Source organism: Triticum urartu, chromosome 2A, assembly GCF_056163025.1.
Source record: "Triticum urartu cultivar PI428250 chromosome 2A, HENAU_Tu73, whole genome shotgun sequence".
Taxonomy (NCBI): Eukaryota; Viridiplantae; Streptophyta; class Magnoliopsida; order Poales; family Poaceae; genus Triticum; species Triticum urartu.
Genome location: NC_141874.1, coordinates 114,044,206 through 114,116,135, shown reverse-complemented (window position 1 = coordinate 114,116,135; position 71,930 = coordinate 114,044,206). Strand labels below are relative to the sequence as shown.

Here is a 71,930-nt window from a genome sequence, read left to right as displayed (position 1 = left end):
GCAGACTACAGAGGATGCCCGCTCGTGCCCTGCTTCTCGTCCTGTCCAGGAGCGAGCGCGTTGACCGCGGCCCCTGCACCCCCTCGTTCGATCTAGCTGCGACCGGCCCATGGCCACCTCTTTCCTGCAGCCCACAGAGCAGGCCCAGCTTGCTTTCCCTCCAGATCCGACCTGGGCTTGGCCCAAAGTGAGCAACCCTCACCCAGATCCAGATTCGGCCCAATATGCTTTTTCCTGTTGCTGCGATTTTGTCTATTTTTCCAGAGGAGACCAGTTTTGAAGAAAAATCCCTAGACATCATGCATTTTATAACTCTCCAACTGTGCATCGGATTAAAACAAACTTAATATGAAACTTGCTTAGATTATCATCTAGTTTAATAATATGCAACTTTCATCTATGTTTAAAATGTCTAAAATGTTGTTTGTTTAAATTTGCTTAAATAACTTGCTAAAATGATTTATTTCATAACTAAATAACCGTAACTCGGATTTTAATAAACTTTATATGTTAATGGGGTAGAATTTTGCCTAGTTTAACATGGTGAAATCATCTTGCATGTTTAACAACTCTAAAATATGGCTTAGGGCAGAACAGTACCAAATCTATAATATGCTCATGGGGTTTTACCGGAATTGTTGTTCGTTACTTCCGGCCTCATTTAAACTTGACTAGATAGGTAGTTTTACTTTGCTTCACCCTCTTGCCATGTTTAACAACATTTAATATTGTTGAGTACATAAACGAGAGAGAACTAAATAATGGAATGTGGTGTTTTGTCAATATGCATCCCGATGCATATTGAGCTCCACTTAATTTGTAGGATTGCTTGTGCACTTTGCCATGCCATGCCCTCTTTAAACCGGACATGCATCATACTTATTTGTGCATGATGCCATGTCTATGTGGTGGTTGTTTACTATGTTGTTTGCTTCTTTCCGGTGTGCTTCTTCGGGTTGTTTCCGATAACGTCGCGTTTGTGAGGACCCGTTCGTCTACGTCCGTTTGTCTTCTTCATGGACTCGTTCTTCTTCCTTGTGGGATTTCAGGCAAGATGATCATACCCTCGAAATCACTTCTATCTTTGCTTGCTAGTTGCTCGCTCTTTTGCTATGCCTATGCTGTGATACCTACCACTTGCTTATCATGCCTCCCATATTGTTAAACCAAGCCTCTAACCCACCTTGTCCTAGCAAACCGTTGTTTGGCTATGTTACCGCTTTGCTCAGCCCCTCTTATAGCGTTGTTAGTTGCAGGTGAAGATGAAGTTTGTTCCTTGTTGGAACATGGAGATGTTGTTCCTTGTTGAAACATGTTTACTTGTTGGGATATCACAATATCTCTTATTTAATTAATGCATCTATATACTTGGTAAAGGATGGAAGGCTCGGCCTTTTGCCTAGTGTTTTGTTCCACTCTTGCCGCCCTAGTTTCCGTCATATCGGTGTTATGTTCCTGGATTTTGCGTTCCTTACGCGGTTGGGTAATAATGGGAACCCCTTGACAGTTCGCCTTGAATAAAACTCCTCCAGCAATGCCCAACATTGGTTTTACCATTCGCCACCTAGCCTCTTTTTCCCTTGGGTTTCACGGACTCAAGGATCATCTTTATTTTAACCCCCCGGGCCAGTGCTCCTCTGAGTGTTGGTCCGAACTGAGCTGCCTGCGGGGCCACCTCAGGGAAACTTGAGGGTTGGTTTTACTTGTAGCTAGTCTCATCTGAGTGTGCCCTGAGAACGAGATAGGTGCAGCTCCTATCGGGATTTGTCGGCACATTCGGGCGGTGTTGCTGGATTTGTTTTAACTTGTCGAAGTTGTCTTGTAGAACCGGGATACCGAGTCTGATTGGAATGTCTCGGGAGAAGGTATATCCTTCGTTGACCATGAGAGCTTTTCATGGGCTAAGTTGGGACTCCCCTGCAGGGATTTAAACTTTCGAAAGCCGTGCCCGCGGTTATGGGCAGATGGGAATTTGTTAATGTCCGATTTAGAAAACCTGAAGTTGACCTTAATTAAAATACATCAACTGCGTGTGTAACCCTGATGGTCTCTTTCCGGCGGAGTCCGGGAAGTGAACACGGTGTTGGAGTTATGCTTGACGTAGGTTGTTCTAGGATCACTTCTTGATCATACTTTTATCGAACGTGCTTTGCCTTCTCTTCTCGCTCTCATTTGCGTATGTTAGCCACCATATATGCTAGTCGCTTGCTGCAGCTCCACCTCATACCTTTTACCCTTCCTATAAGCTTAAATAGTTTTGATCGCGAGGGTGCGAGATTGCTGAGTCCCCGTGACTCATAGATACTTCCAAAACCAGTTTGCAGGTGCCGATGTTACCGAGCAGGTGACGCAACCAAGCTCAAGGAGGAGCTCGATGAAGATCTTGTCCTTTGTGTTGTTTCGTTCTAGTTGATCAGTAGTGGAGCCCAGTTGGGGTCGGTCGGGGATCTGTGTAGTATTTGGGGTAGTCTTCTTTTATTTTGGTTCCATAGTCGGACCTTGATTGTAGCAGATCCAAGACGGATGTTGTCGCCCACCTACGATGCGCCTGATTGGTCCGCGTCACCATGCCGAGGGGAACGCACCACTTGGCGTGTGGAGAGCGGCGCCTCGGTGCTTGTGGGTCCAGCTGACCCTGAGTGCGTGACAGCGCCTGTGCCCGCGGGCCCGCGAGGGGACACGCGTCGTGGCGACGCTGGATCGCCCGCTCCCGAGGCTGATGCGGTGCGAATCCCGCCGTCTGGCGCGGCAGGCGAGGGAGGATCTTCCCTGGGATCGCCGCCTGCTGGATCCGGCGCAGCACCTGAATCTGCATCGTGTTCCACGCCTGTCTGCTGCATAAAATCATAGCCAAAAACAGGATTTCCACCAAAATTTACAACAGGATTTTTATGAAGATTAACCGAAAAATCAGCTGTCTGTTCGCCCCCATGATCAAGAGGTTCGGATGGAGCAGTTTCTGCAAGAAGAAGAACTTAGGAACGAAGAGGAACGCCGGCATTTGGATGTAGTGAGGCAAATGGAAAAATAGTTTCGTCAAAGATAACATCTCGAGAGATATAGACACGTCCTTCTTTGACATCGAGACAGTTGAACCCTTTATGGAGATTGCTATAGCCAAGGAAAACACATTGTTTTGAACGAAACTCGAGCTTCTTAGCATGAAAGGGTCGGAGATTTGGCCAACATGCACAACCAAAGGTGCGTAGGGCATGGTAGTTGGGTTTTTCATGAAACAATTTTTCCAGAGGAGTGTCAAGATTAATCACCTTGCTAGGAGTACGATTGATAAGATAGGTGGCAGCTAGAAAAGCCTCGTCCCAAAATTTTAAGGGCATGGAAGCATGAGCTAAAAGTGAGAGACCCACGTCCACAATGTGCCTATGTTTTCTCTCGGCTGACCCATTCTGTTGATGGGCATGTGGGCATGATATGTGATGTGTGATCCCTACTTGACGAAAGAAGGAGTTGAGGCGCTCATACTCACCGCCCCAATCCGTTTGCATGGTGATAATCTTGCGATCAAAAAGTCGTTCAACTAGTGCTTGAAACTCATGAAACACTTTGAAAACTTCTGATCTATGTTTGAGGATATATATCCATGTGAATTTGCTGAAATCATCGATGAAACTCACATAATAATTTTTCTTATTAATTGAATCTCGGGCAGGCCCCCATACATCAGAGAAAACTAGCTCTAAAGGAGCTTTTGAAATACTACTAGAATTTGGGTAGGGAAGTTGATGGCTCTTGCCTTGTTGGCAAGCATCACACACTCCCTCTTTATTCAACTCTTTGCTAGAAAAGGAAATTTGATTGTGTCTAAGAACATGTTGAACTATTGCCGAAGATGGATGTCCTAAACGATCGTGCCACCTCGATGGAGATATCTTGGTGGCGCCAAGTGCATGTCTGCCCGAGCTTATTGGAGCTGATGATAGGGGATAGAGCCCGTTTCTACACCTGCCGTGGAGGAGGGTTTTCCTCGTTGCCTTGTCCTTGACAAAGAAAAAATGAGGATGAGTTTCAAGAAACACATGATTGTCATTGGCTAGACGATGAGCAGAGATCAAGTTTTTAGTGGCTTTGGGCACATGCAGAATATTTTTAAGATGAAGATTACGAGTAGGGGTACGAACATATGCATGACCTATATGGGAAATCTTCATACCTGCACCGTTTGGCACGTTTACTTGATCGTGTCCAGTGTACTTGTCATGGACGGTGAGCTTGTCGAGCTCGCTGGTAATGTGGTCTGTTGCACCTGAGTCCACATACCAGTTCGTGTCCACCCCGTAGGAGGAGTTGGTGTTGACGGCTGCTGCAGTTTTCTCCTTGTTGAAGGAGACATCAAAACGACGATAGCACTCCATGGCCGTGTGATTCGGCTTGGTGCAGATTTGGCAGAAGACCTCAGGCAAGTCGTTGCGGCCTCCTCCATTGCCGCGGCCTCCTCCATAACAGGAGCTGAGATGGAGTTGAAGATGAAACTCAGCACCTGAGAATCTCGAGCCTTGTCGGTGTCACATGCAGGGTTGGGCACGTCCGTGGGCTTGCCATCCTTGTCGTGGAGCTTCTGCTCCGGCTGCTCCCGATCTGGATCGAGGTAGGAGACGAGCTGCGCCCCACGGATGGCTGCCATGGCTTGCGCGCGCCATACCAGGAAGTTGGAGCGATGGAGTCGGTCGACTATGGGGATGAGGGCAGGCGCGGCGACAGCGGAGCTTGAGGATGCCATGGCTACGAGAGATGTGCTTTAGAGGAGATAGACTCTGAATACCATGAAAGATGGCTTGAAGCGTATGCCTAGCAGGGACGCGTTGCGTGTTATATATAGCCATAGGCTAGGGTTTACAAGATTCGGTAGTTGGTTAGGCTTGATCCTCAAGTTAGCCATCTACAAGATAAGGATCGAAGCTTAAACCTAACTACAGATTACAAATTGACCACGCACGCAACACCAAGAGTATATACGGTTTTATACGTACACAACCATATATACATACAATATATTATAACACACCTCGGTCATCATGCTCGCGAGAGCTACTTCTTTGGCCTTGGTCTTGGCGTTGGCGGCCTCGATCTCTAGCATCTTGGTCTGCTTCTCCGCCTCGAGCTCGAACATTTTGGTTTGCTTCTCCGCGTCCATCTCAAGCCTCCTCCTTTGGATCTCCATGAAAGCGTCCATTTGCTCCGCCTTGAAACGTCGGCGCTCCTCCTCCCTTGAGTCCTTCTTGTTCAGCATTCCCTCCACGCTTGCGATCAAGGCGTTGGATGTCGCATCCCGCTTGTCCTCCTTCTTGGAGTTGGTCTTCCCCCACGGCCGTGTCGGCTCGTCTTCCCCCGCGGTCGATGGCGTCCTCCATAGCGGGTGTGGGGCGGGAGCGCGCGGACGGGAGGGGTTTTGGGGAAAATGGAGGAAAATGGTGGTGGCTGCCACCGACCGGCGGGCCCGGGGAGAGGAGTAGGCGCGCGCGCGTCTGTCTCGTGTCCGCGCCAACGCAAATCCGGCTCAAAATTGGGCCGGAAATGGGTCGCCATGCGGACACCAAGCGGACGCGTGTCCGTTTGGGTCGGCGCGTTGAGCCACATTTTCTATCCACGCCGACCCAAACGGACACCAGCGGATGAAATGGGTCGCCCCATTGGAGTTGCTCTTAAGTAGTACTCCTTTCGTCCGGAAATACTTATCTTCAAAATGGTTGTAAATGGATGTATCTATAACTAAAATAAGTCTAGATACAATCATTTCAAGGACAAGTATTTCCGGACCGAGGGAGTAGAAGACTTGCAGATAAAATTAGCAAGATTTAGACGTGAGTAGTGCCTGTTGTAATTCATATGAGTAGTGCTTCATGCTGAGAATTTATAAGAAAATGTCTGTAGGATATTCAGAAGATTGAATTCTTCAAAAAAAAATCTTCAGCGTAAGCACACAATTCTGCATAACTGAGCATAAACACCTCTGCCTCTAGTTATCCTGAGTAGTCAACCTGTCCATTTTTCCTCTCAAATGAGCCGCCTTAATGATATCTGGCTAACAAGTAATCAAGTGGATCTCGCGGATCCAAACGAGCTGCAAAATGAATGAAATTTCTTCTCAGTTATACTTACAGAGTAAACAAATGCAATCATAATTCAGTCCATATTCTGTCCAAATACACTAGTTTAATTGGGCAAACTAAAACCCTCATTGTATTCCCAGATTAGTTGGGATAAACCCCGAAAGTACATCACGTTACAACAGATGGCACCAAGAAAATAAAAATATACAACCATGGCACCAAGCATGTGTACACGAAGATAAATGACATGTACAGAACTTGAAGCTGCAGTCAAAACTACTAAAACTACTGAAAATACAGTTAAAACTATTAAAACTGCAGTCAAATGCAACTGCACTATTGAAACTGCAGTCAAAATTGTACTCAAAACTACTCTGAATTCAGTCCAAATTCAGACTAGTTATACTGCAGTACTAAAATTACAGTAAAAATTATGTACAAATGCTGTCAAAATTTAGAGTATTTATACTGTACTACTAAAACAACAGTCAAAATTCAGAGTTAACACTCTTCAGCAGTCAAATTCGGTAAAAAAACGTCACGTTCTGTTTCTATAAGACAATCATCAATGCAAGCACACAGTGCAAATTCATCTACTTTATTTCTGAGATTAACAGGCCGGTCATCTGCAAATTAGCCCATTTTAATATCAAAACAACCAGGGGCGGACACACGTTGATGGTCGTGGGGGAGTTGCCCCCACTCGATTTTTCCTCATAGGCTTCGATAGATCCAGTCGAGCTACGTGTGCCCCCAGTTGGCCCGTTACTTTGCCCCCACTTGGCCCGTTACTTTGCCCCCACTCAGCCCAATTTCTTGTTTATTTTCAGAAGCCCAAATATTCTAAATCTGTAGAAGCCCACCACTAAGAAATAGCCTATGCACCTCCGATACAAAAAACGTACTACTGGAAATTTCGACGGATCAGTGCGGTCCTAATAATCCGGATGTGATAGCACGATACGGCAGCAGCGGAGTCGTCCCGAAACAGCCGCCATGTGTGATCACCGCAGGCATCCAGCAGTTGCCGGCTTGCTGTCGCCTGTCTCTCGCGCTTGCCCTCTTCTATCTCTCGCGCTTGCACGCCGCCTTCGCAAGAAAGCCTCATCACGGATTCTGCAATTTCAGCGTTCTAATTGACATCAGTTAAGCCGTATTAATCATTAAGGTTCTTTCTTTTCAAACTTTTTTGTCCGTTTGCAATTCCTGTGTAGGAACCATATTAGGTTCATCAATTTTGTGTATATACTATAATTTACCGATTTAGATCACTAGATCAGTTCAAACAGTTTTCTCGTAAGATTTAAATTTCTGTACCAAACTTTAGTCTAGACTGACACACTCATAATTTCATTCGGATTATCTATTCTTCCTAGTTTCCAGCACAATTCAATTTCATGCATGATGTTTGAAGCCTTGACAGTTCATTTAAAGCATTGCTTTTTGGCACATCAAGTTGTTGAGAAGCTAACGGAGAGTAAAAAAACTCACCAAGATGCCAGAACTAGTTGATTTGAACAAGACTCCTTTGTATATCCATCTAAAACGAAGAAGATTGCATATTCCAATCCCAATCAACATGAGGAGATCAGCCTAGTCCTAAAAAGTTTAAGCCAAGGACAATTTGGAAGATCAATCAACATTTTAGAGTCAATTGGTATGAACCATAGTCGTATTTGCTTTGTAAAAAAAAGGATTGCTAGGAAAATTTCAAATGAAGTGATGGTTAAACGTTTTCATGAGGTGAAAAGTCGGCATGGAACAAAGCGAAAGGTAATGTGCTAAAAGCTCTTTTCGTTTGTTTAAAGGCATCCTTCAATATTTTCATTCTCCCTCCGTTTGATAATGATTTTTTTCTTGCATGTTGTAGATTAGATTGTTAGACAAAGTGTCAATGTTCTCTTTTGCAACTTCGGGACACGATATTGACATACTGATGTAAGCCATTTTGTTTCAAATTGATAGTTTTTCCTTTCACTTTGCAATGAATTTGGTTTTCTCATGGAGAATGAAGTGAGTGTGCCTAGGTTCTAGTTTATATGGACGATTGCCTTGTTAATTCATGAATACGGCCATACATTATTACCCCCTCAATTTTTTTCCTGGGTCCGCCCCTGAAAATAACAGAGCTATCACGAACACATAATGCGATCAAGCCTCGCCCTTAACACGAACATTACTAATCCCATGTGCGGTAAGCATACAAGCCATCGCTTGATTCGGACTAAGACGGACTCACGACGATTGAGGGCAGCGTAGCCCTGGCCGCGGAATACGACAGACCGCGCGCTTCCTCTATCCCATGCCAAGGCGACGTCAAGTGAGAGAGATGGTGGCCGCCGCCGGCGATGACGGCGGCTACGACGGTGACGCAATTGCAGCAGGTGTGGACGGCGGCGCTGCAGCCTTTCCAGTTACCTGTCTGCACTAGGAAGGCGAAACAGGACGAAGACGAACGCCCACTTATTTCAGCGACCAGCTGCCACATAAGCATACCACGTCAGTGACAAATCAGTGCCTAAACACAAAATCAGATGCAAAACCACTCTTGATGTGACACTAAACCACTCAGGGGAAGATTAAACCGGTATTGACATTTTTAGGGTCTAAATCAGACCAAAATCGACTTTGGGGGGTTATGGAGACATTGGACAGGATTTGAGGGTGAAAACTATACTTCTTTCTTCCCTAAACGGCGCCCGTTGCGCCTGCTACAGGAATAGGCGCAAACGGCCGCACACCCCTCCCTCCTTCATGTGTCCTCTTCGGCTCGGCCCATCATCCCTTTTTTCTGTTGTAAAGCACAAAAAGGCAAGTGTGTCGGGTGGATATCGAACGGGTGCACACCCCGGGAGCAACTAGTTAACGAGCGCTCCTTCGGGAGCCTCGCAACGATCAGCGCCACTTGGGGCGCTCTCAGCCATGCGCCACGTGTCGCGCTCTGGACGCTCCCTTCGGATTTTGTTTTTTTATTTTTCCACACGCGTTTTCCGCTTTTTAAACGGTTTTTCCCCGGGTTTTTTCCTGGGTTTTTTTTATGTTTCGGTTTTTCCCCGGTCTTTCTTAGCTTTTCGATCAAAAAAATTTGGGGAAAAAAATTTTTGCGCGAAAAAACGCGTTTTCTTTTTTTTTCTTTCGCAAAAGTCATGGTTTTTCTTCCGCCAGAGGCACGGTTGTGATTTATCGCGAGTCAAGACCGTGCCTTTCGAAAACAAAAAAAACGCGTTTTCTGTTTCTTTCTTTTGCGAGAGTCACGGTTTTTCTTCCGCGAGAGGCACGGTTGTGCTTTTGCGAGAGTCACGGCCGTGCCTCTCGGAAAGGGAAAAACAAAACGCGTTTTCTATTTTTTTTCTTTCGTGAGAGTCATGGTTTTGCTTTCGCGAGAGGCATGGTTGTGCTTACGCGAAAGTCAAGGCCGTGCCTCTCGGAAAGGGAAAAAATACGCGTTCTCTGTTTTTTTTTCTTTCACGAGAGTCACGGTTTTGCTTCTGCGAGAGGCACGGTTGTGCTTTCGTGAGAGTCATGGTCGTGCCTCTCGAAAACGGAAAAAAACGCGTTTTCTGTTTTTTTTCCTTTCACGAGAGTCACGGTTTTGCTTCCAAGAGAGTCACGGTTGTGATTTCACGAGAGGCACGGGCGTGCCTCTTTCGAAAAGGGAAAAAAACCATGCTCCCGGTTCGGTTTTTTCGCCCGGTTTTTTCGTTTTCGTCAAAACCTATCAACATGGGATCTAGTTTTGAAGATCTCGACGCGAGGAATCCAATGGCGAAAACGGTTCGAGATTTGGACGCACAGTTTAAGAGATAAAACGTTTTGAATAAACGGATCTATGGAAAAAGGAAAAACTCCCAGGTTGCGACAAGTGGCGCGCTGCATGCGCGCCACTTGGCGTGACCTGAGAAAATAAAGTGTTTTTTGCAACGAGTACTCCTTAATTAGTGATTTCGGCACACCCCTCCCTCCTTCATGCGTTCTCTTGGGCTTGGCCCATCGTCCCTTTTTTATCTGTTGTAAAGCACAAAAAGGCAAGAGTGTCGAGTGGATATCGAACCCGCAACCTCCTCTTCGCTAGCACCATCCTTACCTCATGTGTTCACGGACATCTTCACCCTCTTCTTTCTTATGTCTTTTTCTTTTTTCTTGTTTATTCGAAATGGTTTTGTTCGGTCTGTTTTCTCTTTTGTTCATTTTGAATGATTTTTTTTTAAAATTGATGAACTTTTTTTCAAATTCGATTTACTTTTTGTAATTGGATGAACTTTTTTTAAAAATTCATTGAACTTTTTTTGAATTGGATGAACTTTTTTTGAATTCGATGTACTTTTTACAAAATTGATGATTTTTTCAAAATCGATAAATTGTTTCAATTTTGTTAAGTTTTTTGAAATTGATGAACTTTTTTGATAATTGATGAACTTTTTGTTCAAAATCAATGAACTTTTTCAAATTTTCTGGACATTTTTAAAAATCAATGAACTTTTTCATATTTTGTGAACTTTTTTAAAAATTGATTAAACTTTTTCTAATTCGTGATTCTTTCTAAAATCTGGTTTTGAAAATCACATTTTTGTCAAAAGAAATCATGTTTTTCTAAAATGTTTTTAAATAATTAAAAAATCTATGCGGCTACAATGTTTTGTTTTTATGCAATCGCGCTACAATGTTCCACAAAAGCGTAGTACTTCGACTGGTTAACCAACCTATTTTTGGACATAAAAAGGTGGCGAGTTCGATTCCAAAGCAGCGTCATGTTTTTCATAGTTTTATTTTTCGCCCTACTTACATTTGAAGGATCGTGGATGTCGCTTAGAGGGGGGATGAATAAGCGTTTTAAAATAATTACGATTTAAGCTTGAACAAATGCGGAATAAACCTAGTGATTAATTTGCCAAGCACAAAACCTAAAACAACTAGGCTCACCTATGTGCACCAACAACTTATGCTAAGCAAGATAAGCAACTATGTGATAGCAAGATATATGACAAGAAACAATATGGCTATCACAAAGTAAAGTGCATAAGTAAAGAGTTCGGGTAAGAGATAACCGAGGCACGCGGAGACGATGATGTATCCCGAAGTTCACACCCTTGCGGATGCTAATCTCCGTTTGGAGCGGTGTGGAGGCACAATGCTCCCCAAGAAGCCACTAGGGCCACCGTAATCTCCTCACGCCCTCGCACAATGCAAGATGCCGTGATTTCACTAAGGGACCCTTGAGGGCGGTCACCGAACCCGTACAAATGGCAACCCTTGGGGGCGGTCACCGAACCCGTACACTTTGGCAACCCTTGGGGGCGGTCACCGGTACCCGTCAAATTGCTCGGGGCGATCTCCACAACCTAATTGGAGACTCCGACGCTTGCCCGGAGCTTTACACCACAATGATTGAGCTCCGAACAACACCAACCGTTTAGGGCGCCAAGGCACCCAAGAGGAACAAGCTCTAGGGTGCCCAAACACCCAAGAGTAATAAACTTCTCAAACTTCACTTCCACGTATCAACGTGGAGAACTCAAACTGATGCACCAAATGCAATGGCAAGGGCACACGGAGTGCCCAAGTCCTTCTCTCTCAAATCTCATCGGAGCAACTAATGCTAGGGAGGAAAATGAGAGGAAGAACAAGAAGGAGAACACCAAGAACTCCAAGATCTAGATCCAAGGGGTTCCCCTCACATAGAGGAGAAAGTGATTGGTGGAAATGTGGATCTAGATCTCCTCTCTCTTTTCCCTCAAAAACTAGCAAGAATCCATGGAGGGATTGAGAGTTAGCAAGCTCAAAGAAGGTCAACAATGGGGGAAGAACACGAGCTCAAAAGGTTAGGTTCAATGGGGAAGAAGACCCCCTTTTATAGGAGGGGGAAAATCCAACCGTTATGTGCTCAGCCCGCACACGAGCAGTACTACCGCTCCTGGTCCCGGTACAAACGGGACTCACAGTATACATGCAGAACCCTACCAGGCAATACAACCGGGCGATCAGGCGGTAGCACCGGTTGAGAAGAACAACCGGACCAACCGCCCAGCCACCGCTCAACCACCGCATATGAACAGAAGGGAGTCACCCCTGAGTGCGGTAGTCGAGCGGTACCGGGCCGGTGCAACCGCATGGCCTTGAGCGCTCGGGCGGCTAAGTCCTGAGCGGTCGAACCACTCCGGACACCGGTGGTACCGATACGACCGGACCAACCGGGCCACCACCGCCCGAGTACCGCATCAAAACAGAGGCCTGGCCGGTACTTGGGCGGTGCCTGGCCGGAACAACCGCCCAAGACTTTGCTGAGCAAGTTGGCGGTACCACCGCCCGGAAGCAGCGGTACAACGGCTGAGAGCTCCGAGCGGTACTACCGCTGGGGCACGCGGTACTACCGCTGGGACCAGACAAAAACCACTCTCAAGAAAACTAGAACTGCCATAACTTCTGCATATGAGCTCCGAATTGAGCAAACTCAAGCTTGTTGGAAACAAGATGACGAGTAGCATCAAAACAGCGATTGGATATAGTAAGAAGAGGCAGGGAGGTATGCCAACAAATAGAGAGTGAAACCTCCAACCGAGAAGAACCGGCAAAATCTCCAACATCGAAAACATCATAGAAGATGCAAGTGAACTCCGTTTTTGATGAACTCGAGCTTGTCATCAAGATGACCATAAGCTCTAAGACTCACAAAGAGAACCAAACAAGAACCAAGAAAGATGATGCAAGGATGCAATGATTTGAGCTCTCTACGAACGATACGATCAAGCTACTCATCGAGAGCCCCCCTTGATAGTTCGGCAATCGATCCTATAACCCGGTCTCCCAACTACCATCATGAGACCGGTAAAATAGAAAAACTATCAAGGGCAAACCTTTGCCTTGCACATGGTCCACTTGAGCTAGATGATGACAATCTTGACTCCCTCAAGTTGGACCACCTTTCTTGATTGTGTTGACTCGATGAAGACTAGTTGATTGCTCCCCCATACTCCACTATGGGTGAGCCACTCTTTCGCACATCTTCACAAGTCTATTATCACCACAAAGGACGGCAAGCTTCAAGCATTTGATCTCTTCGTGATGCTCCACTTGAACTTGCACACCGCAACCTAACCCCACAAAGAACTCTCACGAAGACCATGGGTTAGTACTCAAAGCGTAATTGACAATTCTTACCATACCATGGGATCACTTGATCCCTCTCGATACATCTTCTGCGCTTTGTGAGTTGATCAACTTGATTCACTCTTGACTTAGTCTTGATCAACCTTGAACCTTTCCAATTCTCTTCATTTGAATGATGTCTTGAAGGTAGACATGAATGATCACACAATCTTCTTCTTCAAGACATGCTTGCAATAAGCTGAACTCTCAGATGACCAATCTTTGGATAATTCCTTGAATAACACCTTGGTCGACACAAACTCTCCTTGAAACCAACACATGTACTCCAAGAAAAGCCTATGGACAAAACCTTCAAATATAACTCAAGGCAACCATTAGTCCATAGAGATTGTCATCAATTACCCAAACCAAACATAGGGGCACCGCATGTTCTTTCAACATTGCACTCCGCCTGGGCGCCAGAAACTCTCGAAATCACTAATTAAGGAGTACTCGTTGCAAAGATCACTTCAATTCCCAGCGCGCTACTTGTCGTAACCGGGGAGTTTTCCCTTTTTTCGTACATCCGTTTATTCAAAATGTTTTATCTATCAACCATGCGTCCAAATCTCGAACCGCTTTCACCGTTGGATTCTTCGCGTCGAGATCTTCAAAACTAGATCCCATGTTGATAGGTTTTGACGAACTTTTTTTCACAAAAAAAACAGAAGAAAAAACGGACGAAAAAACCAAATCAGGAGCATGTGTTTTTTCCCTTTCCAAAAGAGGTACGCCCGTGCCTCTCACGTAATCACAATCGTGCCTCTCGCGGAAGCAAAATCGTGACTCTCGCGGAAGAAAAGAAAAAGAGAAAATGCGTTTTATTTCGTTTCCGAGGAGGCATGGCCGTGACTCTCGTGAAAGCACAACCGTGACTCTTGCGGAAGCAAAACCGTGACTCTCGCAAAAGGAAAAAATATATCAGAAAACACATTTTTTTCTTTTTCGAGAGGCACGACCGTGACTCTCACGAAAGCACAACCATGCTTCTCGCGAAAACATAACTGTGACTCTCACAAAAGAAAAAAAACAGAAACGTGTTTTTATTCGTTTCTGAGAGGCATGGCCGTGACTCTTGCTAAAGCACACCCGTGCCTCTCGCAGAAGCAAAATCGTGACTCTCGCGAAAGGAAAAAAATGAAAACGCGTTTTTTTGTTTTCGAGAGGCACGGCTGTGACTCTCGCGAAAGCAAAACCGTGCCTCTCGTGGAAGCAAAACCATGACTCTCATGAAAGGAAAAAACATGTTTTTCCGTGCAATTTTTTTTCAAATTTTTTTAATTGAAAAGCTAAGGAAGACCAGTGGAAAACCAAAACGTCAAAAAAACCAAAAAGAACCGTTTAAAAGCAGAAAACGCGTGCGAAAAAACCCCGAAGGAAGCGTCCAGAGCGCGACACGTGGCGAATGGCTGAGAGCGCGCCAAGTGACGCTGATCGTTGCGAGCGCTCGTTAACTAGTTGCTCCCAGAAACTCCAACCGATGCCTTAGAGCTCCCAAAAAACGTGCGCAAAGATTAAAAAAATACACGTGCGCAAAGGTGAATGTTGACATGCGCAAATCAATACGATCAAGCAGGATGCAGGGTATTATCTCTTCAAGAGCGTTTGAACCTAAGTAAATTCTTGTGTTATCTGTTACCATCGTGCTAAGGCAACCGGCACAGGACCCCTACCCGAGGTCTGCTGAATTTGAATCCATCAGCTGTTGTCTTAACCCATCCAGTGGAAGGAAGGAAGAGAACTTGTAAGGCATGCCTAAAAAGGGCAGGGAAAAAATGAAGGAAGGATTTTCTCCAGTTTGGATTGAATAGAAACGGGAAAGAACTATCTCACGCGCGACCCTACCAATATCCGCTCCACCCAGCTTCAGGAGGCCGCCATCATGAGAACTACCAGTAGACAAACCGCACCACACCCACCTAGCACGAGGCAGGTGAGAGCACTAGGCGATGGCCGATGAACTGTCGTGTCCGTGGAAGCGAGCGAGCTCTCCTCCCTGCCGACCCCGCCGCCATGTGGAGCTCATGGTGGCACGCGTCATGGAACGGATTGTGGCGCGGAACGACGTGCAATGGCAAGTGGGTCACCGGAATGGCGGCATTTGAGGGCCTGGACTGCGTCATCAATGCCTGGAAAATAAATCAACTAAGTTGCTTTCATGCTTAAATTTTTTAAAGCTTTTACTTTAATTGGTCAGGCATTATATATGCAATAAAGATGTTTTTCCTTTGTTCATTTTGATCGTTCTAAATAAATCTATCAAGGTCTGCTTTGTAGTTTAATTTTGATTCCCCGAGTTGGATTTGGGGCTGTTAAAACCCTTATTTTAATCTGTGTCGTTCCTCGGCCCGCTTTCATTCAGTTTGGGTCAGACCTTGGTGCTGCGACCCCGGCATTACTCAATAGAGTTTTCTTCCTTAAACATTTTTGCCAGCTTTTCTATGCTTTGATCGCCGACTTGTGTCTTTGGTCAAGTCGGGTTGCTTTCTCCTATGTTTGCCCCTTATGTTTCCGCTAGTTCGACTAAGGGTTGCATAGGAGCACCATGTGTTTGCGCCGCTAGTTTCCCTGGTCGAGCGCCATAGGCGGGTGAAACTGAACACTAGTCGTCACAATACACGAGATCTAATGCGGAAAGGCACAACGGAAGCACTAAAAGTAATTTTAAGACCAACTTGGTTGGCAACTAAAAGACTTGATTAAAATCAAGCATAAATTTTTATGTGAGTTGTTCGGTAGGATTCAGCAGGCATGACTCCTACGCCACTTTAGACGGCTTAAGGATACACTCCCCCCCCCCTCCCCCGTGCTACCGTCCGTCACTCAAGGCCATGAGTTTACAATCTCCACACCACACCCTCCTTCTTCTAGAAACCGAGTCACTGTGACTTGTGAACTAACTTGTGGTCGATCAGGTGCAAGCCCGGACCTAGTAGAATTCCGTTTTACTTGCTTGTTTGTTCTTTGGGATATTTTTTCTAAAGTAGTGCGCCTCTTCTAGAGTTTGACACAGGGCCCTAGATTTTGCTAGCTTCGCCCTGGAGAATGACTGGCTCTAGATACCAATTGTTACACCCTCACTCAATCTACCACACTGAATTCATCATAGATACAAGAGGGAGGAGTTTACTGGCGTCATGCCGAGGTTCAAATCGAGGGGAAGTGCTTGAGGAAGGGGAAATAAGGAAGGTAGGAGAGATAACTGCCAAAGGCTAATACTACATCACATGCCCTTACACACTACTTTCTAGCTATAAGATAATGGTCGACCATCCGCGTCCTTGTGGGCTTGTAGATGGGCCTCATGTAGCAGCCTCCTTCTTAACGGCCCTGAGCGTCCGTGCTTCTCCATTCCTTTCTCTTCTTCACTCTCTTCGGACGACGATACTTGCCTGCTCCCTGCACGTGCTCCCATCTGTGCTCCCGCATACGTGGCTTGATTTGATTGGAACAAAATAGGGCTCGGCCCCACCCCCTTAAAATCAGGGGGGAGATGATTAGATTAGAAAGGGAAAAGTAAAAAGGACAGCCGTAGGATGAAGTGGGAGCACGGATGGGAGCATGCGGAGGGAGCAGGCAAGCCGGATCCACTCTCTTCTGCTGATCCGGGGAATCCAAGTTTTATTCAATAATGTTGGACAGAAAGGTGGGATGCAATCTAATTTTAGCAGAATTGGTGGAAGCACATATATTATAGGGGATAAAATAAAAAACAGTTTGTTGCAATCAAGTATCGTGAGAGTATTTCTTTTTAAGAAACACAGAGTAGAGATATATGTTCACATACACGTGCATTTCCTATCAGTGTCTATCTGAAGATTGACGAAGAAGTCACACATATGTCACTGCCGATGACAACATCCATTAAGCAGATCAACAACATTAAAAGATGAGTTAACCAGCTAAACATATCTGACAAATACGAACTTAAGCAACACCCACTCCGACATAGTTAACCTAAGATTCATCATTGATTAATAATGAACAAAGCCCTATCTTGAAGTCGTCCTCGTCTTCTTCAAGGTAATACATATACTCTTCGATCTTTGCGACCATTTGCTTGCCCCACGAGCACGGGTGGAGTTTGGCAACCCTGGCAAAACGCTTCTTCCACTCTTTGTCCTGGTCATAGGTGTGCAGCTTGCCCGCCCGCCGGTACTCCTCCACCACGTCCTCCTCCTCCATGTCGCTGTAGCGCATGGCTTCCGGGTGCGCCGCCTTGCCAAACGCCACAAGTGCCTGCAGCCGGACCACCTTCTGCTCATCTGTCTCGGGCATCGCCTTGCACGATGGATTTCACCCAATAACCGATGCTCAAAAAAAATTTAAAAAAAAAAGAGAGAGAAAGAAAGCTTGGGCTCGTATCGTGCCCTCTGTTTTTCTTATTTTCTTGTCAAATGTCTGAGGTACAATTGTACAAAACTGAGGATTCGCTGCACATATATATGCAGAGACCCGGACCAGCCCCCGGCCGACCCGGACTCGTAGATGAACTCTAATCTGACCCGACTCGCTTGGTACAAACACAACTATACGGCCGTAATTTTACATCAGTGCGGAAATAAATCTACGTAAGGCTTGAGCCGGACCGGCTGGCTGGGTAGGAACGACCAGGGTGAAGAATTATTTATTCTTCACCCTGGGTTGTTAATAGACTTTATATATATATATATATATATATATATATATATGAAAATAGTTGTGTATTTCGGGGAGTACGTATTCCCGCTCTTAATATACCACATAGATGAATCTTTTATACCTCTTTATTATTTTTAATATACTTCACTAGGAATTATTAGATATTCAAAAATGAGTTTCATGAAAAAATTTATGTGAGTCTACATATTTTTAAATGTTTACGTATATACTGACGTGTTTGTACATGAAAAAGGTATATTATAAAAAGTACGCCGTAGATGATATTTTTTCAACAAAACTCGTATTGGGGTATCTTAGAATATTTAATGAAGTATATTGAGAATGATAAAGAGGTATAATTAATGCATATATATTACGCGAAGGATACGGGGCCGTGGTTTTCCTCATCTTTTTTACGCGAAGCCCCCACACCTCTCCATTTTCACGGCCCAAGGCCCCAAACCCCTTGAACCCAAAATTTTGCCCCCGAACGTCTCTCTCTTCCGCCGGGAGAATCATTGCCTCCCTCCTAGCTGCAGAGCATTCCCTCTCCGCACCTGCATTCTCCTCCCTCCTCACGTCGAATTTTCTCGTGCGCCATAAGGAATCAGGACTATATAATCAGCCATGCCGCACTGCTCTTCACCAAAATTCCCCTTCCACATCACACCCTCAGATTTCACCCTCTCAGCGCTCTCGCCTCAGCTTCCCCTACCCCCCCTCCAATGGCGGTAAGTTCCAAGTGCATGGGATTTCACCCGTTGTGGTCGCTGTTTCTCATGAACTGACTGGAGTTTCCCACGGAATCCTCGCGTGCTGCGTGTTCGATTTCTGCCATTTCGGTCTGAACCCGTCGGTTTCCTTCTGAAATCACCGAGTTCCTAGTTTATGCTCACCTGCGGCCGCTATTTGCGCTGCGAACCCATCTGATTTGATCGAATTCGACTTCTGAAATCGCTTCGGTTGCTTTCGTTGACGCTCGCATGGTGCGGTGTGGCCTCTCGACATCATGCTTCATGGTTGCCATCGGGGCTCTGATTCCTTCTGTTCCAGCGATTTTGAGGTCTCAAGTTACCTAGTCTATGGGCGCATGTTCTATGTTCGATTTAACGAGTAATAGTCGCCCTGAACCATCTGTTTGCCTCGATTCTGAGTTCTAAAATTGTGCAGTTTCTGTTATCTCATCTCACGTGTTATGGTGGCCGCCCTTATTCCACCTGTTTCCTTTGATTTCGAATCCCAAATCACAAATCACGTAGGCATGCAGTATTTGAGTTAACGAATTTGTCTGCAATTTTTGCTATGCACCTCCATCTATTTGGAGTTCTTAAACCACATTACACTTGAGCACTGCTTGGCATTTACCAGACGATACATGCACGACATGCTTATCACGCCATCCATGGGCAATGCTGAAACAGCAGCTAACGGCTGGATTAGCCATCATCCGAGTGTCCTTCAGCGCTGTATCGTCTGTGGAGTTCTTGCGTTACACTATTCATCTGATAATATTATAGGAACTGCCATTTCGAGCATGTCTGTTTAGACTTGTATATTGATGAACAGACGGAGTATTTGATTGCCGAATGTCAGTGGTTTATGTGTTTCCCTTATCTGAAGGCAATGGCGTCGCTGTTCCTATTATGAGCTTCGGCTGTTTTAGACCACATCGAATTTGGAAAATACGTTGGCCTCAGCTTAGCAATCACGTATTGGTTATGTAGTCTCTTATACAGATTTATTTGTTTTGTGCGATGGAGCCCTGAATTTATTTATACAATCTAGCCTTATTTTCTAGTTTAGTTCTGTTCTAAAGTGGGGATGCTTTAACTGCAGCCCAAAGGCTGGACCGTCATGGAGAACAGTTCCGGTAGCCTTCCCTTCGTACCTGCTACACGGAAGTGGTCGAGGCGTACCAAGCTTACTCGCCCAAAGCTTCCTCATACCTTGTTTCTGGTACTTACTTTCTGCAAGTATCTTATGCTGATTATTTACAATGCTGATTCTGGTAGGTAACTCATTCTGTATATGTGTAGGAGGATGAGAAAAAAAGCTCATATCGTTGAAGTAGATGGACCAAATCCTTTTACAGCAGCTGTCCCCCCTCCCTCTCCAGAAGCTGTTGCAGAGGAGGTTATCTGAATTAATATAAAGTTGCTCATTGCTTGATTTTCACATATGTTCTGTAGCTAATTTTGCCACATATTGTTTGGTTCTGTGATGGATAATTCATTGTTTGTTCTAGTTATACTGTTCTATGAGGGGGAGAATGTTGTGACAGTTTTCAGTAACCACCTGTTCTGTATTGCATTCCATTTGTGCTAGTTAAGGGGGTAGTGACCCTAAGATGGATGGGCCACAAGCTTTCAGTTAACTTGTGGGTAGTGTGTGGCCTAATTTTTGTGGTTCGCAAATCCTTAATGTCTTGATAGTTTCCAGATACTAACTTGCTGCATTGTATGTTTGCATTGTCAATTGATGAAATCATGGTTTTAAATTAGGAGATCAATGAGGGGATACCTGTATCCACCGTTCTCGATGCTGTTAAAGATAAAATGAAAGCTACAGCCCAGCGCGTATACCTAGGCCGGCGAGAGTCCACGCATTCACACATTTGCATTTTAAAAAACAGCCTAAACTACTAGGCGGGACGCTGCCCTAGGCGGCGGCGTCGTCGTCCTCGGGGTCCGTGAGGTCGATGAGCGTCGGCGCCGGCCCGGCCCAGGCGAACGTCGTATTTCAGAGCGCCGCCATGTCGGGCTGTGCCGACGCAGGCAGTGCCGGGGCAGGGGGAGGGGGTGTGCGGCCGCCTGTGCAGCCGAGGCCTAGCGCGCCTTCTCCTCGGCCTCGCGCTACTCCTACTCGAGGTCGTGCTCGAGCATCTCCTCGTACTCGCCACGACGGCGCTCCTCTGCTAGCCGGCGCTGGCGCCACATCTCGAGGTACGCCTGCTCCTGCGCCGGCGTCGCCCCCAGCCAAACCGGTGGCGCGACACTCACTCGCGCACCACTCCATTCCAGGAGGAGCGCGCGATGGGCTCGGGCTCGGGCTCGGGCTGCAGCTCCGGCTCCGGCTTGATGGGGGATGGCGGGGCCACCGGCGGCACCACACTGTCGCCCGCCGTGGGGAGGGCAAGGGCCTGCGTCATTGCCGCCTCGTAGCGGGCCTCCTCTTCCGCCTCCGCCACCTCCGCTCTGCGCCGCTCGTCCTCCTCGCTCTCCCGGTAGACGGCCGCAAGGGCCGCCTGGTCCTCGCGGACGACGAGCGGCGTTGGCCTCCGGTCGACCTCGCGCATGCCCCGTAGCCTCGCCTCCTCGTGCTCGAAGGCGAACCACCTCGCCCAGTTGGGCGAGTCGATTGCGTAGGCCTTGTCGAGGCGCTGCTCCGGCGTCAGCAACGCCCGCCGACGCCGCACCTCCTCCGCGTGAGCACGAGCCGTCCGCGGCGCCGCCGGCACTGGGATCCTATCTGGATCCAGATGCCAGTCGTGCGGCAGCGTCGCGTCCGGATACGGCAGAGGCTGACGGTTCTGCCAGTGCCACTCCGCCTGGTGCACTGGCACGTTGACGCGCTGCCTCTGCCGGCGAGGCGCCGGCGGAGGTGGGAGGAACTCGGAGGGGAAAGGGGTGGCGGGGGACTTGCCCTTGGCCTTGCTGCCGCTGGCGCCGGAGAAGAGGTCCATCTCGCTGTGGTTGTGGTGGCTAGGGTTTGCCGGCGACGAGGGAGCAAAGGTGGGCAGATGTGGACGGCGAGTATGGATGAGGACGGCCCCGCCGCATGGTCGGCTTAAAAAAGGACGAGCGCCGTCGCTGACGCGTGGGCCCGTCGTCATAAATTAAGCTGACCGCGTGGGCAGCGGGTAGTTGGACGGCTGCCATGTGGGGACGCAGCGGATAACGAGAAGGCGCGCAAAGCGTCCGTTCGGCGTCCGCGCCAACGCATTTGGGGCGCAAATTTGAGCCGCAAATGCGTCGGCGTGGACGCGACGCGGACGTGATTTAGGTTTAGGTCGGCGCGTTAGGCCGCCACTTTTATCCACACCAACCCAAACAAACGCAGGCGGACGAAATGGATCGGCGCTTTGGAGTTGCTCTAACAAACCTTGTGCCTGGTAGGAATGAGAGCGGGATGATGTTGATAAAATCACATTTCCTAATTCCTAACTATTTCGAGTCTCGGGCGAACACTGAGAAGAAAGATAAAGAAAAGAAAGTTTTCTAGTTGTCTGTTGAAGCGTATCATATATTCATAAAAAAGAGTCGAGATGACCGATACAACGGCTTTTGGCACAGTGTTACACCAAGAGGTTAACAAGCACGTCCACCACGACAACGCTGGCACACTACTCATCTTGTCCAAACTTAAGCTACGAATGGTGAAGAGGTAGAGAACAAAGCACATAGACCGCGTCACACCCATAACCGACACCTCGGAGCACGACAAAACTCCAAACCAAAATATATCAACGCACCTTCACTCATGACGCCTAGGAGATCGGCATCGACAAGTGGGCAGCATGAGCTAGCCTGGCTCGAGGAAAACATCGCAAATGAGGCGTCGATGTCGGACTACATTGCGCCGCGGATGCCCATGCCCACATCAACAACCAGCACATGACAATGTGGCGCCCCAAGCCTCACCGCCGAGGCAAATTTGTGAGTCAGTATTGGAGATGCCCTTATAGAATTATCTCTCTTGCTTTTTCTCAAACATGATTTTACTTCAATCATTCATATATTCTAAACTATACTATCTTTTCCATTTTGTTCTTATATATTTGAACTCCTAGCGCCAAGACCTTGAGGACAAAGCTTGGATACATTTCAAACACGTTTAAATTTCAACATTTAAAGTCCACTCATTTCACTCAATCCTGTGAAATATAGCTGAAATTGAAATTTGATATTTGTGAAGCTGCTTATTTCAATGATTTTTTCGAGAAGTTGCTTATTTCATTCCATTCATTTAGATGTCAGTTATATTTCACAAACATCAGTTTCTTAAAATGAGTGAAATTATTTTCTGAATGAGTGAAATCAGTATTTCAGAATGAGTGAAACCATTCTTTTAAAACGAGTGAAATTTGTTTTTTGAAATGAGTAAAATCATTTTTTTTCTAAATGAGTCTAATCAGTTTTCATATATATGAAGCAGATTTCCATGTGAAATATTTGAAACTTGTTGTTTAGAAAATGTTATCTATTTAAAATCAGTTTTTCGAAATTTGTGTTTTTTAATTGAGTGAAATCATACTTTTGAAATATGATATTTGTGAATCTGCTCTCTTTAGTGTCTGAAACTGATATTGGTGAAATATATCACTAATATCATATTTCAATGTCAAGTATAATTCACAAATATTAATTTAACACACTGAAAATTCATCTATATTTCCAATCGTAAGAACATTCCACATATGACAAATATAACTCCACTTTCTATGCAGACATCTGTATTGTAATACCTAGCAGCCCAATTGCCCGGGACAGTCGATTAATTTATTTACATCGATATACCATATGGTAATGCTATTAATATCATAAGTTTGGAGTTAGTAACCAAACCATCTCACCGGAATGAACATTTGAACCATTTGAGGTATCTGGTATCTCCAGGTGTCACGGCCAGAAATGTATTTTATGATTTTATCAACCAGACCATCTGTTCTTGACTGACTCAAAAGGATGCTAAGGGATGAATTTCTGTGGTTGTGCATGCTGATGGAATGAAGTTACTAGTAGGCTCAAGTTACAAGCACACGCTCTTCAATTCTGCCTCTGGGCTGATCCCCTGCACTTTCCATACTTAGCTTAAGATCTTGAATGCTGTCGAGCTACTATGAAAGGCTACATCTGTTAAATTTTACCCCCTTTTTTAACATTATGCTAGTATATTCAGAGCAATGTCCTCAAGAAGCTCAGTCCATAGATCCATCGTCGCTCTCCAAATTACTTTGCAAGGGTTTGAATGCTGCCAGAAGAACAGCAACCTTGTTCGCCAAGAACCCTGCGGCGCCAACAAATAGCTCAGTCGGAGTCAGCTCGAAGCTGTCACCACCAGCACCGTACTTCAGTGCAACAGCCCCAGCAACCATTACAATCGACAATATCAACCATGGCCTTTTTACGCCGCTGAAGTTCATACTGGGCTCTGAACTGCTCGCTTCTGAAGGAGAACTAATTGCCGGTAACCCGTCCACAGATCTTTGGAGCAGCAATAGATACAGGAACCCTCCAATCCCGCCGACGAGGAACGAGTAGGCGGCTCCATCATTCGAAGCCAGAGTGAAGGCAGAGAAACCTGTTATAACAATAGATATGTCGTAAAGCAGCAAGGATTGCTTGAGATCAGCATACTCTCTCAGTCCATCTTCCTTCAATTCCTTAATGCTTGAGTCTGTCCTTGCTGAGGATAACTGCCCCTCTTGAAGATCAGAAATGCTAATTCCTGAGAAGTCAGTCACAGCAATTGGCCTTGCTTCCACTACTGAAGCTCCATCCTCACCAAGCAGCGCACTGAGCTTGTCGAACGTGTACTGTAAACCGCTGAACTTGAGCCCAAGTGTTCCCTCAAGATCTTCAGGTGTATTCCGTGCTCCATGGATCACTTTCAAACTTAAACCATCTAATCTCCATGAACCTGATCTTCAACGGTAATATTGTGAAAATGAAGGGTACACTAGTATTAGTAAGCACCGGCCACATATATGCGCAGAACAGACAACTAGGTGGATAGTGTACCTGATTCAAGGCCGATCCAGATTTCTTTGATTGTCTGCAATTTGGGACCTTTAAAGGTGATGATATCAACTGAACCACTTTGAAAGGGGAGGAATTGTGATGCCTTGGTGCCATGTGAAGGTTGGTCACCATAGATTGCTGGTACTCTTTGTAACAAGGAGTCACCATCGACATCAATTAAGCAGATTAAGATCGCTGAGTTCTTATCTAGCAAAGAGGAACTAAGTTCTCTACTTGTGCACAGCTCTAGTATGTAAAAGGCATCAGATTCTTCCAATCTGAGTTTCAATAGTATCTCATCAGGGACACTATTGGGAAATGTTTTTGGTTCCACCGTGGGCAGAAGACGAGATGGCTTTACAGATGCCACGGAATCTGGACAATGCAATGAAAGGTAGAAATTCAATAATTTTATGGTCTGAATGTTAACAAGAATAAGTATAGGTTCAGCCACAAATTCAGAATTTACATCATAACAGAGGGCATGGCATAACAAGTGAATCGTATTGCTACACAACATTTGCTGAAGGCTAGGCCATTAAGAGCATCCGAAGATCTGGGCAAATACAAGAACATTTACTCGAATCACGATTTACATGATTCACTGTGAAATTTCCAAAGAATATATTGCTTCCAAAGGAACTACTGTAAATTTCCAGCATCTAAAAGCAGGCGAAATCTAGTTTAGCTACTGAATGGGATGGTTTGCTTAGTTCCTATGAGAAATACCTTGTAATGAAGAACTTTTTGCAAAAGTGATCATCCGCCGATGTCTGTTTTGCTTTCTGATTTTCCTTGCGGTTGAGTTCAGAGCGTAAGGCATTTTGGGGCTGTTGAGTGATAACCATCGAGACAGAAATTCAGAATGAACCGAAGGAGCAGGTTGGCCAGCACAAAGGATCACCATTTCGCTGTAACAGGATGAGCAACAGATAGCATGGTGTTACACAAATAAGACATCGAAGCCTGTGTGCAAACATGATTAATTAGTTCAAAACACGCATACACACACATGGAACAAACCAATAGCAGCCATAACAGAGTACAAAACTAGTGTATACTGAAAGTTGTTCATAAGCCATGAACCAAAATTTATGGAAAATGGAGCTATAAAGAAACCCATGAACAGGGCATATTCCACACCCAACAACGGAAATGGCAGTTTACATGAATCCGTCGCAAATTACGAGTCAATTTGAGTTGCTACGACGCCAAGAAACCGAGACCACCGTACCAATCGACAAAAAAAAAACTCACACAATTCAGAGATTCTCCGCGAATAAACTACTACTCCCTCCGTCCGAAAAAGCTTGTCTCAAACTTGTTGTGCTAGATATATCCATTTGAGGGACAAGCTTTTTCGGACGAAGGAAGTACTGCTACAACTAAAGTAGCTCAGCAAGACACTAGCGAAACTAGGACGACAGCTAAAATATCTGAATGTGAACTTCGAAAGACAGACCAGGGGGGGGGAAGGCGAGGCTCCCCGTACCGTATAAGCTCGGATCTGAGCCGGGAAAGTAGGCGAGATTCCACGGGTGGAGTGAGCAGTTTGGTGGGCAACGACGCTGCCGTGCGGGAGAGGGGGAGAAACGAGGTAGCGGTAGTGCAGGAAGATCTGGGGAGGAAGAAGAGTACGAAGACGACGGCTTCAGTTGCGTCGTGAGGAAGGGAACAGAGGCGTGCAGCGCAGGGGAAGCTACTTGCGACGGGCCAAATGGGCCACGAAAGGTGTCTCATCACGGGCCTGTACACCTTTCCTTGTTCGCTGGTTTCCATCGGGAAAAAAAAGACCACACGTTCGCTGATAATTTCTGAAAAAGAAAAAACACGTGCGCTGGTGTTAAAAACAGAATAAGCGATTAGCAATGTGCAGCCCGATCACACAGGAACCCTAACCCTAAACCAGCCCGCCGGATCGGGGCGGCCGCCGTGGACGAGGACGAACCGATGCCACCAGTCGACGGCGATGAGTCCGACGACGACGCCACGGAGCGCCTCCCGGACTTGACCTTGTACAAGATCCTTACCCTCCTGCCGCCATCCTCGGCCACGAGGTGCAAGGTCGTCTGCAGGAGATGGTGCTCCATGATCTCCAGCCCCTCCTTCGTGCGTGACCATGCCGCAGCCGCGTGCTCGAGGGACCCTTCCATCCTCCTCTTCGACGGCGCCGCCTGCTTCCCGGGCAGGATCGTCGACGAGAACAGGACGGCGAGGCTGGCGCTGCGCCGATGGAGGGCAGAGCCCACGGAGGGCTACGGCGTGCAGAACTGCTGCGGCCCCCTCGCCTGCCTTCGGAACGGACTCGGCGGGGCCGAGCTAGTCAACTGTTACACCCACGATGCGGCTATATCTCCCACGCGTCGGAGCACGACTTAGAGGCATAACCGTATAGTAGGCACGTCGCAAGAGGGGTAATCTTTACACATCCCATGTACTGAATAAGAAAGGGATAAAGAGTTGGCTTACAATCACCACTTCAGACAATACATAAAAATAGCATTACATCATGCAGAATACAATCAAGGTCCGACTACGGAACCAAAATAAAAGAAAGACCACCCCTAATGCTAGATCCCCGATCGCCCCGACTGGGCTCCACTACTGATCAACTAGAAACGAAACAACGCAACGAACACGATCTTCATCGAGCTCCTCCTTGAGCTCGGTAGCGTCACCTGCACTGGCATCATCGGCACCTGCAACTGGTTTTGGAAGTAATCTGTGAGTCACGGGGACTCAGCAATCTCACACCCGCGAGATCAAGACTATTTAAGCTTATGGGTAGGGAAAAAAGGGTAGTGAGGTGGAGCTGCGGCAAGCACTAGCATATATGATGGCTAACTTACGCAAATAAGAGCGAGAAGAGAAGCAGAGCAACGGTCGTGAACTAGAAGTGATCAAGAAGTGATCCTGAAACTACTTACGTACAAACATAACTCCAAAACCGTGTTCACTTCCCGGACTCCGCCGGAAATAGACCATCACGGCTACACACGCGGTTGATACATTTTAATTAAGTTAAGTGTCAAGTTTTCTACAACCGGATATTAATAAATTTCCATCTGCCCATAACCGCGGGCATGACTTTCGAAAGTTCAAACCCTGCAGGGGTGTCCCAACTTAGCCCATCACAAGCTCTCATGGTCAACGAAGGATATTGCTTCTTCCAGGAAGACCCGACCAGACTTGGAATCCCGATTACAGGACATCTCGACAATGGTAAAACAAGACCAGCAAAGCCACCCGAATGTGCCGACAAATCCCGATAGGAACTGCACATATCTCGTTCTCAGGGCACACCGGATTGTCGAAGATTCCGGTAGGCCAACCCAGAGTTGCTCCTGGTGGTCACCGGCTGCTGACAGGTTGGACCAACACTCAGAGGAGCACTGGTCCGGGGGTTTAAAATAAAGATGACCCTTGAGTCTGCAGAACCCAAGGGAAAAAGGCTTAGGTGGCAAATGGTAAAATCAAGGTTGGGCCTTGCTGGAGGAGTTTTATTCAAAGTGAACTGTCAAGTGGTTCCCATTATAACCCAACCGCGTAAGGAACGCAATATCAAGGAACATAACACCTGTATGACAGAAACTAGGGCGGCAAGAGTGAAACAAAACACCAGGCAGAAGGCCGATCCTTCCACCCTTTACCAAGTATATAGATGCATTAAAGTAAACAATATATTAATAATGATATCCCAACAATAACTATGTTCCAACAAGGAACAAACTTCATCTTCACCTGCAACTAGCAACGCTATAAGAAGGGCTGAGCAAAGCGGTAACATAGCCAAACAACGGTTTGCTAGGATAAGGTGGGTTAGAGGCTTGACATGGCAATATGGGAGGCATGATAAAGCATGTGGTAGGTATCGCGGCATAGCAATAGAGCGAGCAACTAGCAAGCAAAGATAGAAGTGATTTCGAGGGTATGGTCATCTTGCCTGAAATCCTGCAAGGAAAAAGAACGAGTCCATGAAGAAGACAAACGGATGTAGTCGAACGAATCTTCACAACTCCGGAACGGAACCGAAGCTAGCGAGAGAAGCTACCCGGAAAGAAGCAAGTAACATAGTAAACAACCATCACATAAACATGGCATGATGCACAACCAAGTATGATGCATGTTCGGTTTAATGAGGTATGGCATGGCAAAGTGCACAAACAATACTACAAATTAAGTGGAGCTCAATATGCAACGAGTTGCATATTAACGAAACACCACATGACTTATTGAGTTCTCTCTTGTTGAGGTACTCAACAATATTAAATGTTGGTTAGCATGGCAAGAGGTGAAGCATACGAAAACTACCTATCTAGGCAAGTTTAAATGAGGCCGGAAATAACAAACAACAATTCCGAAAAATCCTCATATGCATATATTAGGTTTGGCACTGTTCTGCCCTAAACCATATTTTAGAGTTGTTAAACATGCAAATTGATGCCACTATGTTAAACTAGGCATTTTCTACTCCATTTACATATAAAGTTTATTTAAAATGGAGCTATGGTTATTTAGTTATGAATTAAATCATTTTAGCATGTTATTAGAGCAAATTTAATCAAACAACATTTTAAACATTTCAAACATGTATGAAAGTTGGATATTATGAATCTAGATGCAATTCTAAGCATTTTTCATAGTTGAAGTTTTTAGATATGATGCATATTTTGTGTGATATGATATGCATGAACAACAGAGGATTTTCTGTAAAACTGTTAGTCTCTGGATAAAAGATGAAATCGCCATGGGGAAGAAAACATCATGGACCGAAACTACTGGCCCAACAATGAAAGAAAAAAAAACACAGGAGGCGTTGGAGTTGGCCTCACCATGGGCCGTGGCTCGGATCTGGTGGGCTGGATGGCTGAAGGGGCGTGGCTGGGCCTTGCGCGAGATGCGGCCCAGGTGTGGTCGCGGTCAACCAGCAAGGAGCGGGACGAGGCATTGGATGAGCGAGGCGAGGCATTGGATGAGCGAGGCGACTGGTCAACGCGGGCATGACCCGTTGTGCTCTGTCGCTCGAAGCAGGGGATGCAGCGGCGGCTTGGAGCGGCTCGATGCAGCAGCAAGACGGCGACGACCGATGCAGGAAGCAGCAGAAGCAGGGAGGCCGGCGGGTGCAGAGGTCCAGCGAGTAACTCCGGCGATGGGTGGCTGATCCGGGCGATGGCGTGGCGCGAGGGCGTCCCTCCCTGGAATGAGGCGGATGCGACGGGAACCTTCAGGAGCTCCATGGGCGGCAGGCTCCTGCAAAAACGGCGGCGAGAGGGTGCAGCGGCTGCTGCTGTTGCTGGCGTCATGGAAGAACTCCGGCGAGGTTCGACGAGGACGTCTGGGCGCGAGGAGAAGACCAGGACGGCGGGGAAGAGGCTGGGACGGAGCGGGACTTGCAGCAGCAGCGGCGGGGCATGGCAGCACGAACTTGGCGGCGGTAAACGAGCGCGAGGCAAAGGAGGCAGGCATGGCGCCGTGCTCTGTTGAAGCATGGGAACGCGCGGGCGATGCGGTGCTCCGGCGAGGAAAAAGAGGGCGCCATGGCCTACTGTAGCTCCTGCGTGAAGAACACAGGGAAAGGGAAAGAGTTTAGCAACGGGAGAGAGAGGGATGGCGAGGGGGAGGCTAGGGATGGCAAGGCTTGGCCTGGTCGTGGTCGTGGTCGCCGGAGGGCGCGTTGGATCGGGAGGAGCGGCGAGCTCAAGGGAGCGAGAGGTTCGCGGGGCCTCTGCTTGCGGGAGGCTGGGAGCGAGGCTAGAGGCGTGAACGACGCCGGGGATGGGGATGGCGCGGGCATGGCGAGAGACGGCCGGATCCGCGGGCGCGTCCAGAGTCAGTGAGGGAGGTGGAGGGATTTGGTTGGCCGATGGATGAATTCGAGGAGAGGTGGAGGATTGGCTGCGGGATCAGGATGGATCCCGAGGAAGATGCGACGGGTGGCGGCGGAAAACAAGAGACTTGGTCGGAGGCGATGCTGGTTGGTGGATGGATCGGGGACGTGGAGAGGTGGTTGGCTCGGGATGGATCCCGAGGGGAATTTGGTGGAGTGGCGGCGGCGGAGGATTTGATGGAGGGGACATCTAGGGCTAGGGTTTGTCCAGATATATATAGTAGATGGTTTAAGTGAGACTATTTGGTCCCTCCGATCATAATCGGACGATCGAGAAATAAATAGGTGGGGAGTCCAAATAAGAAACGGTGACGTTTTATAAATGTTTGGGGATGATCCGGATCCAACGATGACGACTGTCCGTGTCGGGTCCGGGGAAGTTTCGGACGCGCATGTGAGGGGTCGGTGCACTGTGCAAAGAGGGGTTTTCAGACCGTGCGATCGCATCGGACGGCTCCGGACGCAAAGAGGGGTAGGTGGATGGACTAGGTGGGCTGGTTAGAGTGGAAGAGGGCTGTGAAGAGAGGCCTTGGGGTAAGAGGAGAGAAGAGAAGGAGAGACCCGGCGGCAGTTTCGGGGACCGAAACCGTCTGACATATGACCGGCTATACTGCCGTTATAATTATCCGCTGGGGCGTCAAATGAACTCCAAATGCAATGAAACTTGACAGACGGTCTATCTACGCTATAATAAGATCACACGTCAAATTTCATCCCATTCCAAAAACATTTTCCGGCCACTTATAAAATAATATTTCGGACATGCCGCGGGCGCGTGCGAGTGTGGTTGGATTCAGAACGGACAGCGGAGAGAACGAGGGAACCCGAACGGATGCAAGTTTTGAAAACATAATAATGCAATGCGGATGGTGACATGGCAAGATGCAACATGCAAACGAATGACAAAGCAACAACACGAATAACTGGAAGACACCTGACGCATCGGTCTCGGGGCGTCACATCAACCCGGCTACCGGCGACTGCTTCCGTCTTGGCGGTGACAATGACAACTTCGTCCGCGACCGCCGCACGAGGACGGGAGCCGACCAGCTCCCCTGGTACTGCCTCGGACGCTGCCCGTCGACCGGCGAGTACAAGGTGATGCGCTTCGACATCCGCGTGCCCTACTCCAGCGCCCCGCACGTCACGTGCGAGGTCTGCGCCCTCGGTGGCCGCGGCGGCCGGGGCCTCAGCCGCATGTAGCGGGAGGTGGGAGTGTGGGATGTGAGCTTCTGCCCGAGCGATGGCGGCGTGCACATCGCCGGCGTGGTGTACTACGTTGCTAATTTCTTGGGGGCACCCTTTGTCTTCGGCTTCGACCTTTCGACTTACCAGCTGCGCCACATCGACCTCCCCGCGGTCGACGACGCGGTGGCGTCGCTCTCCGAGCTCGAGGGGCGGCTCTGCGCGTCACTGGTGCCCGCTGGGCAGTGGTGCGGCGACGGCGGGGTGAACATGGACCTGTGGGTGCTCCCCGACGGCGGCCACGACCAGCACGAGTGGATCCACAGGTACAGGTTCGAGCTGAACGGCAGCGCGCGGCACATCCCCAGGCCGCTGTTCGTACGCAGCGGCAGGAGGCTGATCATGAAGTGCGCCGACGGGTCGCTATGCTCCTACGACGTTGGCGGCGGTAGTGACGATGGTGCTTTCTTGGTATTCCAGCACAAGAGCGGGCAGCGGATGAGTGGCGCCACCGCCGACGTCTTCGTGGAGAGTTTGCTCCCCGTGCGCACCATCCTGAAATCCTAGGCACCGAGGAGAAAGACAGAAAGTTAATTAAGTTGCAGGATCTCTTCTCTGTGTTTTAAAATGGTGATGGGACGACAGTTTATGTTGCATCGTGTTTTTGTCAGGTCATCTTATTGTGCTTTAGTGGATCTATCAACCGTAAGATGGGAAGCAATACTGTTGAAAACATTTGCTTAAAATTATCTGTTTCACACAGTGAAATAATCTATACCATATTTTTCATTTTCAGAAGATGCATTTCAATTTCAAAATATGTATTTCAGAGAGTAATTTGCAAACTGAAAGTGCATTTAACCCTTGATGTCATTTAGGTGTTGATGACAACGTTGTTACTGATAATGAGAGTTTCTAAGTTTATCATAAGGACAATGGTAATTAAGCTAAAATTTGAACTTTATCTGCATTATCCCTAATATCGGCAATTAAACTAACATTTGTAGTCTCCTTTTTTTTTGCGGGGATTTGTAGTCTCCAATCACAACCCCCCCCCCCTCCCTCTAGTCTGTTAGCGTATGTATTTTGTATCACCATTGTAATCTATGTGACCGAGTCCAGCCACGCCTGACCTGCGTGCCACGATTGTAGGGGCGTTTGGCAACTCCTCACTCTCTACATATGTTGTACTCTGTAACACCTGTGTCAATCAATGAGAATAGTTTCCAACTTGGTATCAGATATCCAGTCCCATGCCCGAGCCCGACTCCTCTTCCTCCGCGGCTCCCCGCTCCGGCACCTCGCCGCCGTCGCCCACACCGCCTCGGCCACCTCTGCGGCCTCATCGCCGCCGTTTGTCTTCGGGACCAGCCCATCTCCCTCTCTGGGCACCACCGGCTCTTCCGGATCTCAGTTCGCCCCCCTCTTCACCTCCGCTCCGCCGGCTCCTGCGCCGCCGCCGGCTTCTCGCCACCCCATCTTCTCCGACCACATCACGCACCACATAAAATTTCTCCTCAACCCGGCCGACCACAACTACCACAAGTGGAAGTCCTTCTTCCTCATGGTGCTGATCCGCTACGGCGTCCTCTTCCTCATCGAGCACCCGCTTCCCCCCAACGCCGACGCTTCCTACCACAAGCTTGATGCCCACGTCGCCCTCTGGATCTACGCCACTCTCGCGGACCCCATGGTCGACCATGTCGTCGGCGCCACCACCACCTATGCCCTCTAGAAGAAGATCCGTGACTTCTTCCTCGCCAATCGCGATGCCCGATACATGATCCTCAACCGGCAATATCGCAACCTCAAGCAAGGTGATCTCCCCGTGGCCGAATATGCGCGCCGCATGAAGCTCCTCACCGATGGCCTCGCCGACATCGACCACGCCGTCACTGAGACCGACCTCACCACTCAGTTTCTCCACGGCCTCGACAAGCGCCTCGACACCATCCGCGTCGTCCTCGGTGACCAGGGCCTCCCGTTCGACACCGTCCTCTCACGGGTGGTTCTGGCCGAGGAATCTCAGGCGCAGCGCGCCGCCGAAGAGAGCGCTTCGGCCTTCGCTCTTCCTGGCGGTGACTGCGGCCCGGCCAGCGGCTCTGGCTCCGGCTTGCGCAGCTCCGGCGATCGCTCCTACTCCGACTGGCCTCCCTCCGAGCGCGCCCCGAGCGGCTCCTACTCCGACTGGCCTCCCTCCGAGCGCGCCCCGGCCCCTCCCGCGCAGCCGCACTCTGATCGCGGTCGCGGTGACCGTGGCCGCGGCCGTGGCCGAGGTCGTGGCCGTGGACGCGGTGACTACTCTGGGCGCGGTCACCAGGCGTCCCTGCCGGCGCCCTTCACCGGGTACTTCGCCCCGTATGGCATGGCCCTCCCGTCGCCGCGCCCCGGTTGGGTTCCTCCCAACGCCGCCGGCGTCCTCGGGCCTCGTCCGGGTGCCCATGTGTCGTGGATCTAAGATTGACAGTAGAATGGGGGGTAAGTATGAGGAGGCAAGATCCTAGCTATGGAGTAGTTGTACACACGAGTTTTACGAGTTCAGGCCCTTCTCGGAGGAAGTAACAACCCTACGTCTCAGTGCCCTGAGGCGGTCGACTGGATTATATGTGTGTGTGTGAGTTTACAAAAGTGTGAACCCTTGTCCCAGAGGAGGGGGTGGCTTATATAGAGTGCGCCAGGACCCTAGCTCCCCTCCGTTACACAGGGTTCAATGTTCATAAAGGTGGGGCGTTACTGGTAACGTCTACAATAAAGTGTTATAAATGCCCATAAAGCTATGGTTTAAGTCACAACCGTTGCAGAGTGGAGGGCTTCTCATCTCCTGGTGGTCGAGTGTCTTCAAGGAAGTCGAGTGAGCACATCTTCATGGTCGAGTGGATGATGTTTTCTCTTCGACTGCTTCTGATTCTATGTAGAGATGTCCTTGGGGAGGGTATGTTGGACAGATCCATGACCCTACCCTAGGTACATAGCTTCATCATTAGCCCCCGAATGGTTCAGGGTTTGAGTGGGGAAAGAGTTGGGAACACTTCCGACCCATTCTTTGTGCTACGAGTATATCTCATTCTGGAACAATGAGTTGAGGTGAGGACGTCGACTCCTTTCTCAGTCGCCTTGGTCCATTCTTGGTTTTTGTCGAGTGAATTCTCACGGTAGGATTCCGAATGATGATGTAGAGGATGTTTGTCTTCAGTCTGACAGGTTGTTCTGCTCTCTGCGGATCTCGCAGGATTCAAATTTTGGGAAGTGCGCCAGACGAACGGAACCGAGGTTATCGGGACGGATTAGGCAAGTCTCCTCGATCCCCGCGCCACCTTTTTCGCCACGTATTGCGCGCGCGACTGTTGCGGGATTTGTTTAGATCGCTTGGGTCCACCAGTCAGTCACTCGGATGACGACCTTATAAAAGGCCTTGGACCAGGCCTCTGCCCCGTGCGCTCCCATTCTCTCTTCTTCTTCTCTCAATCTCTCCGCCACGCTCGCTTCCGCCCTCGTCGCCGGACCTTTACTCGAGCTCGACCCGCCGCCATGGGGAAGGAGAGGACGGTGGTGCTGGAACACGCGAAGAAGGCGACAACGAAGGCGAAGGGCAAGCGGACCAGCCGGGGCGGATCCTCGTCGAGATCCGGCCTGCCGGCGGGCTGGATCCAGGGCGACTGGATCCGCTCGACAATCACCCAGGACGACCTCGACAACCTGGTGGAGGGGGGACTGATCCCCCACAAGTCAGCACGGCTCCCGGGGAACGAAACCGAGCCGCAGCCAAGGGAGGGTGAGTGTGTTCTCCTCGCCACCCACGTAGATCGTGGATTCTCACTGCCTCCCCATCCTTTCTTCCGGGGTTTTTTGAACTTCTTTGGGGCTCAACTCCACCATTTCACCCCAAACACCATAGTCTATCTGGCCGCTTTTGTGTCGATGTGCGAAAACTTCTTGGGTTGTCGACCGCACTGGGGCCTTTTCAAACACATATTCACCTGCTGATCCCAGTCGGTCAAAAAGGCCAAGTCGAGTGACGAGAAGACACAAGTGATCCAGATGTGCGGGGGTCTGGGGATCCAGATGAGGAGCAAGAGTACGTTCCCAGCCATTATTCTTCCCGACTCGGTCCGGGGCTGGCAGTCGACTTGGTTCTACTGCAAGGATCAGCCAACCCCGGGCCAGTCGACTGGACTTCCTCCTTTTTCTTTGGCTCGAGTGGAGAAGCCCGCCCCCTGAAGGTAGTTCCAGAAGAGAAGGCACAGGTCAAGGTGCTGGTCGAGCGGGTCGTCCAGCTTGTCCGCGACGGGGTGACCGGGATGGACCTGCTGGAGGTCTTTCTCGGTCGACGCATCCAACCTCTTCAGGCGCGCGATCATCTGATGTGGATGTACTCTAGGCTCGAGGATTCCACTCGGATCCACCCGGAGGACGTCAGCGAGGATACTTTGGAGAAGTGGTTGATGCGAATCACCAGCAACAAAGACAACCCTCGGGGGTCTAGGAGGGTGATTCTATTCGACAACTCGCACCAGCCGGAGCAGGTATAATTCTGTCTTATCAAGTATCTTTTCGATTCACCGAGTGATGTCTTGTTTGTGGTCGACTGAATTTCCTTTGATCGTTATCCTTTTAGGACCTCATCGACATGTACTCAATGCCCAACAGAGTGCAAGACCAAGACGCTGAGGAAGAAGGGAGCGGGGGCGAGAGCGGCAAGGAGCATTCGGAAGCCGAGGAGGACGAGGAGAGCGATGAATCGACTGAAGACGAAGAAGTCGACTCGCCTCCTCACAGGGAGATGAGATCCAAACACGCTCACGACCCGGCAAGCGCTCCGGACTTGGTAGCCGCACCGATTGGGCAGTCATCGAAGCGCCCCAGGATGTCTTCCCCAACGCCGACTGAGGAGGCTTCAAAGCAATCCAAAGTTGCGCTGCCTCCAGCGCCGAAAGCCACCTCTTCCAAACTGCCAAAAGCTTTGCCCAGGATCAAAGTGACCGTTCCTACTATCTCCGGGTAACCATCTGACTTGTCTTTTTCGTCGACTTGATTAACCAGACGTAACCGATTGAATACAGATCTTTGCAGTGCTGCTACGTCAGGAACCGCTTCTTTCCAGTACCGGGACGAGCGAATGGAAGATGCGGTAACCTCCAACCCAGGTATAAACTCTTGTGATTTTGTTCTTGATTCTTTGGTCGATTGCGTTCGAGTGGCTCACTTGGGGTCGAATGATCTGCCTTGTAGCTCCACCCAACGTCATTGATCTTCCAGATGACGACGAAGATGTGGCTCTTAAGCCCAGGAAAAGCAAGAAGGTAATCACTGGTAGGATGTCTCGGCAAGAAACAACTACAACACCTCCCGTCCGTCAAACTGAAGGCGCGGGCAGGGCCTCTGTGACGTTCGCTGCACCCTTGTCGAGTGGGCATCCCGCACCGTCGACTGCACCTGTGATTCCTTCAACTGTCCAGCTCCACGCCACGGAGCTCCAAGCCGCCGCACCTGGGTCGTCTGCACACTTTTTCACCAGCTACCCCGTCCCGGACAACCAGTCGGAAGCGGCTGCGGAAGCCATCCGACAGGCTGACATGATGATGGAGCGGGTGAAGACGGTGCATGAGAACAGCCAGGCTGCCTACGATGCCAGTGCCGCCCTTCGGGCCAATGTCCAGGTGAGTAGACTTTCCGACTGTTTTTGTTCTCGAAAAATCTTCTTCTGCACAATCTCCTATTGTTTGCGTCGAATTGGAGCACCCACTGGGTGTTTTGTTGTTTTTGGTAGTTTCGGTCTTCCACTCGGTCTGGGCGAGTGGGATCAGAACCGGTAGGGGCACGCTAAGTGCACCCACTGGATGTAGTCCCTGAGACCACGGTCGACTGCTGGCAGTCGACTGGGGTCTGAGTTCTTCTTTATTTTCTTTCTACTCCTTACACTCGACTCCGGCGGGCCAGTCGAGTAGGATCCGAACCGGTGGGGGCACGCCAAGTACACCCACTGGGTGTAGTCCCCGAGACCTCGGTCGACTGCTGGCAGTCGACTAGGGTCTGAACAGCTGGTACCCCCTTTTTTGACCTGGTCCGGGCGGACCGGACGAGTTGAGTCTTAGTCAGCGGGGGCACGCCAAGTGCACCCGCTGGGTGTAGCCCCTGAGACCGTAGTCGACTATGTGCAGTCGGCTGGGGTCTAAATGGACTTCTTTAGGTTTTATTCACTCGGAAGTGAACCGCCTTTGATGTCTTTTGCCTTCTGCAGAAGTCTTGTACTCTTATTTCCAAGTTTGCTGAACTCGAGGAGAAGCAGAGGCGACTCAACTTAGACTTGGAATTGGCTCAGCAAAATCTGAAAAAAGCTCAAGACGAGGCCGCTGGTATGGAAGGTAATTGATTGTCGACTGACTTCCAATATATCTCTTTGATCTCTTCTTTGATTCGATTGCTTCTTTTGCAGAGAAAATGAAGTTGGCTCCGGAGAAGAAGGATTCGGACCTCGCCGCCGCGCAAAAAGCAGCCCAAGACAAAATCGCTCTCGCAGACAAGAAGCTTGCTTCAATCGGAACGCTTGAAGGAGAGGTGAACAAACTGATATCTTGTCTTAATGAAGCTAACCGCGAAGTGACCAGTCTGAAGAAGGACAAGGTCGTCCTGAATGAAAAGTTGGAGTCTGCAATCCGCAAGAGGAATGACACAGAAGCTTATCTGAGGATGCTCGCCAAGAAGCTTTATCTCGCGCTGGAAGGTATTTCCTTTAATCCGACTGTGTTGATGCTTGCGATCGGATCTTGCTCGGTCGATTGACTAACTTTTGGCTGCAGAACTCTGCCAAGACTTCGATAAAGAAACTGGAAGGGTCGAGACGGGTCTGGACCCTATCACTTCCCCAGTCTGTGACGAAATTGTGATGAACGTGCTCCGACTGGAGTCCCGTATCGCCAGCGCCACAAGCTACCTCGCACGCGTGAAGGAGGTTGTCTCTCGAATCGACTCATCGCTTTGGCCGGGGGCGACGCTTCAGAATGACCTGGAATCCTTGATGACTCGATTGAACGAGATCCCTGACCGAGTGCAAGAATGGAAGAAATCCTCTGCCTGGTGCGGTGCTGACGTTGCGCTGTCCTTGGTGCGAGTCCATTGCAAGGAGGCTCGTGAAGATAAGCTGGCTGCGATCAAAGTCGCTAACACCAAAAAGCACGACTTCCAGTCCTTCATGGAGACTTTCATCGCTGCCGCCACTCAGATTGCTGATGGGATCGACCTGGACTCATTCGTGGAGCCTGCCAGCCCTCCTCCGGCCGAGTGAACAGACTCATGAAACCTGAATACGCTTTAAATTTGCCTCGGAATGCCGAGTGATTGCTGTAACCGTAGAACTCCTTCGGGCTTGATGCTCGAGTACTTTTGATTTGCTGCTCGGAACCTTTAGGATTTATCTGAATTTGGTTTATTTCCGAATGTGCTTGTGTTTGTCCTCGAATGGACTTTGCTCACTGCTTTGAATAGTCTTTGCACTGGAGACACAGCTCTGAGGTGGCGGCTCCAATCGACCTGCGCTTCGTGGTCCTTGCAGATAGGGATGGAGCGGGCGTTGTACTTGCGCCGTAGCTCTGAAGGAGAAGGTTGCAGTCGACCTGCACCTCGTCGTCCTTGCGGATAGGGATGGACTGGACGTTGTATTTGTGCCGCAGCTCCGAAGGAGAAGGTTGAAGTCGACCTGCACCTCGTCGTCCTTGCGGATAGGGATGGACCGGATGTTGTATTTGTGCCGCAGCTCCGAAGGAGAAGGTTGCAGTCAACCTACTCCTCGTCGTCCTTGCGGATAGGGATGGACCGGACGTTGTATTTGTGCCGCAGCTCCGAAGGAGAAGGTTGCAGTCGACCTGCACCTCGTCGTCCTTGCAGATAGGGATGGACCGGACATTGTATTTGTGCCGCAGCTCCGAAGGAGAAGGTTGCAGTCGACCTGCACCTCGTCGTCCTTGCGGATAGGGATGGACCGGACGTTGTATTTGTGCCGCAGCTCTGAAGGAGAAGGTTACAGTTGACCTGCACCTCGTCGTCCTTGCGGATAGGGATATGTTTCAAACTTAGGCGAGTACTGGACTGTAGCTAAGCCCCCGAGTGGGAGGATTGCTCTCCACTTGGTAGGATTTTTTCGAACTTAGGCGAGTGCTGGACTGCAGCTAAGTCTCCTGGTGAGAGAACTTAGGCAAGTGCTAGACTGCAGCTAAGCCCCCGAGTGGGAGGATTGCTCTCGACTCGGTAGGATTTTTTCAAACTTAGGCGAGTGCTGGACTGCAGCTAAGCCTCCTAGTGAGAGAACTTAAGCGAGTGCTGGACTGCAGCTAAGCCCCCGAGTGGGAGGATTGCTCTCCACTCGGTAGAATTTTTTCAAACTTAGGTGAGTGCTGGACTGCAGCTAAGTCTCCTAGTGGGAGAACTTAGGCGAGTGCTGGACTGCAGCTAAGCCCCCGAGTGGGAGGGTTGCTCTCCACTCGGTAAGATTTTTTCAAACTTAGGCGAGTGCTGGACTGCAGCTAAGTCTCCTAGTGGGAGAACTTAGACGAGTGCTGGACTACAGCTAAGCCCCCGAGTGGGAGGGTTGCTCTCCACTCGGTAGGATTTTTTCAAACTTAGGTGGGTGCTGGACTGCAGCTAAGTCTCCTAGTGGGAAAACTTAGGCGAGTGCTGGACTGCAGCTAAGCCTCCGAGTGGGAGGGTTGCTCTCCACTCGGTAGGATTTTTTTCAAACTTAGGCGAGTACTGGACTGCAGCTTAGTCTCCTAGTGGGAGAACTTAGGTGAGTGTTGGACTGCAGCTAAGCCCCCGAGTGGGAGGGTTGCTCTCCACTCGGTAGGATTTTTTTTCAAACTTAGGCGAGTACTGGACTGCAGCTAAGTCTCCTAGTGGGAGAACTTAGGCAAGTGCTGGACTGCAGCTAAGCCCCCGAGTGGGAGGGTTGCTCTCCACTCGGTAGGATTTTTTCAAACTTAGGCGAGTACTGGACTGCAGCTAAGTCTCCTAGTGGGAGAACTTAGGCGAGTGCTGGACTGCAGCTAAGCCCCCGAGTGGGAGGGTTGCTCTCCACTCGGTAGGATTTTTTCAAACTTAGGCGAGTACTGGACTGCAGTTAAGTCTCCTAGTGGGAGAACTTAGGCGAGTGCCGGACTGCAGCTAAGCCCCCAAGTGGGAGGGTTGATCTCCACTCGGTAGGATTTTTTCAAACTTAGGCGAGTACTGGACTGCAGCTAAGTCTCCTAGTGGGAGAACTTAGGCGAGTGCTGGACTGCAGCTAAGCCCCCGGGTGGGAGGGTTGCTCTCCACTCGGTAGGATTTTTTCAAACTTAGGCGAGGACTGGACTGCAGCTAAGTCTCCTAGTGGGAGAACTTAGGCGAGTGCTGGACTGCAGCTAAGCCCCCGAGTGGGAGGGTTGCTCTCCATTCGGTAGGATTTTCTTTCGAACTTAGGCGAAACGGATTCGCGACTAAGCTACCCACTGGGGGATTTCAGAAGTAAATAAGAGCACAACAATCGAATGATAGGACTATAAGCTCTTGTCTTTGATAAACAAATTACAAAGGTGTTTCTTATTACATTTTATTCGAACGAGTGCTTAATTATAAAAGGGGCGGAGCAGCTCCGCGTTCCAAGCCCGTGGCTCGTCTTTCTGATGCTCAATACTGTAAAGATGGTATGCTCCGTTGTGGAGAACTTTGGTGATGATGAAGGGGCCCTCCCAAGTTGGGGCAAGCTTGTGTGGTTTCTGTTGATCCACTTGAAGAACTAGGTCTCCTTCTTGAAAGGCTCGACCCCTCACATTTCTGGCGTGGAATCGATGCAAGTCTTGCTGATAGATGGTCGATCGGATCAAGGCCATCTCTCTTTCCTCCTCCAAGAGATCGAATGAATCTTGCCGGGCCTGTTCTGCTTCCTCTTCGGAGAAGAGCTCGACTCGGGGTGCGTTGTGGAGCAGGTCACTTGGCAGAACAACTTCGACTCCGTAAACCAAGAAGAAAGGGGTTCGTCCGGTCGGCCAATTAGGAGTTGTCCTCAAGCCCCACAGAACTGACGGAAGTTCATCAACCCAAGCGCCTGCTGCGTGTTTGAGATCACGCATCAATCGGGGTTTCAGTCCTTTGAGAATTAGGCCATTGGCTCTTTCTGCTTGTCCGTTCGACTGCGGGTGAGCGACCGAAGCATAGTCGACTCGAGTGCCCTGAGAGGCACAGAAAGCTCTGAACTCATCAGAATCGAAGTTCGACCCATTGTCCGTGATGATGTTGTGTGGAACTCCATATCTTAATGTCAATTCTCTGATAAAACTGACAGCGGTGCTTGCATCAAGGTTCTTGATAGGTTTAGTTTCTATCCATTTGGTAAACTTGTCGACTGCAACGAGCACATGAGTGAAGCCGCTCCTGCCAGTTCTCAGCGGTCCAACCATATCCAGACCCCAAACAGCAAAATGCCAGATGAGGGGGATGCTCTTCAGGGCTGACGCCGGCTTGTGAGACATGTCGGAGTAAAACTGGCAGCCTTCACATCTGTCGACTATATCTTTCGCCATTTCATTTGCTCATGGCCAATAGAATCCAGCTCGGTATGCTTTAGCCACGATGGCCCAAGAGGATGCATGATGACCACAGGTCCTCGAGTTTATGTCATTGAGGATCATTCGACCTTCTTCTGGTGTTATGCATTTCTGACCGACTCTAGTCACACTTTCCCTGAACAGTTGCCCTCTTATCACAGTAAAGGCCTTGGATCGACGGACGATCTATCGAGCCTCTTGTTCATCCTCCGGGAGTTCTTTCCTGAGGATGTACGCAATGTAGGGCACCGTCCAGTTGGGAGTAATGGCCAGGACCTCCATGATCAGGTCGGCCACGGCTGGGACCTCGACTTCAGTCGGATCTGTGGCACTCTTAGGTTGCGGGGGCTCTTCAGTAAAAGGATCTTCCTGAACTGTCGGCGAGTGGATATGCTCCAAAAATACATTGCTGAGAATGGCTTCTCTCTTGGAACCTATCTTTGCCAAATCGTCGGCTGCTTGATTTTTCAATCGGGGTATGTGGTGGAGTTCTAACCCCTCAAACTTCTTCTCAAGCTTTCTCACCGCGTTGCAGTACCCAGTCATGGCTGGGATTCTAACGTCCCACTCCTTCATCACTTGATTAACTACCAAATCTGAGTCGACATAGACCATGAGGCAACGGACGCCGAGTGAGATGGCCATGCGCAACCCATACAGGAGTGCTTCATATTCTGCTTCATTATTGGAGGAATCAAAGTGAATCTGGAGGACATATCTGAGCTTTTCTCCTCGGGGGGATACCAGAACTACTCCAGCACCAGATCCGTTCAGCATCTTGGATCCGTCAAAGAACATGGTCCAGTGCTCAGAGTGAACTTGAGTCGGCAGTTGATGTTCGATCCATTCAGCGAGGAAATCTGCTATTGCTTGGGACTTGATAGCTTTCTTCGCCTCAAACTTGATATTCAAGGGAAGGAGTTCAATCGCCCATTTGGCCACTCGACCAGTTGCATCTCTGTTGTGTAGAATCTCTGACAATGGAGCGTCGCTGACGATTGTAACAGAGTGATCCGAGAAATAGTGTGCAACCTTCTTCGTGGTCATGTAAATCCCATAGACAAGCTTCTGATGATGAGGATATCTCTGCTTTGACGGGGTCAGGACTTCAGAAATATAATAAACTGGGCGTTGAACCTTATAAGCTTTTCCTTCTTCTTCCCGCTCGACCGTAAGTACTATACTGACGACTTGTCCAGTGGCTGCTATATAAAGCAGTAGAGGCTCTTTGCTGATTGGAGCAGCAAGCACCGGTTGGGTGGAAAGCAGGGCTTTTAGCTCTGCAAACGCTGCATCAGCTTTTGGGGTCCACTCGAACTTGTCTGATTTCTTCATCAGTCGGTAAAGAGGCAGCGCCTTTTCACCAAGGCGAGAAATGAATCGACTTAGGGTGGCCAAGCAACCAGTAAGCTTCTGGACATCATGCACACGCACAGGGCGCTTCATTAGGAGTATAGCGCCTACTTTCTCTGGGTTAGCATCGATTCCTCGTTCGGAAACAAGAAAACCGAGTAACTTCCCGCCTGAAACTCCAAACGTGCACTTTGATGGATTGAGCTTGATATCATACCTTCTGAGGTTGGCAAAGGTTTCAGCAAGGTCAGTCAGTAGGTCGGAACCTTTACGTGACTTGACCACAATGTCATCCATGTATGCTTCCACATTCCGACTGATTTGAGTGAGCAGGCACTTCTGAATCATCCTCATGAATGTGGCTCCGGCGTTCTTCAAACCGAATGACATTGTGACATAACAGAAGCACCCAAACGGGGTGATAAAAGCTGTCTTTATTTCGTCGGGCCCGTACAGACGGATCTGGTGGTACCCGGAATAGGCGTCTAAAAAGGACAAACGCTCGCACCCTGCAGTCGAGTCGACTATCTGATCGATGCGAGGGAGAGGGAAGTGATCTTTCGGGTAGGACCGATTGATATGCTTGAAATCAATACACATATGAAGTGAGTCGTCTTTCTTTGGGACCATGACAACATTGGCTAACCATTCGGAGTGATAAATCTCTCGGATAAACTCAGCTGCCAAAAGCCGAGCCACCTCTTCACCGATTGCCTTTCTTTTCTGGACGGTGGACCGTCGAAGATGCTCTTTAACTGGTTTCACCTTCGGGTCGACTCTCAAACGATGCTCAGCCAGTCCCCTGGGAACACCTGGCATGTCAGAAGGCTTCCATGCAAAGATGTTCCAGTTCTCACGGAGGAACTGGATGAGCGCTTCTTCCTATTTGGAGTCGAGTGAGGTTGAAATGTGAGTCGGAGCAGCATTGGGATCTGCCGGGTGAATGTGAATCGACTTCGTTTCACCAGATGACTGGAATGCTGAATCTGTGGCTGGCTTCTTGGCTCGCAACAAGTCACTCGGATCTGCATTTTTCTGGTATTCTTGCAATTCTACCACGGCCATCTGGGCATCAGCGATCTTTGAGCCCTTCTGGAAGCACTCTTCCGCCTTCTTCCGATTGCCAGAGATAGTGATCACTCCTTTGGGACCAGGCATCTTCAGTTTGAGGTACACGTAACATGGTCGAGCCATAAATTGTGCATAAGCTGGCCTACCCAGAATTGCATGATAAGCACTCTAGAAATCCACAACTTCAAACATCAACTTTTCTTTGCGGTAATTTTTGGAATCACCGAAAACCACGTCGAGTGCAATCTGACCGAGAGATGCAGCCTTGTTGCCTGGAATGACCCCATGGAAACTTATATGGCTTTCACGGAGTCTGGACATCGGAATGCCCATTCCTTTCAACGTTTCTGCATACAGTATGTTCAGACCACTGCCACCGTCCATCAGGACCTTTGTCAGTCGAGTGCCTTCGACCACCGGGTCGACCACCAGTGCTTGCCTCCCAGGGGTGGCGATGTGCGCTGGATGATCAGACTGGTCGAATGTAATGGCAGTCTGTGACCACTTCAAGTAACTGGGTGTCGCCGGAGCGACCATGTTCACTTCCCTGTTGATAACTTTCAATCGACTTTTGCTCTCAACATCAGCAAAAATCATCAGAGTGGAATTCACGTGGGGATAACCATCATCATCCTCACCCTCATCCTCAGCCTTGTCTGCTTCTTTCTCCTTTTCCTTGGGCTGTTCCTCTCGGAACTGCTGGATTAGGAGGCGACACTGTCGAGTGGTGTGCTTCGGGTAAATGAAGTTGCCTTCTTCATCCTTTTTGGTGTGGATATGGCACGGCAAATCCAACACGTCATTCCCATCTTGATCTTTTACTTTCTTGGGGTTCCATGGCCCTTTGGGCTTCCCCTTGAACTTTCCTTGAACCACATCCAAGGCTTCACCCGGAGCAGCTGGCTCGTCCTTGCGCTTCTGTTTCCGACTGGAGTTTCCTCCTCCGGCTTCGTGGGCGACTGCTTTGTGCTTGCCGCTCCGGAGTCGCTCTTCTTCTTCACCATTGGCATACTTGGTGGCAATTTCCATCATCCGAGCCAGAGTCATATTTCCTGTCTGGCCGAATTTCATATTCAACTCCCTATACCCGACGCCTTCCTTAAAGGCACAAATTGCCTGATGATCTGACACATCTTCTACCGTGTGGTGTAGGGTGATCCATCTCTGGATATAATCCCTCAAAGTTTCATTCGGCTTCTGAACACAACACTGTAACTCTGTCAAACCTTCCGATCGTTTGCAAGTGCCCTCGAATGTTCTGACAAACACTCGGGCGAGATCTTCCCAAGTATAGATGCTGCCAGGCGCTAACTGATTCAGCCATGCTCTAGCTGAGCCCTCCAACATCAGAGGAAGGTGTTTCATGGCCACTTCATCATTGCCGCCACCAATCGGGACAGCCACTCGGTAGTTTTCAAGCTAAGTGTCAGGCTTGGACTCTCCGGTGAACTTACTAACTCCATACGCCAACCTGAAGTTGGGGGGAATCACCACAGCTCTGATAGCTCTACTGAAGCACTCTGGACCAGAGACATGCACCCTGTTGCTGGTTTGTGGACCTCCATCGTGGCCCTCTCGGTGAGCTCTGTTTCTGTCGACCAAGCCCTGCACGAGAATAGATCTCGCATCAAATCCTGGCTCCCTGGGGTCGATTGGAATACCTTGCCCAACACTATGAGGGCGTCTGTCTTCATGCTGCCGAGGCACGTACGACCCGCTCCTCGGGGGAGGTGTGGGCACTCGACAACGATCATCACGATCGACTCGGCGATCATACTGCTCTCGGTTTCTGTACTGATCTCGTCGATCTCCACGTCCCTCATGCCTCGGAGGCGATCTTGGGCTATGGGCCGACTGAACTGTGTCTTCCATCACGGATCTGCTGTGGATCCTATCCCGCGACCGAGATACAACTGTATTCTGCTCTCCCGCCGCCCGGAGCAAGGCTCGGATCTGCACCAGACCTCGACCAGCTTCTGACTGGGAGGGTTGGATCGACTCCGCTATCCGGGCAGCAACAGCTAGATTCTAGATCGGGGTTCGGTATACCTGAGTTGGAGGTGGAAAAAGTTGGAGTCGACTGGACTCAGGAGCACGTTGTCGAGCGCGATCGTCGAGTGCGCGCTGGAGGTTCTCCAGTCGAGTGCGCTCAGCCAGATTGGCCAAGCGCGCCTGCTCCAAGGCCTGGGCCTCAGGGGTTTCTCCAACTATAGGAGTGTGCAGGGCATCCATGTTCCGGCAATGAAGTTCTTCCCTCTGCTGTGAGGAGAGAGGTTCGGGGCGGTACTCCTCGTGAGCGCGCGACGGATCGCCGTTCCCGTCACCTCCGTCTTCACGATTGAAGCCAGGAGGACTGCGTGGTCCATTGACCATCAGGACTTCCGCCGCAGAGTCGCTGCTGCCGCACTCGGATGCGGTCTCTACGGAGCCAGTCGACAGATCGAACAGGCCATAGAGAGATTCGTCGGGCTCGATCGCCGCGACTTGAGGGGTGGCCCATTGGCGGGCCACCGCATGCTTCACCCACCGCTGAAGCCTCGACCGGCCGGTGCGCTTGCTCCGGCGGGTCGCAGGGAGGGGGAAAGCTGCTGGAGTCGACTGGTACTGGGTCGACGGTTGCCGTAGGAGGACGCCGCGGACGCACGTGCGAAAGTGCACCGCCCCGCGGGCGGGGAGCGCGTCGGCGTCGAGTGGTGCCTCCTGGAGCCAAGCGGAGTCGTCGACGACAAACACGAGCACGCCGAGACGGATCTCGCGGCCCTCAGCCAAACCTCCACCTGGAACCACGATGAAGGGGATCGGAAAATTTGCAACTTCTCCAATAAGTCGCTAAGACACCTGCCCCACGATGGGCGCCAACTGTCGTGGATCTAAGACTGACAGTAGAATGGGGGGTAAGTATGAGGAGGCAAGATCCTAGCTATGGAGTAGTTGTACACACGAGTTTTATGAGTTCATGCCCTTCTCAGAGGAAGTAACAACCCGACGTCTCGGTGCCCTAAGGCGGTCGACTGGATTATATGTGTGTGTGAGTTTACAAAAGTGCGAACCCTTGTCCCAGAGGAGGGGGTGGCTTATATAGAGTGCGCCAGGACGCCAGCTCCCCTCCGTTACACAGGGTTCAATGTTCATAAAGGTGGGGTGTTACTGGTAACGTCTACAATAAAGTGTTATAAATGCCCATAAAGCTATTGTTTAAGTCACAACCGTTGCAGAGTGGAGGGCTTCTCATCTCCTGGTGGTCGAGTGTCTTCAAGGAAGTCGAGTGAGCACATCTTCATGGTCAAGTGGATGATGTTTTCTCTTCGACTGCTTCTGATTCTATGTAGAGATGTCCTTGGGGAGGGTATGTTGGACAGATCCATGACCCTACCCTAGATACATAGCTTCATCACCATGCTCAGGCCTACCACATGTACCCGCCGACGCCTCCATCGCTGTACTACCCACCTCAGCAGCCATCATGGGAGCACCACACCATGCTGAACGCCGCCTACAGCAACTCCGGCTTCCCCCACAACCCCGCCCCCGAGTGGTACATGGACAGTGGCGCTTCCTCGCACATGACTGGCACCCAAGGTACCCTGACCATGTCTCGTTCTTCATTAAAGCATGTTCCTTCTTCTATTCTTGTCGGCAATGGGCAACAGCTTCCCGTCACTGCCACTGGAGCCACCACCCTCACCCCTCACGATTTTCGCCTCACTGACATCCTTATTTCTCCTACTGTCGTCACTAGCCTGATTTCCGTTCGCAAATTCACTACTGACAACTCATGTTCTGTTGAATTTTTCCCCTGTGGTTTTCTTGTGAAGGATCTACGCACTTAGAGAGTTCTCATGATCTCCGCTAGCACCGACGATCTCTACCCCTTCACCGGCACCACTCCATCCAGGGCGTCGGCCTTCCTCAGCACTTCATCGGATGTGTGGCATCGCCGCCTTGGTCACCCCGACGCTCATAGTTTTTCCTCCCTCCCTCATGATTTTCTCGCTGGTTGTAATAAAGAGCCACACACCCCATGTAGCGTTTGTCAATTAGGTCGCCAGCCACGCCTTCCCTTTCCTTCATCCACTAGTAGAACTTTTTCTCCTTTCGATTTAATTCATTGTGATCTATGGACGTCGCCGGTTGTAAGCTTTTCGGGTTATCAATATTATCTTGTGGTGTTGGATGATTACACACACTACTCATGGAATTTTCCACTCCGCAACAAATCCAACACCTCCACCGTCCTCCAGCGCTTCTTTGCTTTCGTGCAAACCCAATTTCATGTGCTCATCAAAAGCATGTAATGCGATAATGGTGGTGAATTCATCAACACCTCTCTCTGTTCTTTCTTCTCCTCCCATGGCATCGCCTACCGCTTCTCCTGCCCCCATACCTCTCCCCAAAATGGCAAGGCCGAGCGCCTCATTCGCACAACGAATGACATCATCCGCACGCTACTCATGCAAGCCAATCTCACCCCTCCATTTTGGGTAGAAGCCCTCCACACGGCCACCTACTTGCTCAACCGGCGCCCTTCTCGTGCCATTGCTTCTCACACTCCCTTCTTTCTTCTCCACGGCGTCCACAAGACCTACGATCATCTCCGCGTTTTTGGGTGCCTATGCTATCCCAACTTGTATGCCACATCCGCTCACAAGCTAGCTCCCTGCTCTGCTCAGTGCATATTCTTAGGCTACCCTCTTGAGCACAAAGGATACAGGTGCTACGACCTTGCCTCATGCCGCGTCATCATGTCTCGTCATGTCGTTTTTGACGAATCCTCATTTCCGTATCAGCCCGCCACATCTTGGCACGAGCAGCCCCTATCCGCAGAAGATCCCCATGCAGAACCTTCCCATCCACTGCCCCCTTGGATCCCGCGCTGATCCCACCTGCCAATCTTCCCCCGCATCCATATCCGCGCGCGATCCCACCCACCGGGCCCCACCGCATCCCACCAACCCCCACTGGATCGTCGCCTCTCCCCGATTCGCCCGCAGCCACCCGCCTGTCGCTTTCCCCGGGCCCAGCCTCGTTCCCCGCACCAACCTCCCACGCGGCTCGCTCGCACTCGCCTCCCACCTCGTCCGGTGGACCCGCCTCGCCCCCATGCCTGTCTCCTGCACGACCGCGTCTGCCACAACCACTGCACGTGAATCCCCCTTGGATCCAACGCCATGCACTGCAACCGGGACCAGCGCATCCACCTCTTCTTCCGCGCCGACCACTCCCACCCAGCCACGTCTTCCTCGACATGCCATACCCATACATCCACCCCAAAATGCACACGCATGTCCACTCGCGCCAAAACCGGTTATCTCATGCCTAAACGCCTTTTTATCGCTGCCACCACTTCTCCTCCCATCTCCCCCATCCCATCCACATACAAATCTGCACTCCAAGACCCCCATTGGCGACAACCCATGCTAGAAGAATGCACTGCTTTAATGAACAACTTTACTTGGTCTTTGGTGCCTAAACCTGCAGATGTCAACGTCGTCACAGGGAAGTGGATTTTTCGTCACAAGTTCCACTCGGACGGCTCTTTGGCTCGCTACAAAGCACGATGGGTCGTTCGCGGGTTCACTCAGAAAGAGGGCGTTTATTATGGCGAGACTTTTAGCCCGGTCGTCAAACTGGCCACCATTCTCGTGGTCTTGAGTCTTGCCACCTCTCACTCCTGGCCTATTCATCAGCTCGATGTGAAGAATGCCTTCCTTCATGGTGATCTTCATGAGACGGTCTATTGCTCTCAACCAGCGGGGTTTGTCGACTCCTCTCGACCGGATCATGTTTGCCATCTTCGCAAGTCTCTCTATGGCCTAAAACAAGCTCCATGCACTTGGTTCCTTCGATTCCAAGCTTATCTTCTCTCCCTCGGGTTTCGTGCCACCAAGAGTGACTCCTCACTCTTTGTTCTCCACCATGGCGCATCCATCGTGTACTTGTTGGTATACGTCAATGATATCATCCTCACGGCAAACACTACCACCACACTCCACTCCGTCATTACCTCGCTCAAACGCGAGTTCTCCATGACCGATCTCGGTGCTCTCCATCATTTTTTGGGCATCAATGTCACACCCAACGCATCCGGTATTTTCTTATGCCAACAACAGTATACTCTCGAGATTTTAGACCGGGCCAAGATGCTTAATTGTAAGTCCGTCTCCACGCCCATCAACCCAAGCTCCAAGCTATCCTCTCATGATGGCCAGCCTCTCTCTAACCCCACACTATACCGCAGCCTTGCCGGTGCCTTACAATATCTCACTCTCACGCGTCCAGATATTGCCCATGCCGTTCAACAGGCATGCCTCTTCATGAATGCCCCTCGCGACACTCATATGCAGCTCGTGAAGTGGATCCTTCGCTACTTACGGGGCACATCTCACTACGGACTTCAGTTATACAAGTCCTCCACCATGGATCTCATCGCTTACACTGATGCCGATTGGGCAGGGTGCCCGGACACTCGGAAGTCCACTTCTAGTTTTTGTGTGTTCCTTGGCTCCAACCTTGTCTCATGGTCGTCCAAGAGACAAGCCACCATCTCCCGCTCCAGTGCCGAAGCGGAATATAGAGGCGTTGCAAATTGTGTCGCTGAGTCATGTTGGCTGTGCCAGCTTCTATTTGAGCTCAAACATCCGCCCACCCGAGCCACCATCGTGTACTGTGATAACATAAGTGCTTCCTATCTCGCTTGTAACCCCGTTCAGCATCAGCGTACCAAGCATATCGAGATAGATTTCCACTTCGTTCGTGACAGAGTGGCTCTTGGCGAGGCTCGCGTTCTCCACATTCCCTCAAGCTCGCAGTTTGCGGATGTTTTCACCAAGGGGTTACCTTCACAGGTGTTCCTCGATTTTAGGTCCAGCCTGAACATCCTCCCAAATGGAGTTCCGGCTGAGGGGGGTGCTAGCATATGTATTTTGTATCACCATTGTAATCTGTGTGACCGAGTCCAGCCACGCCTGGCCTACGTGCCACGATTGTAGGGGCGTTTGGCAACTCCTCACTCTCCATATATGCTGTACTCTATAACACCTGTGTCAATCAATGAGAATAGTTTCCAACTTAGTCGACTTCTTCTATCCTTTTACACACATAGTCGAAAAACACCTTTTACACACATACTCCCAAAACAATATTCAGCATCTTTACTCTGACTATTTGTTAGTCTGGTGACAGGTAATGATGAGCATGTGCTTGGGGGGCAATGACATTTGTTCATTGATACACAACCTCGGGGTTGGGTATATGAGTACCATGTATCTGTTTTCTTATTTGCTGATCAATTCCATGAGAAGACATAGCTCATATCTTTTTTCGCGAGAAACCTTTCAATCTATTCATCTTCAATCATGGCAATACAACAAACACCAGAAATAATAAAAATTACATCCAGGTCCATAGACCACCTAGCGACGACTACAAGCACTGAAGCGAGCCGAAGGCGCGCTGCCGTCATCGCCCCTCCCTCGTCGGAGCTGGGTGAAACTTGTTATAGTAGATAGTCAGGAAGTCGTCGTGCTAAGGCCCCATAGGAACAGCACAACAGAACAACAACCGACGTCGATGAAAAGTAACGTAGATCGCATGGATCCAACATGAAGAAACACAAATGTAGACGAACTACGACCAAATCCAAGTAAATCCATCAAGGATATATCTACCGGAGACACTCCTCCATACGCCCACAGATGATTCTAGATACACCACCGGACTCAATTTGTGAAAGAGAAGGAAGTGTCCACAACTATGTAACACCCCGTATGTAACCTGCCATATTTGTATTCCAACTTTCTGGCACTAAGTTATAATATTTCCTCATTGTCGGGTTTTTGTCTTCGTGTGTTTTTGTCTTTATCATGCTTTTCATATCATGTCATCATGTGCATCGCATTGGCATACGTGTTCGTCTCATGCATCCGAGCTTTTTCCCCGTTGTCCGTTTTGCCTTCCGGCGTTCCTATGTCCTCCGGTGTCCCTTTCTACCTCTTTTCGTGTGCGGGTATTAAACGTTCTCAGATTGGACCAAGACTTTCCAAGCGGCCTTGGTTTACTACCGGTAGACTGCCTGTCAAGTTTCGTACCATTTGGACTTCGTTTGATACTCCAACGGTTAACCGAGGATCCGAGAAGGCCTCGTGTGTGTTGCAGCCGAACACCCCTCCAAAGTGGCCCAAAACCCAGCTATGCCCCCTCCATCATCTAGGTCGTTCGATCGCGATCGCATGGTCGCAAACCATGCTCAATTTGGAGCCTCCTAGCTCCTCCCACCTATAAAAAGGCACTCCTCCCCCGAAATTCCGGATCCAAACCACCCTAAACCCTAGCCCCGCTCCTCTCCGCGCACCGGATGTGTCCGCTTCACGCCGGACGCCTCGCGGCCGCCGTCCGTGCCCAACTAGGGCGTGACACGTGGCCTGGCCACCTCCTCCCATCGCGCGGCCCGCCGGAGCTGTCATGACCGGTTTTCCAATAAAAATGTTTATTGAGAAACCAATCTTTTGAGTCCAGTATGAGAAAAATCCCCTTACCGGTAGACAAATTCTTGATACAATAAGCCAGTAGCATAGAATATATTACAGGGTCGAGCTACGGTTGCTTAACCAAATTATTACAAGCACGCCAATAATTATACATAATGGCGGACATGACACAGTGGTGTGGAGGCATACTACTGACTCGAGGATAGGGTGGTGGTGGAAAAACACAGCGGGGAGTGAGATACATGACTCTAAAACTGGCATCTCATCGAGCGTCGAGGTGAGGCTTGATGAATTTATTTGGTAGCGGAAGCGGATATAATACAGTGACCAAATCCAGGGTCGCACGAGACTGACTGGGATTCCTCTAGGCGTCGGACTCGGTATCAAATTCTTCATCCATGAGATCGCCTTCGTCAGCATCTGGCCAAATCAACAAGCCAGGTGAGTACTTTGAAAGTACTCGCAAGACAGTTCGGACGTAAGATATAACAAATGCATGCATGGATGCGTCATGATTAATTTTAACAGTGGCACATTAATTCGTAAAAACAAGACTGGTAAAAAGGGGGTCGGCGGTAATCCGCTCGAAAACCCAACAAAATAACTGTAAACCCAATCGGGTGTCTGAAGCGACACCTCGATAGGAAGATAAATGAATAAAGCACGCCGCAGTCGGGCGTCTAGGCGACACCACATAAAGGGCTTTAAAAGAAATGCCACAGTCGGACGTCTGAGCGACATCGCAGAAAGGGCTTTCATTGAAAATAAAATATAACAATTGCACAGTCGGACGTCTGAGCGACGTCACAAAAAGGGCTTTTACTGAAAGTAAATAATAACAATACCACAGTCGGACGTCTGAGCGACATCACAGAAAGGGCTTTTATTCACAAGTAAATAATACTCATAATAAACATTCAATCCATGAAAATAAACAGGTTAGCCCATCCACAGGAATAATCATTTAACCGGACTTAGCACTCATGTGATTCACCGGAGTCTCTGTCATCAAAACTTGCACTTGTCAGGATAAGATAATACTGAACTTGGACATGGAATAGATGATTCAAGGAGTATATGACTCTGCGGAGTTTGTACAAAAAAAATTTCCCACAGCCAACGGATTTCCGTAGTCACGAAGGACTAGTTCCGTTTACGGTATTTCGGAAGAAAACACAGCTAACCAGTACACACACATCCTACCTCTCGATGCTAGGAATCACCCTAGACATCGTCCAAGCAAAACTTTTGAGACGGGGAGATCACAATCTCGAATAGCATGGGATCAAATTTATATACGCGCGCTCTAAGGGGTGCCCCCCTCTCGGTCCCAACCGGAAACACCCATGCCCCCTGACCGGATGACTGGCTTTAATCCAGGGCCATGGAACCATCATCACAGCCTCTCCTTTTTGGTGTGTACCAGGAAAGCGGTTTGCAACTTACTAAGCCATATTCCTTGCGGAAAACATGTGGTAGTACAGGGAAGGAAGAATGGAAGGAACTAGACTGATACGGGTTGACACTGAAGTCATATAGCCTGGCATAAGACTGGCATGCTACAACAGTGCCATCTTACCCATCCTCATGCCAACACATGGCCATGCATACTCACATCCATCCACTTATGGATTTTCGAAACTCACTTGCCTCATCGTTGCATGTAACATGACATTTATCGGTATACTCATCAACATTCCATGAAACTACTTAATGCAAACATGCCAAAACAATCATCATATCAAAAGTTCAAACATGCTTGCCTGGTTCAGAGCAGTCGGAGCCTAGCTCGGTGAAGTTTGCGGTCCCGTCACCTCCTTCGGTATCTATGGCATAAAGAAAATATACGCGCTATCGTGAATATCGTGAGGTGCACAAAAATTTCTCCAAATATTTTTCAAATAAATCTGATAAAAAACTAGACAAAATTTTAAGGAAAACAGAAAAAGAATCAATCAAAAATACTTTTCTGTTAAAAAGTTATAAGGGTTTTAGTCCAGGGACTCATCTGTAATGAAACAAAAGTTCCCAGGGGCTAGCTTACAAAAACAGAAAACGACTCGAATAAGAATGCGCCGGCCCAGCGGGAAAACGCATCTGGCAGAAGACGTTTTCAGAAAACGTTTCGCTTAGAAAGGACAGAGAGGCTGACAGGCGGGTCCCGCCCGTCAGGTTTGAATATTCAAACGGGGCGGCAGAGTTCGACGGTGCCCGAGAGCCGCGGTGGTCGCCGGCGGCGATCCACGGCGAGGCAGGGAGATCGGAGAGTACCTCCGTGTTCAGGGCGCCATTCCGCGTCGGTTGGTGGTGGTGGTGGTCGCCGGCGAGTACCACGTCGACGGCGAGCCTTGCTCCGGTGGATGGCGGTTCGGGTGGTCGAGGGCCTCGTCGAAGAGAGCTGCGAAGGTCAAATTGACGCTGGGGTTAGCTTACTGGGTGCTAGAGGAGGCTGTAGACGAGATTTGGGCGCCGGGGACGGCCTCACCGGAGCGAATCGAGCTGGTGGCCGAGGCGGATCGGGGCGGCCGGAGTTGGGGGAGGAGACCTCCTCGATGTCCTCCTGGTGGCTTGGCAGGGTCCTGGAGAGGTGCAGTGAAGGTGTGTGCCCGAGGGCGAGCTCGGGGCCCCTTTTTATAGGTGATCCGAGGCGGTGGCCGTGAACGGGGATCTCCGGCGAAGGTTACGGCGGCGCAGAGCTTGGTCGGGGAGTTTAGGGAGTTTGGCGTTAGCGTGGAGGTCCACCGGTTCCATTTAGGTGCTAACCAAGCTTGGATTAGGGTGCTTTGGGCGAGCTTGACAGAACGGGGCGGCGCGGGCCCGTCGGCGGCAGGGAGCACGTTCCATGCTTGCCGGGCCACGGCGACGGTGCCACGGGCGTGCGCTGGCATGGCAGGGACACGCGGAGAGCCAGCGGACGTTGGGCGGCACCGGGTGGCGTGGCGAGCGGGCTCGGGCCCTCGCTGGCCGCCACGGGAGGCGCAGCCACCACAGAAGCTTCCAACGCCGGCGAGGCTCGTCGCCACCGACACCTGTGCCCGTCCAAGGGGGCGTGCGGTGCTCTGGCCAGGGAGGAGAGGCCGTGCGCAACGCGCCAGGGGCACTGGTGATGGATGACAAGTCACTGACGAAAAACGACATCGACTGAATTCTGAAAATCTGAATTTTTCTGAAAGTCTACGGAAACAGTGCTGGCCAAGTGTTCGACGAAATGATTTTGGCATCTAGGGATTTTTCCTTGAGCTGAAACTTGGTGGGGTGGCCTCTCATTGCACCAGGAGGCTGCCTGAATTTTGGTGGAATATTTGGAGAAGTGTAAATATGAATTTCACCAAATTTGTCAAATCTGGTCCAAACTTGCAGTGAGTGAAATTTGAAATTTTTGAAAAGAAGAAGAGTGGATCAAGATGGTTCTAGGTTGTGGGTACTAAGGACTATCCAGGGGAGTTGGTTTGGGATAAAAACTCAAAGGCAATGTGGTACTTGCTTTGAAAATCACTTAAGCTCAAAATAATTGGTAGAAATGATTTGAGAGATAAAATAATTGAAATAAAATCCAAAACTTGTTTGGACTTGTTGAGCCAGAGAATTTAGATTGTTCAAAGGTGGAGGGAGGGATTTTGAGAAGATTTACTATAGGGGACATGGTAAAACCATGGGTGGTTTTCAAGATAAGAAAAACCTCAAAATTCACAGAGTTCTTTTTATAAGAAAAAGAATAATTTCCAAAAATATATTTTGAGAAGGGAACCATCAGAGAAAGACTTTTAAATGATCAAACACCATAGTTTGAAGAAGATACAAAAATAAAAATCCTTGCCAAAGAAGTTTTTAAGAGGAAGGTTTTCTGGAAAATTTTAAATGGCCTCTTTTCAAAAACCACAAAGTTTTTGCTGAAAACCAAATAAAATTTTTGGAGTGTCACAACACCTACTCCCTTAGGAAAAATCTCGTCCCCGAGATTTCAGCTGATCCTTAAATAAGTGTGGATGCTCTGTCCGAAGGAAATCCTCCCTTTCCCAGGTTGCTTCACTTTCGGTGTGGTTGCTCCACTGAACTTTGAAAAACTTGATGGTTTTCTGTCGGGTTCTCCTTTCAGACTCTTCTAATATTTTTACTGGACGTTCCCGATAGGTGAGGTATGGTTGCATGTCAATGTTCTCATGGGATACTTGCTTCTCTGGTTTGCTTACGCACTTCCTTAATTGCGAAACGTGGAACACGTCGTGGACATCGGATAATTCTTCGGGTAAGTCTAGCTGGTAGGCTACGGTGCCTCTTCGTGCCACCATGCAGAATGGTCCAATGAATCTTGGTGCTAACTTCCCCTTAATCTTAAACCGTTGCAGTCCCCTCATAGGTGATACTCGTAGGTACACAAATTCACCGGGTTCAAAATTGATCCCACGATGTTTCTGATCGTAATAACTCTTCTGTCAGCTTTGAGCGGTCTTGAGTCGGTCCCTGATTAGCTTGACTTTTTCCTCGGCTTCTTTGAGCATGTCTGGGCCGAAGATACGGCTGTCTCTGGTCTCTGACCAATTTAGCGGGGTACGACATCTCCGTCCGTACAGAGCTTCAAATGGTGCCATTTGCAGGCTGGCCTGGTAGCTGTTGTTGTATGCGAACTCGGCATATGGCAGGCTTTCTTCCCAACTGGTTCCATAGGTGAGTACACATGCTCTCAGCATGTCTTCTAAAATTTGGTTTACGCGTTCAGTCTGTGCATCAGTCTGGGGATGGTAGGCTGTACTGAAGGCCAGTTGAGTTCCCAGAGCCTGTTGTAAATGATCCCAGAATCTCGAGACGAACTGAGTGCCTCTGTCGGATATTATAGTCTTTGGGACTCCATGCAGACAAACTATACGGGAGAGATAAATCCTGGCAAGCCTCTGAGTGTTGTAGGTTGTCTTCACTGGAATGAAATGTGCCACCTTGGTTAATCTATCGGTGATGACCCATATGGCATCATTCCCGTGTCGTGACCGAGGTAGTCCGACAATAAAATCCATCCCTATTTCATCCCATTTCCACTCAGGTATTTTGTTTGGTTGCAGTAGTCCGGCTGGTTTTTGATGCTCAACTTTTATGCGTTGACAAGAATCGCAACATGCAACGAATGTGGCTATGTCCCTCTTCATACCGTGCCACCAAAATCTTTCCTGAATATCCTTATACATTTTGGTTCCTCCAGGGTGGATCGAATATGGGGTGGTGTGTGCTTCAGCTAGAATTTTCTGTTTGAGGTCCTCTATGTTTGGCACGCAGAGTCTGTCTCCGTACCGTAATATTCCATCATCGCCTATGACGAACTCCGAGGCCTTGCCCATACTCACCTTTCTTTTAATTCCTTCAATGCTGGGGTGACCAGGCTGAGCTGCTTTAATTCTTTCCACAAGGTCGGGCTTTATTTCCAAGTTTGATATGGTGCCTTCCGCGATCATTAACAAGTTGAGTTTGGCAAATTCTTGTTGGAATTCAGGTCTCAAGCTTTGCAGACTGTTTTCGTCTGAGCTGGGGTTCTGACTAAGAGCATCGGCCACTACATTTGCCTTTCCTGGATGATAGTGGATACCAACATCATAATCCTTTACCAATTCTAACCAGCGTCGTTGCCGTAAGTTTAATTCTGGCTGTGTGAAAATATATCTAAGACTTTTATGGTCCATGTATATTTCACATCGATTTCCAAGTAAGAAATGCCTCCATTCCTTAAGTGCATGAATGACTGCTGCCATTTCTAAGTCATGAGTGGGATAATTTTCCTCATGCTTGTGGAGTTGCCTTGAACCGTATGCGACAACCTTGCCTTCTTGCATCAACACGCACTCGAGGCCTTTTCGGGATGCGTCACAATACACTTCAAAATTCTTGTGTATGTCTGGCACAATTAATACCGGTGCTGTCGTTAATTTCCGTTTTAGCTCCTGGAAACTTTTCTCGCAGGCTTCTGTCCATTCAAACTTCTTGTCCTTCTTGAGTAACTGCGTCATTGGCTTGGCTAGGGTGGAGAATCCTTCAATAAATCTGCGGTAATATCCTGCCATTCCCAAGAAACTTCGTATGTCCATTACGCTGGCTGGTGACTTCCAGCCAAGTATGGCCCTGACTTTCTCTGGGTCCACTGCGATGCCATCTTGGGTCAGCACGTGGCCTAGAAAGCCTACTTGTCTTAGCCAAAATTCGCACTTGCTGAACTTGGCATACAATTGATGTTTCCTGAGTTCTCCTAGCACAATCCTGAGATGTTCCGCGTGCTCTTCTGGTGTCTTGGAGTATATCAGAATATCGTCGATAAATACCACAACGAATTTGTCCATAAACTTCATAAATACTTTGTTCATGAGGTGAACAAAATATGCGGGGGCGTTCGTTAATCCAAAAGGCATTACTGTGAACTCATACAATCCATATCTGGAGGTGAAGGCTGTTTTGGGGATATCTTCTGTTCGCACTTTTAATTGATGGTATCCTGACCTTAAGTCAATCTTTGAGAATACCTTGGCCTGAGCGAGCTGGTCAAATAAATCGTTTATCCGTGGCATCGGGTATTTGTTCTTGACTGTGACCATGTTGAGTGCTCGGTAGTCTATGCACAATCTCAGTGTTCCATCCTTCTTTTTGGCAAATAAAATTGGTGATCCCCAAGGTGAGGAGCTGGCTCGAATGTATCCCTTGTCCAGTAATTCCTTTATTTGTTTCTTCAACTCAATCAACTCGGATGGTGCCATTCTGTATGGTTTCTTGTATATGGGGGTGGTTCCTGGTGCTAGCTCAATGCTGAATTCTATTTCTCGGTCTGGTGGCATGCCTGGTAGTTCTTCGGGAAATACGTCTGGAAATTCACATACTACTGGAACCTTGTTTAACTCAGAAACGTCCACCTTATTCAATCTCGGCTGCCGGGGTATTTTTCTTTCTTTGGCTGATACCTTTATTTGTTCCCGTGGTGGTGTGTGAGAATTACGGTCCGGTTGAAACAGTCAATAAAACCTTTGTTGGCGGTTAACCAGTCCATCCCTAGGATGACATCCAGTCCTTTATTTTCCAACATGATAAGATTGGCGTGAAATTCCAATCCTTCGAACTCAATAACCACATTTTGGCAGTAACTCTGAGTAACTTGCTGAAATCCAGGGGACTTGATGGTCATGGATTTTTCCATAGGAAGCATCGAAAAATTATTTTGCAAAGCAAAACTTTTCGAAATGAATGAGTGAGAAGCTCCAGAATCAAACAAAACCATTGCAGGTATTGTGTTGACAGGAAACGTACTGAGTACGATATTCGGAGCGTTTTGTGCTTCTTCTTTGGTCACGTGGTTTAGATGACCCTTCCTGTGGTTGTTGTTGGGGTTGAAATTGTTGCGCTTGGGCGCTGAATTATTTCCACCATTGTTTGGCTTCGGGGTCGAGTTCCTTGGCTTGGGGCACTGTTTGGCATAGTGCCCTTCTTCTCCACAAGCGTAGCAAGTAACGCCTGGGCGATATGTGAACTCTTTGTCCCTTGCATGGAAATTCTTGGTTGGGCGTGAGATGTTTGTCGTAGGTTTGTGTGTCCCACCTTTCTGAAAATCTGTCTTGCTTCGGTGGTTGCGCGCAAGAGTAGTCTAGTCTCTTTTTCGCTTGCGTAAATCCTCCAAGCTACGTCTCTCATTTTCCAGAGTAATGACTTTGTCCACTAGTGTCTTAAAATCTGGAAAAGTGTGCACGACCAGTTGGCATTTAAGCGCGGGCGCCAGACCGTCAAGGAATTTCTCCATCTTCTTGCTTTCAGTCATACGTTCTTCATTGGCGTAGCGAGACAATAGAGTAAATTGACCGTTGTATTCTGACACTGTCATGTTCCTTTGTTTGAGGTCATCGAACTCTCTCTTCTTGATTTTCATAATACTCTTGGGAACGTGTGCACCACGGAAACCTTCCTTGAAATCATCCCAGGTTATATCATTTTCGTTGGGGTGCATGTGCAGAAAATTCTCCCACCATGATGCAGCTGCTCCTGTGAGATAGTGCGGGGCATATAGTACCTTCTCGGGGTCTGAACACTTTGCAATAACTAATATTCTCTGCATATCTCAAAGCCAATCCTCGGCCTCAAGAGGCTTGTCAGTATGAGAAAATGTTTGGGGACGTGTCTTCTGTAGCTCAGATAACTTGGAATGCTGCTGATACTGTCCATGGTGATTTCCCATGTTGATGACTTGGTTCATCATTTCCCGATGTTGTTGCTGACTCTGCTTATAAAGGCGACACATTTGTGAAAGTGCCGATTCACTGTCCTGTTGGCTGGACTGTCCCTGTGTGAACTTGTTGCTGGGTTGTGTATCATAATTTTCCTCTGATGGAGTTGGCATGGAACGAGTCCAAGGACGAGACATTTTTCACTCTGGGGATATATTTTGTAAAACCCATAAGAAAAGCGAAAAGAGTCGCAAAAACAATTCCATAAATGCATAAAGCTGGCAAATAAAATTAAATAGCCAAGCTTACTTAAGAAAAACAAATCGATTTGCGCACGGAGAAGGACTGCTCATTACATATCTTACACGCAGGCGGTAATTATACAATACATCACTCAGGATATGCGTACATAATCCTGACATGTTATTTAGGCTAGTGCACTCCTCCAGATCCTACATGATGTGCAAACAGGCTACTTCTCACAACCTAGGTACATATAAACATATCATACAAAGCGGTACATTGCATGGCGGCTAAGCGTACTCAGGCGGAGATGTTGACGATCTCCTTTGCCCTGCCGAGGGTGAGGCGTAGCGAGGCTGGGGACTCGACTTCCTCCTCGCTAATAGGCTCCATACGTGTAGTGTTGCGCCGAGTAGATGGAGCGGGTGCCAGGGGCGGAACAACACGAACAGGAGTGGGCGCGCAGGGTGGTGCAGTGCGCGCTGGAGTGGGCGCAATGACTTGGTTGAATTCTTTGGTAGAAGGCAGGCGACGAGTAGGTGCATAAGATGCTGAGGACGAGACAAAAGTCAGTGGCGGTGCGGTGGGTAGGAGCTCCCTCCTGTTGGCGGCATAGCCATGGACTGAGTCCATGCGGGCAGCCACGAAGTCGTCCACCAGGTTGTCGAATGCTGCCTCTAGGGCCCGGAGATACTCAATAAGCATCTCAAAAGCCTCGTCTCGTTCTCCTCTGGGGCAGGAGAATACGTAGTGACAGGTGTAAGGCACATGGCATGGAAGATAACGGTAACGATGAGTCTTCATCACGGGGAGGACATCCCTGAGACGAGCTATCGCCTCGCGGGCTGCCATCTGCATAGCATGCCTCTCCGTAGGCATGGCTCTTCCCAAGAACCGGAAGCGGCGTAACTCACCACGCCCTCCCTTGAACTGCACCGCGGCCTGGTGCATGGTCAGACTGTCGTTGACTCGGTGCTGGCAGAGTGTGAAGACTGGGCGCACAGATGGCCCCATCGCGACCTGAACGATGAAGGAAAGAAGCTTGACGAACCCATCGGGCACGTTGGCGAAGGTCTGAGACTCGCAGCTGTTGTCGGCCATCTACAAAAGTAGGCAAAATTCTGCATGGTCAGATCATAAATTTATGCTGACTGTCAGAAAATGACTACAATTGCAAGAAAATATAAATTGGCTCTATCATGCTAATAACCAATTAGCGATCGCACCTAGTGGCTTCCTACAGTCAGCCTGGCTGTGATACCAAGCTTGTCACGACCGGTTTTCCAATAAAAATGTTTATTGAGAAACCAATCTTTTGAGTCCAGTATGAGAAAAATCCCCCTTACCGGTAGACAAATTCTTGATACAATAAGCCAGTAGCATAGAATATATTACAGGGTCGAGCTACGGTTGCTTAACCAAATTATTACAAGCACGCCAATAATTATACATAATGGCGGACATGAAACAGTGGTGTGGAGGCATACTACTGACTCGAGGATAGGGTGGTGGTGGAAAAACACAGCGGGGAGTGAGATACATGACTCTAAAACTGGCATCTCATCGAGCGTCGAGGTGAGGCTTGATGAATTTATTTGGTACCGGAAGCGGATATAATACAGTGACCAAATCCAGGGTCGCACGAGACTGACTGGGATTCCTCTAGGCGTCGGACTCGCTATCAAATTCTTCATCCATGAGATCGCCTTCGTCAGCATCTGGCCAAATCAACAAGCCAGGTGAGTACTTTGAAAGTACCCGCAAGACAGTTCGGACGTAAGATATAACAAATGCATGCATGGATGCGTCATGATTAATTTTAACAGTGGCACATTAATTCGTAAAAACAAGACAGGTAAAAAGGGGGTCGGCGGTAGTCCGCTCGAAAACCCAACAAAATAACTGTAAACCCAATCGGGTGTCTGAAGCGACACCTCGATAGGAAGATAAATGAATAAAGCACGCCGCAGTCGGGCGTCTAGGCGACACCACATAAAGGGCTTTAAAAGAAATGCCACAGTCGTACGTCTGAGCGACATCGCAGAAAGGGCTTTCATTGAAAATAAAATATAACAATTGCACAGTCGGACGTCTGAGCGACGTCACAAAAAGGGCTTTTACTGAAAGTAAATAATAACAATACCACAGTCGGACGTCTGAGCGACATCACAGAAAGGGCTTTTATTCACAAGTAAATAATACTCATAATAAACATTCAATCCATGAAAATAAACAGGTTAGCCCATCCACAGGAATAATCATTTAACCGGACTTAGCACTCATGTGATTCACCGGAGTCTCTGTCATCAAAACTTGCACTTGTCAGGATAAGATAATACTGAACTTGGACATGGAATAGATGATTCAAGGAGTATATGACTCTGCGGAGTTTGTACAAAAAAAATTTCCCACAGCCAACGGATTTCCGTAGTCACGAAGGACTAGTTCCGTTTACGGTATTTCGGAAGAAAACACAGCTAACCAGTACACACACATCCTACCTCTCGATGCTAGGAATCACCCTAGACATCGTCCAAGAAAAACTTTTGAGACGGGGAGATCACAATCTCGAATAGCATGGGATCAAATTTATATACGCGCGCTCTAAGGGGTGCCCCCCTCTCGGTCCCAACCGGAAACACCCATGCCCCCTGACCGGATGACTGGCTTTAATCCAGGGCCATGGAACCATCATCACAGCCTCTCCTTTTTGGTGTGTACCAGGAAAGCGGTTTGCAACTTACTAAGCCATATTCCTTGCGGAAAACATGTGGTAGTACAGGGAAGGAAGAATGGAAGGAACTAGACTGATACGGGTTGACACTGAAGTCATATAGCCTGGCATAAGACTGGCATGCTACAACACTGCCATCTTACCCATCCTCATGCCAACACATGGCCATGCATACTCACATCCATCCACTTATGGATTTTCGAAACTCACTTGCCTCATCGTTGCATGTAACATGACATTTATTGGTATACTCATCAACATTCCATGAAACTACTTAATGCAAACATGCCAAAACAATCATCATATCAAAAGTTCAAACATGCTTGCCTGGTTCAGAGCAGTCGGAGCCTAGCTCGGTGAAGTTTGCGGTCCCGTCACCTCCTTCGGTATCTATGGCATAAAGAAAATATACGCACTATCGTGAATATCGTGAGGTGCACAAAAATTTCTCCAAATTTTTTTCAAATAAATCTGATAAAAAACTAGACAAAATTTTAAGGAAAACAGAAAAAGAATCAATCAAAAATACTTTCCTGTTAAAAAGTTATAAGGGTTTTAGTCCAGGGACTCATCTATAATGAAACAGAAAGTTCCCAGGGGCTAGCTTACAAAAACAGAAAACGACTCGAATAAGAATGCGCCGGCCCAGCGGGAAAACGCATTTGGCAGAAGACGTTTTCAGAAAACGTTTCGCTTAGAAAGGACAGAGAGGCTGACAGGCGGGTCCCGCCCGTCAGGTTTGAATATTCAAACGGGGCGGCAGAGTTCGACGGTGCCCGAGAGCCGCGGTGGTCCCCGGCGGCGATCCACGGCGAGGCAGGGAGATCGGAGAGTACCTCCGTGTTCAGGGCGCCATTCCGCGTCGGTTGGTGGTGGTGGTGGTCGACGGCGAGCCTTGCTCCGGCGGACGGCGGTTCGGGTGGTCGAGGGCCTCGTTGGAGAGAGCTGCGAAGGCCAAATTGACGCTGGGGTTAGCTTACTGGGTGCTAGAGGAGGCTATAGACGAGATTTGGGCGCCGGGGACGGCCTCACCGGAGCGAATCGAGCTGGTGGCCGAGGCGGATCGGGGCGGCCGGAGTTGGGGGAGGAGACCTCCTCGAGGTCCTCCTGGTGGCTTGGCAGGGTCCTGGAGAGGTGCAGTGAAGGTGTGTGCCCGAGGGCGAGCTCGGGGCCCCTTTTTATAGGTGATCCGAGGCGGTGGCCGTGAACGGGGATCTCCGGCGAAGGTTACGGCGGCGCAGAGCTTGGTCGGGGAGTTTAGGGAGTTTGGCGTTAGCGTGGAGGTCCACCGGTTCCATTTAGGTGCTAACCAAGCTTGGATTAGGGTGCTTTGGGCGAGCTCGACGGAACGGGGCGGCGCGGGCCCGTCGGCGGCAGGGAGCACGTTCCGTGCTTGCCGGGCCACGGCGACGGTGCCACGGGCGTGCGCTGGCATGGCAGGGACACGCGGAGAGCCAGGGGACGTTGGGCGGCGCCGGGTGGCGTGGCGAGCGGGCTCGGGCCCTCGCTGGCCGCCACGGGAGGCGCAGCCACCGCAGAAGCTTCCAACGCCGGCGAGGCTCGTCGCCACCGACACCTGTGCCCATCCAAGGGGGCGTGCGATGCTCTGGCCAGGGAGGAGAGGCCATGCGCAACGCGCCAGGGGCACTGGTGATGGATGACAAGTCACTGACGAAAAACGACATCGACTAAATTCTGAAAATCTGAATTTTTCTGAAAGTCTACGGAAACAGTGCCGGCCAAGTGTTCGACGAAATGATTTTGGCATCTAGGGATTTTTCCTTGAGCTGAAACTTGGTGGGGTGGCCTCTCATTGCACCAGGAGGCTTCCTGAATTTTGGTGGAATATTTGGAGAAGTGTAAATATGAATTTCACCAAATTTGTCAAATCTGGTCCAAACTTGCAGTGAGTGAAATTTGAAATTTTTGAAAAGAAGAAGAGTGGATCAAGATGGTTCTAGGTTGTGGGTACTAAGGACTATCCAGGGGAGTTGGTTTGGGATAAAAACTCAAAGGCAATGTGGTACTTGCTTTGAAAATCACTTAAGCTCAAAATAATTGGTAGAAATGATTTGAGAGATAAAATAATTGAAATAAAATCCAAAACTTGTTTGGACTTGTTGAGCCAGAGAATTTAGATTGTTCAAAGGTGGAGGGAGGGATTTTGAGAAGATTTACTATAGGGGACATGGTAAAACCATGGGTGGTTTTCAAGATAAGAAAAACCTCAAAATTCATAGAGTTCTTTTTATAAGAAAAAGAATAATTTCCAAAAATATATTTTGAGAAGGGAACCATCAGAGAAAGAGTTTTAAATGATCAAACACCATAGTTTGAAGAAGATACAAAAATAAAAATCCTTGCCAAAGAAGTTTTTAAGAGGAAGGTTTTCTGGAAAATTTTAAATGGCCTCTTTTCAAAAACCACAAAGTTTTTGCTGAAAACCAAATAAAATTTTTGGAGTGTCACAGGAGCCCATCGCGGGCCCTCCCCGGCCCGAAGCCGTGCACCGCCCAGCTCGCTCCACGCCGCCGCCACCGCCGCGCCTCCTCGCCGAACAACCGCGTCGCCCGCCTCCTCTCGCCGTCGCCGACCGCCGCCGTCGTCGACCTCCTCGCCCGGTCGCCGCCCCGCTGTCGACTTCCGCCGCCGCGCCGCCGTCCTCGCCGCACCGCTCGGGACCCGCTCCGGCCACCTCTTCCTCACCCACCGGCCGCTGCTTTCTTCTTCCCCGACGATTCCGGCGACTCTCCGATGAGCGTCTCGATCCGCATGCAAACCCTAGATCTGGATCAGGTTGACTTTTTGCCTCCGTTTCAGTATTTTTATGCATATTTCATCGCATCATAACTCTGCAACCGTGGCTCCGTTTTGGGCATGTAGCATATCAAATTGTTCGTCTCGACGATTACTTCATTTCATCTCACTGCATCATGTTCATTTGAGTTCATCTTGATGCCCTAAATGCTATTGCAAGAGTGCTAGTTTATATTAGTTTCAGATTCTTATCAGTAATTGGACTTTTGTCATTTTTGCCATGATTGTTGTGTGCCTCCTATGAACTTGAGCCCTACATGAGTTTTGAAGTATGCCATGCCATCTTTACAAGGGTGTATGCCATGTATTTTTGTGATCTCTGTGTTGACTAGCACAAGCATGTAAAGTAGCTCTCGTAATGTTGCTGATTTCAGGGACATAGAAATCTTCTAAGTCTTTGCCCTGTCAATATTTTTATGCCATGTATTCATGTTGCTACAGAGTGATCCATGCCTCTTTTGAGCATGATCAGTAAGGATGTTTTGTAGATATTGTGGTGCTCTACCCATCCATGTCTTTGTTTGCAATTATGGAGCACCCTAGCATGACTCAATCGAGCTCTACTTTTGCTATAAAATGTTCCTGGCAGATTGTTTACATGTTAAGCAATTTTGCCAAGGTTGTTGTAGTTGATCCATGCATGCTTTGAGGTTGTTCTTGCCATGTTTAGCTTCTATGCCATGTCTACTTGCTGGGGGTATGCTTAGTTTGTCATGCAATGCCTTGTGGTGAGTGCATCGAGCTCGTAAACATGCCTACTTAATATATGTTTTGCCATGTTCCAGTTTTCTACCAAGTCTGAATCTGTTAACGAAAGTGGCTATGTTCACATGGTTGCCATTGTATTTTCTGATCCCTTTTGGCTTATGGTCAGTAAGGGAATTTTGTTGTATGTTTTGAGTAGCTTCATGCCATGCCTTGCTTTGCCATGATATGTTCCTGCATCATGTTGTTATCGTGCTCTAAACATTGCTTCTTGATGTTAAATTCCTGGCATGTTGTTATTTTCACTAAGTCTGTAACCTGATATCTTTTGCACTTTTGCCATGCTTGTTTGAACCTGCTATTGAGTGAATTAGCCGTAGCTCAGTGTTCATCTTTTGTCAAGCATCTTGAGTGGATCACTGGCATGTATTTTGTTGTTATGTTGGAGTGCAGTAGCTTGTTGTTCTTGATGCATTTAGATGGCCTCATGCTGTTAATCGCAGATCGGTGCCATATTTGTTTTGCTTGTCATTTGCAAACCGTGCATCTGATTCCGGTGATCTTTATATCGATTTCGACCGAAATCAACTCATCATTCCAGTGGCACTCTTGGTTTTCAAAGTTGAGGCCAGGTTCAATCTTTCCTTTCCGAAACATGCATATGCATCGCATATCGCATCCCGCATATCATGACATGTTTTGCATCATGTTGTTTGTGCATTGCATGTGGTTGATTGTGTCTCCCTTTGCTTGTGTTCTTGCTTGGGTAGAGCCGGGAGACGATTACGTGATCGAGGAACCCGTACGTTGAGTACGCTTACGAGGATCAAGCTAACGTCAACTCGGAGAACTTTGCAGGCAAGATGACCATACCCTCGAAATTACTTCTATCTTTGCTTGCTAGATGCTCGCTCTATTGCTATGCCTATGCTTCGATACCTACCACTTGCTTATCATGCCTCCCATATTGCCATGTCAAACCTCTAACCCACCTTGTCCTAGCAAACCGTTGTTTGGCTATGTTACTGCTTTGCTCAGCCCCTCTTATAGTGTTGTTAGTTGTAGGTGAAGATTGGAGTTTGTTCCTTGTTGGAAGATGTTTATTGTTGGGATATCATTATATTATCTTGTCTATTTTAATGCATCTATACACTTGGTAAAGGGTGGAAGGCTCAGCCTTATGCCTGGTGTTTTGTTCCACTCTTGCCGCCCTAGTTTCCGTCATACCGGTGTTATGTTCCTTGATTTTGCGTTCCTTACACGGTTGGGTTATAATTGGAACCCCTTGACAGTTCGCCTTGAATAAAACTCCTCCAGCATGGCCCAACCTTGGTTTTACCATTCGCCACCTAGCCTTTTCCCTTGGGTTTCGCGGACTCAAGGGTCATCTTTATTTTAAACCCCCGGGCAAGTGCTCCTCTGAGTGTTGGTCCAACCTAGAGCACCGTGCGGGGCCGTCCCTTGGCAACTTGGGTTACGTTGGCTCCCGTACGCTTAGCTTATCCGGTGTGCCCTGAGGACGAGATATGTGCAGCTCCTATCGGGATTTGTCGGCACAGCGGGTGGTCTTGCTGGACTTGTTTTACCATTGTCGAGATGTCTTGTAACCGGGATTTCGAGTCTGATCGGATTGTCTTGGGAGAAGGAATATCCTTCGTTGACCGTGAGAGCTTGTGATGGGCTAAGTTGGGACACCCCTGCAGGGATTTGAACTTTCGAAAGCCATGCCCGCGGTTATGGGCATATGGGAATTTGTTACTGTCCGGTTGTAGAAAACCTTAAACTTAACTTAATTAAAATGAATCAACAGAGTGTGTGGCCGTGATGGTCTATTTTCGGCGGAGTCCAGGAAGAGAACACGGTCTCGTGTTATGCTTGAACGTAGGTTGTTCTAGGATCACTTCTTGATCATAGTTTATCGATCGTGCCTTTGCCTTCTCTTCTCGCTCTCTTTTGCGTATGTTAGCCACCATATATGCTAGTGCTTGCTGTAGCTCCACCTCATACCTTTTATCTACCTATAAGCTTAAATAGTCTTGATCGCGAGGGTGTGAGATTGCTGGGTCCCCGTGACTCACAGATTACTTCCAAAACCAGATGCAGGGGCCGATGATACCGCTCCAGGAGATTCGACTGAGCTTAAGTGGGAGTTCGATGAGGACTCGGGACGATACTACGTTTCCTTTCCAGATGATCAGTAGTGGTGCCCAGTTGGGACGATCGGGGACTTTGTTGCATTTGGGGTTGTTCTTTATTTTGGTTCCGTAGTCGGACCTTGATTGTATCTGGATGAATGTAATGATATTTATGCTATTGTGTGACGTGACAAGTGTAAGACAACTATGTACCTCTTTTCCTTATTCATTACATGGATTGTGTGAAGATTACCCCACTTGCGACATTGCTTATAATGCGGTTATGCCTCTAAGTCGTGCTTTGACACGTGGGAGATATAGCCGCATCGTGGGCGTTACAAGTTGGTAATCAGAGCCTTCCCCGACTTAGGAGCCCCCTGCTTGATCGAATCGTTGGCGTTGTTGAGTCTAGAAAAATGTTTTGAGTCATTTAGGATTATATATATCGGAGAGTAGGATTCTTTTTACTCCTTAGTCCCTTCATCGCTCTGGTGAGGCATCCTGGCGTAGAGTTTTGACTCTTCTCTTCTCAAATTTCACTAAAAAATTTAGGATCATGCGGGTATCTTGGAATCGTTCTGATGGTTTTGTGACGAGAACATTGTTCTTGGTGCCTCCTCACATTTAGGGGTTGTGGCAGTGTCCCGGGGAGTTGAGCTCCGAGGTGTTGTCGTCACAATTTTATCGTTGCAATTCTGGAATACCTGAGTTTTGCCTACATCAAAAATCTCTTTTATGCAGTTGTTGGTGAGATAACCTCGACGCCACCCAGTACTGGGGTGGGAGTTCGGGAGTATCGCCATAACTCGTATAACGGATGCTTTTCGAAGGTTGAGGTAAATGATTTCCGAAGGTTTCTTGGTTATGTGTTGAAGGATGGATACAGATGGATGTAGGATTTGCTAGCTTTGGGTGAGATATTATGCTTCCCCTGTATCCCCAACACCTGATTGCATAACCGGGAAAATTTCAGGAGTTTCATAGGTGGGAATTCTTGTAGCTCTAGTATTTCTTCCGCGGATACTTGGTTTGTGATTGGGTAATCCTCACCAAGTATTTGTTCATGCCCGTACCTTCTTGTTTTATTCTTCTACCTCTATCTATGTGGCTTCTCAATTTATGGAAGTGTGACCATTTCAATTGGAATGCATTCGTTCATTTTGTTCGGATGTTAAGACTTTATGTTGCAATTTCGATCCTTTTGATTCAGCTTGAATATATGTCTGTGAAGATGCTAACGGATGTCACCCTCTTCAGGATGGCTCCTCCAACGCGTCAGAATCCTAAACTGCCGCCACCACCTCTACCTCCGGAGGCATGGCAAGCTGTGATGGCCGCTACCAATGCCAACACGCAGCTGATCATGCAACTCTTGCAAGAGTGCAACCAAGGGAATTAAGGCCATGGCAACAATCAAAATCAGTTTGCTACACTCAACCAGTTCCTCGCAAACCAGCCAAAGACCTTCAGCAACTGTGTCGAGGCAACAGATGCTGATGATTGGCTCGTGGAAATCTACAAGCATTTTGAGTGCAGCAATGTCAGGCCTAAGGACTTTGTCAAGTTTACCTCGTTCCAACTCAAAGACCAAGCTACAGAATGGTATCAACAATACAAAGATTCCAAAGGAGGTCGTGTGATTACCTGGGATGAATTTCGTCAAGACTTCAAAGCTCACCACATTCCTCAGAGTGTTGTTGAGAGAAAGCGTGAGGAGTTCCGCAATCTGAAGCAAGGCAGCTTGTCTGTTTACCAGTATAACATCATGTTCCAGAAGCTCGCTCGTTTCCCTAAGCAAGACGTCCCTGAAGAGAAGAGCATGATTTATCAGTTCAGAGGTGGCCTCAGAGAAGATCTCCAATTAGCTCTTGTGCTTTTTGAACCGCAGAAGTATGATGAGTTCTACAATATGGCACTGAAACAAGAGACTACTCAACTCAAGTGCGATGCTTCCAAGAAGCGAGTCAGAGA

General features: G+C 48.8%; 1 protein-coding gene and 2 pseudogenes across 2 annotated transcripts; 2 read left to right on the top strand and 1 right to left on the bottom strand.

Moving 5' to 3' along the window:
* Positions 1–23,216: 23,216 nt before the first annotated feature.
* LOC125536139 (uncharacterized) lies at positions 23,217–26,274 on the bottom strand. Of its 2 annotated transcripts, none has more exons than XM_048699283.2 (4): positions 26,085–26,274; positions 25,322–25,503; positions 24,593–24,967; positions 23,217–24,491 (listed from the first exon to the last, which is right to left on the bottom strand). In XM_048699283.2, the coding sequence occupies exons 2-4, from the start codon at positions 25,497–25,499 to the stop codon at positions 23,770–23,772; spliced, it is 1,275 nt and encodes a 424-aa protein (XP_048555240.2). In that variant the 5' UTR covers positions 25,500–25,503; positions 26,085–26,274; the 3' UTR covers positions 23,217–23,769. The 2 variants fall into 2 exon arrangements, with proteins under 2 accessions (XP_048555240.2, XP_048555241.2); XM_048699284.2 differs by having other exon boundaries at positions 25,322–25,558; positions 26,085–26,222.
* A 35-nt stretch (positions 26,275–26,309) lies between these two features.
* On the top strand, positions 26,310–32,231 carry LOC147984186 (uncharacterized; annotated as a pseudogene).
* A 646-nt stretch (positions 32,232–32,877) lies between these two features.
* Positions 32,878–34,122, top strand: LOC147984185 (uncharacterized; annotated as a pseudogene).
* Positions 34,123–71,930: the final 37,808 nt, after the last annotated feature.

Excerpts from the sequence above, each read along its gene's own strand:
- LOC125536139 (XM_048699283.2), bottom strand. The coding sequence starts at position 25,499 with ATGGTGATCCTTTGTGCTGGCCAACCTGCTCCTTCGGTTCATTCTGAA. Across the intron at positions 24,968-25,321 it reads AAAAAGTTCTTCATTACAAG|ATTCCGTGGCATCTGTAAAG; the intron begins GTATTTCTCATA and ends TGCATTGTCCAG. Across the intron at positions 24,492-24,592 it reads CTGGATCGGCCTTGAATCAG|GTTCATGGAGATTAGATGGT; the intron begins GTACACTATCCA and ends GTTGAAGATCAG.